Source organism: Sus scrofa, chromosome X (assembly GCF_000003025.6).
Source record: "Sus scrofa isolate TJ Tabasco breed Duroc chromosome X, Sscrofa11.1, whole genome shotgun sequence".
NCBI lineage: Eukaryota > Metazoa > Chordata > Mammalia > Artiodactyla > Suidae > Sus > Sus scrofa.
Window position 1 is genome coordinate 36,637,694 of NC_010461.5, and position 60,948 is coordinate 36,698,641.

Sequence of the window (60,948 nt, forward strand, 5' to 3'; positions counted from 1 at the left end):
ATCCAGCCATGCTGAACACTGTGTTTATTTTCTACCGAAAGAGGATGTAAACTACTAATCACAGGCATGCCACAGTTTAATTTCTACACAACAGGATCGCTTCCTGGCTTTCTATAAAGCAAAAAATGATGACAGTTTTGCTCACGAAATTTCCTTGTGCAGAATTGTTAAGTGCTATTAATTTTTTTTAATTTTAACATAGCTTATCCAAAAAAAAAAAAAGCTTAAGTAAAAAACCTTAGTTTCTTCTTTCTTCTAAGCCTGGACTCATTTTTCTGCTGAAAAGATCCCAGCTGGCAGCTGTGATATAAATGCATGGAGAAGGAAATAAACACTGGTTCTTTGACCATGACCTGGAAGTTATGTCAGAAGAGTCTGGCATTTTATCAACTGGCCATAAAGCAAATATGGGGGGGGGGGGCAGTGGAGAGGATGGAACAGCCACACATTTCTGGCTCTTTCTGAAGTTCTGAGCACATCAGAGCATACAGCTAGAGGCTCAGGACCATTGTGGTGACACCAAGTGGGTGAAAGCATTTCCTTAGAAATGAACGGTCCAGGAGTTCCCGTCGTGGCGCAGTGGTTAACGAATCCGACTAGGAACCATGAGGTTGCGGGTTCGGTCCCTGCCCTTGCTCAGTGGGTTAACGATCCGGTGTTGCCGTGAGCTGTGGTGTAGGTTGCAGACGCGGCTCAGATCCCGTGCTGCTGTGGCTCTGGCGTAGGCCGGTGGCTACAGCTCCGATTAGACCCCTAGCCTGGGAACCTCCATATGCCGCAGGAGCGGCCCAAGAAATAGCAAAAAGACAAAAAAAAAAAAAAAAAAATGAACGGTCCTTGGCTAAGCTAAGACCCTTGCTGACCTATTTGAGCAGGCTTCTGTCTTGTCTGAGACCCTTTCTGACTTATTTAAGCCCTTCCTGACTGGGTTCAGACTCTGCCGGATGAAATTAGATACCCTTCCTGATCTGTATGGGGCACTTCCTAACGTGTTCGAGATCCTTCCTGACGTGTTTGAGACCATCCCTAACTTCTTTCAGACCTATCTTTTCAGGTGAGGGACACTTCCCTGACATAGTCAAGATAGTTCCTGACTTGATTGAGATACCACCCCATGGACTCGAGACCCATCCTGATGGGTTTGAGACGACACCTGAGGACTTTGACACGCTTCCTGACACATTGGAGACAGTGCTCAACAGATTTGAGACTCTTCCTGTCTGCCTGAGATCCTTCCAGACATATCTAAAATTCTGACAACCTGGAGACCCATTCTGACTTGTTTGAGACTCTTCCAGACTTGTTCAAGAACCTTCCTGGTGTGTTTAAGAGCATTCCTAACATACTGAGACTATTCCCGTCTGTTTGAGACTCATTACATGTTGAAAACTCTCTGGACTATTTTAGATGCTTCCTAACTTGTTTGAGTTGATACCTGCTGTGTTTGGACCCCATCTGACATATTTCAGACCCTCCTGACATGTTTGAGACACTTCGTGACTAGTTTGACTGCCTTTGTCACTCTGTGAGAAACTTCTTGACGTGGTTGAGGCTCTTCCTAAGTTGAGACCCTGTCTGATCTATTTGAGAAACTTCCTGATACAGTTAAGCCTCTTCCTGACATGTTTCAGACCCTTTGCTACTTGTTGCAGACTTCCTGACATTTTAGAGAACTGGGTTGGTTGTTTGAAACTCTGTGACCCTTCCAAAAATATTTGAGACCCTTCTTGACTTGTTGAGACTCTTCCTGACTGAGACCCTTCCTGAAGTAATGAAAATGCTTCCTGAGATCTTCCTGCCATGTTTGAGACAGTTCCTGGCTTGTTTGAGGACATCCATGACACATTTGAGACCCTTACACATATCTGACCCCTTCCCGGCTTGCTTGAAATTATTTGTTTGCATCTCTTCTTGACATTTTTGAGACACTTCTTGAGGTGTTAGAGATATTGACTGCTGTAATTAATCCTTTCCTGTGTGTGTGAGACTCTTTCTGACCCATCTGAGACCCTTCCTGATATATGTGATTGAGACTTGTGCTGACAAATTTGAGATTTTTCTGACTTGTTTGAGATTGTACCGGGAGCATTTGAGACTCTTTCTGAATTGAGTCTTTATGACTATGTGACACCATTCCCAGGTTGCTTTACTTTCTATCTGCTATAGATTAGATTTTTCTGGTCTGTTTGAGATGCTTTCTGACTTATTGCCAATGCCTATTGAGTAAGAGGTCCTTTCTGACATAATTGAGACCCTTCTTGACTTATTTCAGACCATTTCTGACATGTCTGAGACCCTATCCGACTTGTTGAAACCCTTCCTAACAGGTCTGAGAACTTTCCTACTTGAGACTCTTCCTTTCAATTTGAGATCCTCCCAGACTTCCTTGGGACTGTGCCTGGCACGTTTCCAAGTTCTCCTGATTGGTTTGAGACCCTTTCTGAATACTTTAAGACTGTTTCTGACTTGTTTTGAGACACTTCCTGACATAGTTGAGCCTCTTCCCAACATGTTTGAAACTCTTCTTGACTGTTTGAGCCACTTCCTGTCATGCTTGAGACTTTGCTGATGTGTTTGAACAGTTCCTGCATGGTTGAGACCTTTTATGACATACTTGAGACAGTTCCAGCTTCCAGGTTTGAGAGCTTCCTAACCTACTTGAGACTTTTCCTGACATCTTAAAAGACTCCTTGGTTTATTTGAACCCCTTCCTGATATGTTTGAGACTCATCCTGCCCTGTTTGAAATTCTTTTTGACATTTTTGAGACTCTGTCTATTGAGACACTTCGGGATGTATTTTAAACTCTGCCTAAGGAATCTGAGACCCTTCCTGATGAGTTTGAAACCCATTTTGGCATGCCGGAGACTTCCTCTCTGTTTACATTTCCTCACGTGTCTGAGACCATTTCTGAAGAATTTGAGACCCTTCCTAGTGTATGTAAAACTCTTCCTGACTACTTTCAGATAGACACTACTTGTCTCTATAAGACACTCCCTCACAAGTTGAAAGACTCTGCCTTAGCACTGTGTGGCCCTTCTTGACCAAATGAGACCTTTCTTGATTTGTTCGACAGCATTTCTGACAGATTGAGAACCCTTCTGACCTATTTGAGATGCTCCTTGAGAAAATGCCTTACATATTAACATTAAAGACTTTTCCAGACAGTGGGCTCCTTGGCGACTTAAGATGTTACCTTCCATGTTTGAGACCCCTCCTCACTGGTCTGAGACGCTTCCAGAGGTGTTAGAGAGTCTCCTTATATTTGAGATTCCTCTTGTCAGGGTGAGATGCTTCCTAATATATTCTAGGCCCCCCACTGAGTTGTGTCAAAGCTTCCAGATGTATCTGAGACTCTTCCTCTCTGTTTGGGACCCTACCTGACACATTTAAGAACTCTCCTGATCTACTTAAAACTTTTGCTGAAATGTTTCAGATACTTCATGACTTGCTTGAGAAATGTACAGACATGTTTGAGACCCTAATGGTTTTTGGGGGGCCCTTTATCTCTGTTAAAACCCTCACTGCTGTCTTTAAACCTCTTCCTTACAACTTTGAGATGCTTCCAGAATTGATAAGCTTCTTGATGTGTTTATGACTCTTTTTCTGTTTGGGACATTTCCTGACATGTGCAAGTCTCTTCTTACTATGTTTCCTGCTTCTCCTGATGTAGTTGGGATTCTTCCTGATGTATTTGAGACCCTTCTTGACTTTTGAGACTGTTCTTAACATGGTGACACTCTCTTGTATCGGAGACACTTCTTTTCCATTTGAGACCTTTACTGACTTATTAATACCTCTTAACCACTTTGAGAAATTTCTTGACTTGAGATATTTTGTCATGTATTTGAGATGCTTCCTCTTTATTCCAACTACTTCCTGACAAGTTTAAGACTCCTCCATATGTGTTTGAGATACTTCATGCTATGTTTAAGAACTCTCCTTGTGTTTTTAAGGCTCCTCCTGAAAATTACACAACTTGTTTAAGACTCTCACGAAATAGTTGAGACCTCCTCTGACATGCTTGAGACACTTCTTGATTTAAGACCCTTACTGAAATCTTTGAGACCCTTCTGGATGTGCTTGAGACCTTTCCTTTTTGTCTGAGACTCTTCCTGACAAAATAAAGCTCTTCTTGACTACTTCGAATCTTTGTGGTCCAATTTGAGAGAACTGATGTGTTTCAAATTTTTCCTCTTTTTTTTACACTTCCTGTCTTGTTTGAAACACATCCTAACATCCTTGAGACTCTTCCTGATATATTTGATATCTCTACTATAGTTTCCTAGGGCTGCTATTTTTAAAAAAGTACCACAAACTGGGTGTCTTAAAACAACAAAGTAATTCTTTTTTTTTTTTTTTTGTCTTTTTGCTATTTCTTGGGCCGCTCCTGCGGCATATGGAGGTTCCCAGGCTAGGGGTCTGATCGGAGCTGTGGCCGCCAGCCTACGCCAGAGCCACAACAACGCAGGATCCGAGCCGCGTCTGCAAGCTACACCACAGCTCACGGCAACACTGGATCTTGAACCCACTGAGCGAGGCCAGGGACCGAACCCACAACCTCATGCTTCCTAGTCGGATTCGTTAACCACTGCGTCACGACGGGAACTCCCCAACAAAGTAATTCTTTAACAGTTCAGGAGACCGGAAGTCTGATATCAAAGTATCAGCAGGATTGATTCTTTCTGGAGGTCCTGAGGGAGAATCTGTTCCATGCCTCTCTCCTAGCTTCTGGTAGTTGCTGGAACTTCTTGGCATTGCTTAGTTTGCGGACATATCAGTCCAATCTCTACCTCCACCTTCACCTAACATTGATTTCCCTATGTGTCTTCACATGGCTTTCTTATAAGGACACCTATCATTGGATTTAGGGACCACACTAATCCAGTCTGGCCTTGTTTTAACTAATTACATCTGCAAAGACTCTATTTCCAGATAAGGTCACATCCTGTAGTTCCAGGTGTACATGAATTTGGGGGCAGGGGGATATCATTCAACGTAGGTCCATCTACTAACATATTTGAGATTCTTCCCAACTGTTTGTTTGAGACCCTTCAAGGCACACTGCAGACTGTCTGATGAATTTGAGACACTTCCTGACTTATATGAGATGCTTCCTGATTCTTTTTGAGACTTCTCCTATTTGAAGCCCTTTCTAACTTGCTTGCAACTTTTCCGAACTGTTCGAGGCTCTTCCTGACATGTCTGAGATTGTTCTTGCCATATCTACTACTCTTGTTGACCTATTTGTGAATCTTCCCAATTTGAGATATTTGCTGACTGTTTGAGACTGTTCCTGGCACATTTGAGACTTCCTGTCTCTCTGAGAGCATTCCTGATGGATGGGAGAAGCTTCCTACCTATTTAACATTCTTTCTGACATGTTGGAGAAGACTTTATGAATTTGTTGAAACTCTTCCAGATGTATGACATGTTCTTTTCTGATGTTCTTGAGACCCTTCTCAACTTGGTTGAGATCTTTCTGGACATGTTTGAAATATCAGAGATGTATTTGAGACACTTCCTGCTCTTTGAAACACCTTACTGACTTATCTATAGTTGTCCTTCTATCTTGAGAACCTTCCTGACTTGAGATGCTTCCTGATGTATTTGAGACGCTTCTTCTCTGTTCTGGATACTTCCTGACAAGTTTGAGCCTCTTCCTGGAGCATTTGAGACAATGCTTGCTATATTCAGGAATCAACTTCATGTATTTAAGATTCCCTGACATACTGGAGAGCCTTCAGGACTTGTTTAAGATTCTCCATGACACATTAAGACACCTTGTCAAACTTGCTTGAGACTCTACTCAACCAATTTGAAACTTTACCTGACATGTTTGAGAACCTTCTGGAAGTGTTCAGGTCTCTTTCTCTTTCACTCAGTTTGAAATACTTACTGACTTATTTAATGAGGTCTTCTTGACTACTCTGGGAACTTTCCAGACTTGAGGAGATTCCTGATGTATTTGAAACTCTTTCTGTTTGCAACACTTCTGGATATGTTTGCTACTCTACCTGATATATTAGATTCCTCCTGATTTACTTGAGACTCTTCACTCTCAGTTGTATCTGAGACATTTTCTTTGTTTGTGGTCCTTACTGACTTAACTATAACTCTTAACTGCTTTGAGAACGTTTCTAACTTGTTTGAGATGTTTCCTCATGTATTTGAGAATCTTCCTCTCTGTTCAAGAAATCTTCCTGACAAGTTTAAGACCCTTCCTGACACATTTGAGACTCCTCCTCATGTGTTCCAGACATTCCTTGCCATATATGAGGACCTTCTTCATGTATATAAAACACTTCTAGACATGTTTGGGAGCCTTAATAGCTTGAGACTTTGGTGTATTTGAAACCCTTTCTGACATGCTTGAGATGCTTCTCAACTTGCCTGAGTCCTTTTGTGATTTTGATGCCCTACCTGATATATTTGAAACCCTTTCTGACCTGTAAATAATTCTGTGTAATTGTTTGAGACTCTCTCTCTGACATGTATGAAGCTATTCCTAGAGTATTTGAGACTTTTCCTGTCCCTTTTAGGCTCATTTTGACTTGGAGACACTTCCTGACATGTGTGAGACTACTCTGAAACTCTTTCTGACTTAAGATGGTTCTTGGTGTGTTTTAGACATTTCCTCTCTGTCTGTGACCCTTCCTGACTTGATTGAGACACTTCCTGACATGTTTGCCACCCCTCCTAATGTATCTGAGACTCTTGCTGACTGTTCCTCTGTTTGAGACCCTTAGAAACACAGTTGAAGCTTCCTAATGAATTTAACACCCTTCCTGACAAGGTTGAGACTCTTCCCAACTTGTATGAGACCCTTCATGATTTTTGTCACATCCTGAAAGATTTAAGGCCTTTTCTGCTGTGCTTGCAACTCTTCCTGACTCTTTGAGACTTTTCCTGACATGTTCGAGCCTATCCCTATTCTTCCTGATGTATTTGAGACAGTCCTTGAATTTGAGACTATTTGTGACATCTTTGAGATTCTTCTTGTCTCTTTGAGACCATCCGTAATGGATTTCAGGACCTTCTATATTTACTTAAGATCCATCCATCCTCCCATGTTTAAGACTCTTCATAATGTGAGACTCTTGCTTACATGAATGAGACCTTTTCTGACTTGGATGACGTGCTTCCCAACTCAGAGTCTCTTACTGAAATGTTTAAGACCCTTCCGGAAGTAGTCAAGACTCTTATGACCCTTACTGACAAATGTAATGCTCTTCATGACTACTTTGAGATCTTCCAGTCTGGTTTGAGAGGATTCACAATGCATCTCAGCATCTTCCTCTCTTGAGAACACTTCCTGTCATGTTCGAGACATATCTTGTCATGTTGGAGACTCTTCCTAGTGATGGTGAGGCCCCCCTGATGTATTTGAAGCCCTTTCTGACATACATGACTCTTCCTGAAATACTTGGGACACTCCCTTCCTGGCAGGTATGTGACCATTCCTGAAGCATTTGAGCCTCTTCCTCTCTGAGACATATCCTGGCTTATTGGGGATGTTTCCTAATGTCTGGGACTACCTCTTTGAGACTCTTCCTGACACACTTGCTCTGACATATATGCAAAAACCTTCTTGATGTCTTTGAGACATTTCCTGACTGTTTGAGACCATTCGTGACATATTTGAGACTCTTCCCATCTCTTTGTAATCATTCCTGACAGATTTGAGAATGTTCCTTTCCTCAGTGAGATTCTTTCTGATGTATTTGAGATTCTCCCTAACCTTTTTGAAACTCGTCCTGACATTGATGAAATAGTTTCTAACTTGCTTGAGACTCTTTCTAACTTGTTTGAGAATCTTCCTGACATGCTTAAGACTCTCACGAATGACTTTGAGACACTTCCTTCTGTTCGGTAAAACTTATTGACTTATTTATGGTTCATCCTTACTACCTTGAGACTCTTCCTCACTTATTTGAGATGCTTCCTTATGTAACTGAGACTCTTCCTCTCTGCTCTGGACCATACCTGAAAAGTTTAGGACCCTTCCTCTCCTGATTGAGACTCTTCCTCACATACATGGTAAGCTTCCTGACATATTTAAATCTCTTCCTGACAAGTTTTAGAGCATCCATGACTTCTTCTAGACTCTTCCTGATACGTTAAGGACTTTTTTGACTTGTTTGAAATCTTTCTCTCTCCACCTACTTGAAACCTTTCCTGACAAGTTTAAGACTCTTCTGAAGGTATTTAGATCTCTTTCTCTCTGTCAGAGATCTTTATCTACTTGTTTGACTTGTTTGAGAAGATTCCTGATGCATACGAGACCTTTCCTCTCTGTTTGTGACACTTCTAACATGTATGAGAAACTTCCTGATGTATTTGAGACTCTTCCTAATTTATTTGAGAACCTTCCTGATATGTTGATACTCTGAGTTATATCGGAGACATTCCATTTTGGTTTAAGGTTTTTTTGTTTGTTTGTTTGTTTTGTCTTTTTGTCTTTTCTAGAGCCGCACCTGCAGCATATGGAGGTCCCCAGACTAGGGGTCTAGTCAGAGCTACAGCTGCCAACCTGCGCCACAGCCACAGCAACGTGGGATCCGAGCCATGTCTGTGACCTACACCACAACTCACAGCAACGCTGGATCCTTAACCCACTGAGCAAGGCCAGGGATCAAACCCGCAACCTCATGGTTCCTAGTCAGATTCATTAACCATTGTGCCACAATGGGAACTCGTGGTTTGAGATTCTTTACTGATTTATTCATAACCCTTCTTTACTACTTTGAGAACCTTCCAATCTGGTTTGAGAGGACTTGTGATATATTTCAGATCCTTCTTCTCTCTTTGTGACACTTCTTATCATGTTTGAAACACATCCTTACATGGTGAGACTCTTCCTGACCATTTGAGATTTGCCTGCCATGTTTGAAACCCTTACAAAGTCAAGGCTTTTCCCAGATGCTTTCTGACTTGCCTAAGACCCTTTGTGATTTGCAGGAGGTCTCCTTCCTGACCTGTTTGAGACCTGAATTTATTGATTTGAGATGCTTCCTGACAAGTTTAAGACTTCTTGACATATCGTGACCTTTCCCAGCTATTGGCGACTGTTGCTCTCAGTGTGAGACACTTACTGACCTATTTGAAATTCTTCCTAATGACTCTGAAACTGTTCCTGACATGTTTGAGATGATTTGTGATGGTTGAGACACTGTTTCTCTAACTCCGACCCCTTTCTGACCTGTTTGAGATGTCTCCGGACAGATTTGAGACCCTTCCTAATGTATGATGCTCTCCCTAATTTGCTGGCCGGCTTAGGACAATTAGAGGCATATTTTAAACCCTGCCTGACAAATCTGAGACCCTTCCTGACTTGTTTTGAGTCTCCTATGGTGTTAGATATTCCTCTTGACTATTTGAGTCTCTTCCTGCCTGGGTAAGATGACTCTTGATATGTTTGAGACCCTTCCTAACTTAATGCTACCTTTCCTAACTATTTGAGACCCTTTCTCATAAAATGTTAAGACTAACTTATTGAGACCTTTCTTAACAGAATTTACACCTTTCTTATTATATGACACTTTTCCTTTGGGTTTGAAACCCTTTACCATTTGTGATGTATTTAAGATGTTCATTTCAGTTTGGAACTCTTACAGACATATTTTGAAATCTTCCTATGATGAGACCATTCCTGACTTTTTTTTAATTAATTTTTTTTCCACTGTACAGCATGGGGACCAAGTTACACTTACATGTATACATTTTTTCCCACCCTTTGTTCTGTTGCAATATAATTATCTAGACATAGTTCTCAATGCTACTCAGCAGGATCTCATTGTGAATCCATTCCAAGTTGCATCCGATAACCCCACCATTCCTGACTTCTTTGAGATGATTTCTCATGTCTTTGAGATGCTTCCTCTCCCTTTGAGAGCATTTATGATACATTTGCAACACTTCCTGATGTATTTAAACCCTTTCTATATGATCGAGACCCTTCTTGTTTTATCTATGACCCTTCCTGAGGTAATTAAAACTCTTCCTTATCATAGGACCCAGCAATCCCACTCCTAGGTATACACTCCATGAGAAATAAAAACTGATGCCCACACAAAACTTGTACTCAAATGTTGATAGTGGTATTACCCATAATAGCCCAAAGTAGAAACAACCCAAATGTCCATCAACTGATGAATGCATAAATAAAATGTGATATATCCATACAATGGACTACTATTCGGCCATAAAAAGGAATGAATTACTGATATATTCTATAGCATGTATGGATCTTGAAAACATCATAAGAGAAAGAAACCAGGAAAAAAGGCCACATGTTATGAATCATATCTCCATTTATATGCAGTGTCAAAATAGGCAAAATATAGAGACAGAAAGTAGATTAGTCATTGCCACTGGCTGGGGGTAGGGAAGAATGGTTGAGTGACTGCTAATGGGTCTTGGGCTATTCTTAGAGTGATGAAAATATTTTGGAAATGGATAGTGGTGGTTGTTGCATGACCTTGTATACATACTAAAAACCACTAAATTATATAAAGTGGTGAATTTTACTGGATGTGAGTTATATATCAACTTTGTTATAAAAAAACAACAGCAACAACACCACCCAAAAAACTCTTTCTGATGACTTTCAATTTTGAGATACTTTCTGATATCTTTAAAACTGTTTCTAACTTAAAACCTTTAAGAACATGTTTGAGACATGGAGACTCTTCCTGATGTGTGGGTTTTTTTTTTTAAGATTATAAATGGCTTTATTTTTCTCCAGTTTTATTGAGCTATACTTGACACATAGCATTGTGTTACTTTAAGCTGTGCAACGTGATCATTTGATACACATGTATATTAGGTTTTTTAATAATGATTTTTATTTTTTCCATTGTATATTGTGAAATGATTACCACTATAAGGTTAGTTAACACCTCTGTCACCTGACATAACTACCTTTTCTCTGTGTATGGTGAGAACATTTAAGATTTAGTCTCTTAGCAGCTTCCAAGTACATAATAAACTATTGCTTACTACTCACCATGCCATATCTTAGATTCCCAGAACTTATTCATCTTATAACTGTAAGTTTGGACCCTGTGACCAGCGTATCTCATTTCTTTCACCACCACCACCACCATCACTCACACCAGCCCATGGCAACAACCATGCTCCTCTTTGTTTCTGAGTTCAGCCTTGTTAGATTCCACATATCAGTAAGATCATACAGTGTTTGGCTTTCTCTGTCTGACTTATTTCACTTAGCATAATGCCCTCAAGGTCCACTCATGTTATCGCAAATGGGAGGATTTCCTTCCTTTTTATGGCTGAATAATATTCCTGTATCTCTATGTATATATCACATTTTACTCATCCATTCATCAACCAATGGGCATTTAGATTGTTTTCATGTATTGGCTGTTGGTAATAATGCTGCATTGAACATGGGAGTGCAGATATTTGAGATATGTTAATTCTATTTTTAATTTTTTGAGGCGCTTCCAGTTTTCCAAATAGCTCTACAAGTTTACATTCCCACCAATGTCCATAAATATTCTTTTTTCTGCATTCTTGCCAGTACTTGTTATTTCTTATCTTTTTGATGACAGCCACTCTAATGTGTGAGGTAATGGCTCAGTGTGGTTTTGATCTACATTTCCTTGATGATTAGCGATGCTGAGCATCTCTTCATGGCCTCTTGGCCATTTGTATGTCTTCTTTAGGAAATTATCTTTTCAAGCCCTTCGACCATTTTTTTTTTTTTCCTTTTGGGCATGCCCACAGCATGCAGAAGTTCCCCGGGCCATGGATTGAACCAGCGTCACAGCAGTGACCCAAGCCGCATCACTGACAATGACAGATCCTTAACTGTTGAGCCACCAGGGAACTCCCCCTTTGACCATTTTTAATTGGATTATTTGGGAGGTTTTTTGCTATTGAGTTGTGTGAGTGCTATATATACTTTGGATATTAACCTGTTATCAGATATACAGTCTGCAAATATTTTCTACTATTCCTTAAGTTGCCTTTTCATTTTGTTTATTGTTTCTTTTGATGTGTAGATGATTAACTTGCTGTGGTCCCACTTATTTATTTTTCCTTTTCTTGTTTATGCTTTTGGTGTCATAAAAAACCATTGCTGGAGTTCCCACTGTGGTGCATGGGCTAATAATCTGGCTTGTCTCTGTGGTGGTACCAGTTTGATCCCTGCCCGGGCACAGTGGGTTAAGGATCCAGCATTGCTGCAGCTGTGCTGTAGGTTGCAGCTCTGGCTCATATTTTATCCCTGGCCTGTAAACTTCCATATGTCATGGGTACAGCCAAAAAAGAAAAAAAAATTTTAAATTAATTGCCAACACCAATGTTAAGGAGATTTTCTCCTATGTTTTCTTCTTGAAGTTTTATGGGTTCAAAGCTATTTTTTTTTTTTTTTTGTCTGCACCATGTCACATGGACATTCCAAGACCAGGGGTCAAACCCCCACCATAGCAGTGACAATGCTAGATCCTTAACCCACTGAGCCACCAGGGAATTCCTGAAGTCTTACATTCAAGAATTTTAACAATTTTGAGTAAATTTTTGTGAGTGTTTTCTTATAGCATCTTTATCTGGTTTTGGTATGAGGGTAACTCCGGCTTCAGAAAATGAGTCTAGAAGTGTTTCATCCTCTTCAATTTTTTAGAAGGGTTTAAGAAAGATTGGTATCAATTCTTCTTTATATATTTAATAGAATTCACCAGTGAAATCATCTGGTCCTGGGCTTTTCTTTGTTGGGAGGGTTTTGATTACTTATTCAGTCTCCTTACTCATTATTGGTCTGTTCACATTTTGTATTTCTTAACATAGATTTTATATTTCTAGGAATTTTTCCATTTCTTCTAGGTTAACCAGCTTTTTAGTGAATAATTGTTCATAGCAGTCTTTATTGGCCTTTTTACTTTTGCAGTATCAGTTGTAATGTCTTCTTTTTCATTTCTGATTTTACTTATTTGAGCCTTCTTTTGGCTTGGTTAGTCTAGCTAAAAATTTGTCAATTTCACTTATCTTTCAAAAAAAAAAACCCAATGCTTGATTTTGTTGATCTTTTCTTTCTTTCTTTCTTTTCTTTTTTTTTTTTTTTTTTTTTTTCTGGTCTCTATTTCACTTGTTCCTGTTCTGTTCTTTATTATTTCCTTCCTTCTTATAACTTTGGGCTAGCTTGCTCTTTTTTTTTTTCCTGGTTCCTTAAGGTGTAAAATTATGTCATTTATGTGAAACCTTTCTTTTTTTCTTAGTGCAGGTCTTTGTTGCTATTAATTTCCCTCTTAGAACTTCTTTTGTTGCAACCCAAGAGTTTTGGCATGTTGTGCTTCCATTTTTGTTTGTTTCAAGATTTTTCTAATTTTGCTTTTGAGGTCCTCTTTGCCCCACTGGTTGTTCAAAAGTGTTTTGTTTAATTTCCACATATTTGTAAATTTTCCCAGGAGGGGCGGATCTTCAGTATTTATCACTCCACCCTCTGGATAACGGTTGCAGAGGCTATGTTCCACGTGAGCATGGTTGAGAGGTTAGAGGCTCCTGTCTTCCACATAGCCCTACTCCTTGAGTGGAGGAACACTGTGCAGACCTTCAAGTGCAGAACACTGAGAATACTGGGGCATTGATCACTCTTGTCTCAGCTTTTTTATAGGGCAGAGGTTTCATCCAGGAATAGGTAAACTGAGAAGACCAGAGGCCACCACCCCCTGCTTGGTGCCCAGCTCCTAAATCACTTAGAAAAAAGCATGGCACTGTTCCTCTCCCCAGCTATGGAGCCACAGCTTAGAAGTTTTGCCCAAAGTGACCAGCAAACCATAAAACAGAGAGCTATGGAGCTCTTTCCAAAGGAATTAACTTTATTTGAAACAGTGTGCCAAGGGGGAGGAGGGAGGGAGTGGGACAGACTGGGAGTTTGGAGATGCATTTAAAATGAACAAACAATAAGGCCCTACTGTATAGCACAGGGAATCAAGAGATTGATTGTATCCAATCTCTTGGGATAGACCATGATGGAAGACAATATATTAAAAAAAAAAAAGAATGCATAGATATGTATGACTGGGTCACTTTGCTATATAGCTGAAATTGGCATAACATTGTAAATCAACTATACATTAATTTTAAAAATATATTTTAATTTTAAAAAAAGAAACATAGTGTGGGTAAACTTAAGCTTAAGGAAACTCAAAAATTATGGAGGATTTGGTGGAAAGCAATTAGGAGAAGACTGATAGTTTCATTAGTGATATAAACTAAATCACAGGCCAGCTAGTTTACAGGGAGAACCAGGGAAAGTTACAGCTAGAACAGTCCTCCTAGAGCAAGAAAAAACCTCCAACATTGACTTCAAACACTATCCCTTCAAAGTAGTCTGAATTTTAAGGGTTCCTTCTGTGGGGCAACTTATGCCCTAGAGCATTGTTGAAAGCAATAGAGCAATCAGCCAGCAATTAGTGCAGTTTAACAGCTGGGTGTGATGGGGGACCAAGAGAGAGTCAAAGAGAGCTCTGCTAAAGGCACTTTCAAGCCCAAGACTTTGCCCTCTGAGGAGCAATATCAGAGGTTTCACATTGAAGGGGAAATCAACTTCACTAAAAGAATCTAGCCAGTCACTAAGCAAGTATATAAGCAAACAAACAACAATAACTAGCCCCAAGGGCAAGAGAATTAGTGCCCACAGTTGCTATATTATATAAAATGTCCAGTTTTTAACAAAAAATTACAAGACATGAAAAGAAACAGGAAAAAAGTATGAAAAGTATGATTCATATATAGGAAAAAATACATGAAAAGTATGATTCAGACACAGGAAAAAAATCAGGCAACAGAAACTGCCTGTGAGAGCAATCAGATGTCATTTAATAGACCATGATGTCAAAGTAGCCATTATAAATATATTCAAAGAACTGAAGGAAATTATGCTTAAAGAAAGAAAGGAAGGAAGGTATGGTGACTGTGGTAGACTGAATGTTTGTGTTCCCCTCAAAATTTATATGTTGAAATCTAATCCACAATGTTACAGCATTTGGAAGCAGAGCCTTTGGGAAATAATCAGATCATGAGAGTGGAGCCCTTAAAAATGGGATTACTAGGAGCTTCCTTTGTGGTTGTGGCTCAGCAGGTTAGAAACCTGACATAGTGGCCATGAGGATACAGGTTCTATTCCTGGTCTTGCTCAGTGGGTTAAGGATCTGGCATTGCTGTGGCTGTCATGTAAGCCTGCAGCTGCAGCTCTGATTCAACCTCTAGTTCAGGAACTTTCTTAGCCACAAATGCAGCTATAAGAAGAAAAAAAAAAAGAATGAGATTGCTATTCTAATAAGAGAGACCTCAGGGTGCTCCTTCTGCCTTGTGAAGATACAATGAAAACATAGCTATCTGTGAACCAGGAAGCAGGCCCTTACCAAATATGCCATCACTTTGATCTTGGACTTCCCAGCCTCCAGAACTATGTGAAATAAATGTTCTTTAAACCACTCAGCCTATGGTATTTTTGTTATAGCAGTGCTAATCAACTAAGAGAATGACCATGTCTTCTCAAGTATGGAATAGCAATAAAGAGACAGAAGTTTGGTTTTTTTTGTTGTTGTTGTTGTTTTAAGAACAAAATGCAAATTCTGGAGTTGGAAATACAATAACTGAGACTTTCAGTTTCGGGTTCTGCATGTGAGGAGCTTGGAAGTTGCCACTCTGTCCTAACAGCAAGTGAAAAGCTAAACAGACTGAAAAAGCAACAGCTCTTCATTGACCTGTAAGAGGGGAGAACATAGGGCAAAACATTGCCCTTAAGATTAACAAGACAGACAAGCGAACACAGGGAGTCACAGTTTCCTTGAGCAGAGACTCACGAGTGGAAACCACCATAGGAACCAGTGCAAGAGTCAGAAAATCTGAAATGTAATTGATGAATTGCTGGAAGCACAGTGTGCAACTCTGACAGCTAAAAACTCCAGGGGGACCCAATCATAAGGGAGCCTCCACAATATTGTGAGATTTACCTCCAGGAACTCAGCCAATTTTCCACAGTAAATATCAAAGAAAGAAAACCCTCAGGCTTCTGGAGAGGGGGAGAGAAAAAGGAAGCATTTGAGGGGTCTTTTTCAGGCCACACCTGAAGCATATGGAAGTTCCTGGGCTAGGGGTCAAATCAGAGCTGCAGGTCTACACCACAGCCACATGGGATCTGAGTCACTTCTGTGACCTATGCCACAGCTTGCATTAATGCTGGATCCTTAACCCACTGAGCAAGGCCAGGGATCAAACCTGCATCCTCATGGACACTATGTCAAGTTCTTAACCCACTGAGCCACAACAGGAACTTCCAAGAGTGTGAAATACACTACCATACTTTGTTCTCCTTAAGGTCTGCCCTCACTGGAAACTAGTTAACCAGAGCCTCACCTACTGGTTATTATCAGAGCCTAACCCACCTGGGGAAGGGAAACACTCAACTCCAGCCCATTCTAGCCATCTTGCCCCAACTATGGGAGAAGAACAAAACCAGAAACTCTCGTGAAGTTCACAGTCCAGAGGCATAGTTTCACTAAAAGACTGAGATCTAATCATAGGACTATGCAATGCTTCCCCTCCTCCCAGACCTCACCACCATATTACTAAGGCTTGTTTACAGCAGTTTCTTTTACCAAGTACACCATGTCTGGCTATTAAGAAAAAATTACAAGGCGTACCGAAAAGCAAAAAACACACTTTGAAGTGAGAGTAAGCCTCAGAACCAGACGTGGAAGGAATGTTAGAATTATCAGACCAGGAATTTAAAACAACCATGATTAAAATGCTAAGGGCTCTAATAGATAAAGTAGACATCATGTAAAAACAGATGGGTAGTGTAAGCAGAGAGATAAGATTCCTAAGAAAGCCATAAAGAAATGTTAGTGATTAAAAACACTGTAACAGAAAGGAAGAATGCCTTTGATGGGCTTATTAGTATACTGGACAGAGCTGAGAAAAGAATCTCTGAGCTAGAGGATACGTCAATAGAATCCTCCAAAACTAAAAGCAAAGAGAACAAAGTCTGGAAAAAAAATCCAAGGACTGTGGGACTTTTAAAAAGTGTAATATAGGCATAAGGAGAATACGATAAGAAGAAAGAGAGAAAAGACGAAATGTTTGAAACATTAACAACTGAGAATTTCCACCAAATTAATGTCAAACACCAAACCACAGATACAGATATCTCAGAGACTGCAAAGTGAGATAAATGAAAACAAAACTACACCTAGGCATATCATTTTTAAACTACAGAAAATCAGAGGTAAAGAAAAAACTTGAAAGAAGTCTGAGGTTTAAAAAACAAACAAAACAACAAAAATAACAACAAAAACCCACAACACCTTTCCTATTGAGGAACAAAGAGAAGAATTACATTTAACTAGTCCTCAGAAACCATGCGAGGAAGAAGAGAATGGAGTGAAACATTTAAAGTGTTGAGAGGTGAAAAAAAAAAAAAACCCACAAACCTAGAGTTCTGTACCCTGCAAAATTAACCTTTCAAAGGTGAAGGGAAACTACTTTCTCAGAAAAACAAAAATTGAAAAAATTTGTTGCCAGTAGACCTGCTTTGCAAGAACTGTTAGAAGTTCTTTTGAGAGAAGGAAAATAATACAGATCAGAAACTCAATGCATACAAATTAAGGAAAAATATCAAAGAAGGAATAAGTGGAAGCAAAATTGAAACCTTTTCTTTTGCGTAACTGATGTAACAGATGACAGTTTGTTTAAAATAATAATACCAATATAGTTGATTATATATGTGTATACATACATCATAGATATAGATATATGCTTATGTATGCTTAGATATAAGTGAAATGAATGACAGCAATTATACAAGGGATGGGAGAGGTAATTAGGGTTATCTTGTTACTCTAAGGTACTCACACTACTCATAAAATGGTACAGTGCTATTTGAAAGTGGATATCATTTAGCTATAAATGTATATTGCAAACTCTAGGATGACCACTAACAAAGTTAAAAAGAGAATTATGACTGTTATGCTACAAAAAGAGAGAAAATGAAATTACAAAAAAATGCTCAATTAAAACCAAAAAAAGTAAGAAAAAAGTAGAAGACAAAAAGAGGAACAAAGAACAAGAGCCACAAATAGAAAAACAGTAATGGGAGTTCCCGTGGTGGTGCAGTGGTTAACGGATCCGACTGGGAACAATGAGGTTGTGGGTTCGGTCCCTGCCCTTGCTCAGTGGGTTAACGATTCGGCTTTGCCGTGAGCTGTGGTGTAGGTTGCAGACGCAGCTTGGATCCCGCGTTGCTGTGGCTCTGACGTAGGCCGGTGGCTACGGCTCCAATTAGACCCCTGGCCTGGGAATCTCCATATGCCAAGGGAGCAGCATATGAAATAGCAAAAAGACAAAAAAATTTAAAAAATTAAAAATTTTTAAAAAATTAAAAAAAAACAGTAATGAATATGGTAGATATTAATCCAACTTATCAATAATCACTTTGAATGCCAATGGTCTAAGAGCACCAATTAAAAGACAATGTAAGAATGGATCAAAAACCAAGACCCAACTATATGCTGTCTACAAGAAACCCACTTTAAAAACACATATAGATTGAAATTAAATGGATGGAAGAAAATATACCATGCTAACGCTAATCAAAGAAAGCAGGAATCATAATATTAATTTCAGAGCAAACTTCAAAGCAAGTAAAGTTGTCAAGGATAAAGAAGAGCATTATACAATGATAAAGAAGTCAATTCTCTAAAAAGACATAACAATCCTTAATGTATATATGCCTAACAACAGGGTGTCAAACTATGTGCGGCCAAAACTAACACAATTGCAAAGAGAAGCAGATGAGTCTACTATCATAGTTGGAGACTTCACCTCTATCAGAAATGGACATATCTAGGAGTTCCCTGGTGGTCTAGCAGTTAAGGATCTAGCTTTGTCACTGCTGTGGCTCAGGTTCAATCCCTGACCTGAGAATTTCCACATGCTGTAGATGGAGCCCCCCAAAAAAAAAATTAAAAAAAAAGAAATGGATAGATCCAGGTGTCAGAAAATCAGCAAAATGTATCATTAAATTCAACAACTCTATCCATCAACTAGGTATAATTGACATCTATAGTCTATTTCATCTAACAACAGCAGAATACATAGTCTTCTCAAGCTCCCATGGGATATTCTGCAAGGTAGAACAAATTCTTGGCCATAAAACAAACACACCTTAACAGATTTAAAAGAATAGGAATTATACATTATCTGCTCTCAGACAACAATGGAGTTAAACTAGAAATTACTAACAGAAAGATAACTGGAAAATTGCAAAGTATGTGGAAATTAAACATCCTTTTAAATAACTCATGGGTCAAAGAAGAGATCTGAAGAGAAAATTTTTAAAATTTTGAATTAAATGAAACCAAAAACACAACTTATCAAAATTTGTGGGAGGCAGTAAAAGCAGTACTTATAAGGAAATGTGTAGGAGTTCCCATCGTGGCGCAGTGGTTAACGAATCCAACTAGGAACCATGAGGGTGCGGGTTCAGTCCCTGCCCTTGCTCAGTGGGTTAAGGATCTGGCATTGCCGTGAGCTGTGGTGTAGGTTGCAGACACGGCTCAGATCCTGCGTTGCTGTGGCTCTGGCGTAGGCCGGGGGCTACAGCTCTGATTCGACCCCTAGCCTGAGAACTTCCATATGCCGCGGGAGCAGCCCAAGAAATAGCAAAAAGACAAAAAAAAAAAAAAAAAAAAAAGAGAGAGAAGGAAATGTGTAGGATTGAATGCATATATTAGAAAAGAAAATAACTGAGATGAAAAATTCACCAGAGAGGCTCAAAAGTAGCTTTAAACTGGGAAAAGAAAGAGTAAATTTAAAGATAGATCAATGGAGATTATGCAGTCTGAAGAACAGGAAAAATAGAATGAAGAAACATGAACCGAACTTCAGAAATATGGTTCATTATTAAGCACACCAACATCAATGTAATGGGAATACCAAGGAGAGGAGAGAAAAGAGCAGAAAAAATATTCCAAAAAAGTCAGAAAATTTCCTAAATTTGAGGAAAACCCTATGCTCCAGGAAGCTCAACAAATTCCATGTAGGATAAGTTCAAAAAGAACCATCAACAGACATATCACAGTAAAAAATGTGGAACGCCAAAGACAAGAATAAAATCTTGAAAGTGGCAAGAAAAAACACCTAGTCACAAGGGAACACCAATGAGATTAACGGTTGACTTCTCAGCAAAACAACACAAGTCCAAAGGCAGTGGGATAACACATTCAAAGTGCTCAAAGAAAAAGTCTACAGAGAATCTAGCCAAGTTGTCTTTCAAAAATGATGGTGAAATAAAGACATTACCAGATGAACAAAAACTGAGAAAACTTATTGCTAGTACACCCAGCTTACAAGAAATACTAAAGAAAGTTCTTCAGGTTAAAAGCAAGTGACCCCAGCCATTTGAATCACAGGAAAAAAATAGTACAAGTTGATGTAATTATAGAGGACAGTATAAATGCATATTTCTTCTTCTTTTAACTGATTTTAAAAGCAATTATATAAAACAGTATGTTTATAATTGTATTAGTGGGCCTATAACATATAGAAATGTAATATATTTGCCAATAATAGCACAAAGGAAATGGGTGGTGGCTAAGCTGTATTGGACAAAGGGAATGAAACCAGATGGTAACAAAAATCCATAGGGGAGTTCCCGTTGTGGCTCAGTGGAAACAAATCTGACTAGCATCCATGAGGACACAGGTTTGATTCCTGGCCTTACTCAGTGGGTTAAGGATCCGGTGTTGCCATGAGCTGTGGTATAGGTCGCAGACGCAGCTCGGATCTGGTGTTGCTGTGGCTGTGGTATAGGCCAGCAGCTACAGCTCTGATTCCACCCCTAGCCAGGGAACCTCCATATGCCATGGGTGTGGCCCTAAAAAGACACACACAAAAAAAATCCATAGGAACAAATGAAGAGAATTAGAAATGATATATAAGGCTAATATAATCATATATTATGGTTCTAGTAATATAATGGCATAATATAATCCCATATTGCTCTCCTTTCTTCTAGTTCTTCAAAAGACATAAAATTAAAGTAATAATTACACAATGCATTGTTGAGTTTATAATATATATAAGATATAAAATATACAACAATAATAGCACAAAAAGAGGGAAATGGAATAGAGCTATACTGGAGTAACATCTATATATCTCACCAGAATTAAGTTAGTATAAATCTGAAGTAAATTTTGATACGTTAAGATGTATAGGGTGAGCCCTAGAGTAACTGAGGAAATAATTTCTAAAATATAGTGAAAAAAATCATTAAATTAACTAGGATGTTACATTAGAAAATATTCACTTAGTGCAAAATAGAGTAAACCAGGAATAGAGGAACAAGGGACATGGCACATATAGAAATCAAAAGGTAAAATAGTAGCCATAATTCTAACTATATCAATAATAACATTAAATGCGAATGGATTAAACAATCAAGTAAAAAAGCAAATCATTAGACTGGATTAAAATATAGGATCTAACTATACACTGTTACGATTTATGTTCAAAGATGCAGGAGTTCCCTTCGTGGCACAGCAGAAACAAATCCAACTAGGAACCATGAGGTTGCGTGTTCGATCCCTGGCTTCACTCGGTGGGTTAAGGATCTGGCATTGCTATGAGCTGTGGCATCGGTTGCAGACCTGGCTGGGATCCCACAATTGCTGTGGCTGTGGTGTAGGCCGGCAGCTGCAGCTCTGATTCGACCCCTAGCCTGGGAACCTCCATATGCCGCAGGTGTAGCCCTCAAAAGACAAAAGACGAAAAAAAAATTATATTCAAAGATACAAATAGACTGAAAGTAAAAGAATGGAAAGATATATATGGTATAAACAGCAACCACAAGAAAGCTGGAGTGGCTATATTAACATCTAGTAAAATAGACTTTAAAACAAAAAATGTTACTAGAGATTTTTAAAAGTATATTTTATAATGATAAAATGGTTAATGTATCTGGGAGTTATAACAATTATAAACATATATGTACCTAACAACCCAAAATACATGAAGTAAAAATTGACAAATATTAAGGGAGAAATGTTCAAGTCAACAATAATAGTTGGAGACGTCAATAGCCCCTGTTTAATAATGGATAGAACAACTGGGCAGAAGGTCTAAATGGTAAATGATCAACAAGGAAATAGAAGACTCGAACAGCACTATAAACCAACTAGGCTAGGAGTTCCCATCATGGCACAGCAGAAACGAATCCAACTAGGAACCATGAGGTTGCGGGTTCGATTCCTGGCCTCACTCAGTGGGTTAAGGATCTGGAGTTGCCGTGAGCTGTGGTGTAGTTCGCAGGTGCAGCTCAGATCTGGCGTTGCTGTGGCTGTGGTGTAGGCCGGCAGCAACAGCTCTGAATGGACCCCTAGCCAGGGAACCTCCATATGCCACGGGTGCAGCCCTAAAAAGACAATAAATAAATAAATAAATAAATAAACCAACTAGACTAAACAGACACCCACAGAACACTTCACTCAACAATAGCAGAAAATAAATTCTTCTCAAGTGCACATGAAACATTCTCCAAACAAGACCGTATGTTAAGCCATAAGAAAATCTTCAATTTACAAAGACTGAACTAATAGAAAGTATGTCTCTAATCACAGTAGAGTGATCTTAGAAATCAATAAGTGAAATAAATTTGGAAAACTCACAAATAAGAGGACATTAAACAACACACTCCACTTTTTGAGACTTCTCCTGAGGTGTTTGAGATTCCTCCTTACTATGTAAGAGTCTTCCTGTTAGACCGAGGCACTTTTTGACATGTTTGAGAGCCTTCCTTCTTTTTGGTCAGAAATAACTTTTTTATTTGTCACCACTAAATTCTAAATTTTAAACAGATTCTGGGGCTGGTGGCTCATATCCATCTGCTTGTTCATCTTTAGTACTTGTCTCATCCTCAGTAGCTTCTCCAGAACTGCTACCATCACCATCAAGTCCCATGAGTCTTCCCAAGTCAAACTTGGGCCTCTTCAAAATCCCTCCTTCTCTAACAAAGACATCGTGGAGCGGATAAGCACATCGGCAAACCTCTTCTATGCCCTTTCCAATGCTGTCTGGAATCAATTTATGGACCGCTTTTTTCAAGTCATTTGTCTACATCTCTAAGGTCATGATTTCCATCATCTTCTTCTGGATTTGGCAGACCTGTTGGTGTTGAGTCTAAGGGCTCTTCCAAACCTAGTGGTTTCACACTTGTTAGTAAAATGGATAAAGCAAGTTAAATTCAGTACTATTGACACTGACATGAGCTAAAATCGTGGGCTGCCATTTTTGACCATGGACACATTTTGCCACAGGTAAACTCCGTGACCCGGAAGTCAGTCAGGCATTTTTTGCCCTGGATATCCTCAGTAATTAGCTTGAATATTCTGAATGCAACTTCATTCTGCAGATCAGCAAGGCTCAGGAGTTCCCCTTGTGACTCAGAGGTTAGTAAGCCCAACTAGCATCCATGAGGACGCGGGTGCGATCCCTGGCCTTGCTCAGTGGGTTGAGGATCCGGCAATGCCATGAACTGTGGTGTAGGTTGCAGATGCGGCTTGGATCCCACGTTGCTGTGGCTGTGGGGTAGGCCGGCGGCTACAGCTCCGATTCAACCCCTAGCCTGGGAACATCCACATGCCATGGGTGCGGCCCTAAAAAGACCAAAAAATAAAAACATAAAAAATAAATAAAAACATGATGCAGGAGCTCCCATCGTGGCTCAGTGGTAACAAACCTAATATCCATGAGGACGCAGGTTCAATCCCTGGCCTCACTCAGTGTCTTAAGGATCTGTCATTGCGGTGAGCTGTGGTGTAGGTCACAGACACGGCTCAGATCTGGCGTTGCTGTGGCTGTGGTGTAGGCTGGTGGCTACAGCTCTGATTCAACCCCTAGACCGGGAACATAAAATATGCTTTGGGTGTGGCCCTAAAAAGATAAATTAATTAAAAAAACATGATGCAATTTAATTCCTTGAGTTCTCATGACTAGTGTTTTTCCAATATTTCTTACATTGAACATCATACCAATCTTTCCCAGAAATTGAATCAACCACTTTCTTCATGGCTCCCTTTTTGCTGCCTTTCATTAGGTGCTTGCTCCTGCCAGACATCAATGTGCTGCTCAGAGCCCTTTCTTCTTTTTGAGACTTTGACTCTTCCATCCTGACATGTTTTTGGTCCTTCCCTACCTATTTGAGATTCTCCCTGATTAATCTGACCCTCTTCCTGACATATGAGTGTCTTCCTGACCCATTTGAGGCCCATATACAAGGACACTGAGGCTTTTCCTGACATCTTTGAGACGCTTTCAGTCTTATTTGAGACTTTCTGGTGACGTTGAGACACTTTCTCATTTACTTCTGAGTGCTGAATCAATCCCTGATGCAGTCTTAAGAGGAGGCAAAGAGACCATTAGCCTCAGACCTGAAAGGACTTTTCTTCAAGCATCTTGTCAAGAAATGTCTATGACCACTATCAAGAAAAATGCATCAAGACTTTTTCCAACCCTCAACTACTAAGGGGAAATAGGAAAATATTGTGGGTCATTTTCCTAGTCTTTTCATCAAAAATTTCTACAATTTCATTTGTGTCCATGTTTTTCATTCAAATATAGTATTAGCTGTGGTCTTGGGGAGCCAAAGTAACAATGTCTTACACAATAGAAAGCAATTCATTACAAACAGTTTTAAAAAAAAAAGAAAGAAAGAAAGAAAGCAATTCATTTCTCCTTCATGGTAACATCTGGGCATGCGTAGCCCAGGGCTACTCTTTCAGCACCATGGTGGCTCCCAGGCTCCTCTGTCTTATGGAACTGCCATCCCTGGGTCCATCTGTCTCATGGAGCTGCCATGCCTGGGTAAAGTTTTTCCACAAGGTCCAAGATAGCTCATTAGCACATCCCTCTTTCAGCCAGCAAGAAGTGGGGAGAGAGGATAGCAATCTCTGCCCTTTTAAGGACAGGACCCCCAAGTTGTATCATGTCAGTTCTCTTCACATATGGTTGGCCAGAATGCAGTCACATGACCACACCTAGCTATAAAGGAGGCTGGGTAATGTAGTTTCTATTCTGGGAAGCCATTTTACCTTATTAAATTCAGGTTTCTATTACTACAAAAAAAAAAAATAGACAAAAAGCGTATTGGGAAACAATTAGCAGTCTATTCACAACCTCCCATTTTGAAACTTAGAAATTTTTCATTTGGCTAAAAAACAAATTCCCCTCTCTGGCAAAAAATGGAATTTCCCTCCCTTTTTCTTAACTTGGTAGCTCCCACAGAATAGTTTTTAACTCTAAACAATAAAAACCAAGGGAAAATAGGTTGCTGAAAACTAGAGTATTTATTTGTAACCAAAAATACCTTGGACAATCACACTAGTACCTAAGCCCAACCTGAATTTTGTAATTGAACACCTGTGCATGCAGCAAAAGCACAGAACATTTTGAGATGCAGAGTAGTATCAGATCACCATCTGGACCATAAATAATTTATATATTTTAAATGCCTGGGAATCACGTGGGTCAGGAAAAAAAAAATACACCAAGTTTCAGCGAGAAAAAATATTCTCCAAACATTGTATCTGTGAATCCAATTTAAAGCCTAATGACAGTTCTCAGAATTGGATTAAAATGCAGGAAAGGCCCCTAGTGCTTATGTAAAACTAAATGAACATTTATTCTTGAGTTTTAAAAATATGCCAAGAACTGCTGATCAAATTAAACTTAAATCTCCACAATCCAGTCATGGGAGCCAACTGGAACTGAACTCCATATCCAATGCCCTGTCTTTGGGTAAGACTTTGACTTGAGACTCTCTTATCAGACCCTGACCAAAGAGTGACTTTACTTGCTGGGCCCTGAATTTGTGAGATATGGTCAATGCTTTAGCTGGTTTTGAGAGAGTTTGCTAAGATATCTGATTTCAGTACACTTGAAGACAGGCAGAACATGGCAGAAAAAGAGTCAGGGCAGCTGGTCTTAGTCAGTGGTGAGAGGATGAGACAGAGCACGGGGCTGCCCTAGATCCAGGGCTTGGGGCACGGGTAGGGGGTAAGATTGAGCTGGACATTGCCATGAAGTCACAATAGAAGCATGTCCAGGATGGAGCCAGGAGCCTGAAGCCTAGAAATAAACCAGGTTAGGAGCTGGCAAGGTAACTTGACCACTGACCTTCACCAAACACTTGTCAGTGACCTTGGTCAGCCTTTACAGGCCCAGCCAACCACCTGCCAGCCCTACTCCAGACAGTGCCTAAGGCCCCACAGATGAAGCCTCAGCATTGTCCTCTCTGGGATGGATTCTAAGGAGTTGGTTGAGTACTTTCTGTCTTAATGAGAAATGAGGGATCATGTGAAGTCCCTCTGAATTTGAATATGTATGGACACAAATACATGGTTTTGAGTACTTAACGGTGTTTATTTCATAAAGATATTGAAAGAGTACTTTTGGGCTTGTTTAGACATTTGTTTTTATTATCTGTCACTTTGGATATACATACAAAGGAAAATTATGTTGCAAAATATATTGGTTGAAGATATTCCTGAGGCTTCTTCACATTAAGAACTCCACTTTCCTGAACTTTTTAAAACTGATGTATAGCAGACATACACTAAACCAAGGTACACTGTCCTAAAGGTGATTTTCACTTATATGTGGAATCTTAAAAAAAAAAAAAAAAAACTTGTAAAAGCAGAGGGCAGAATGGTGGTTACTGGGGGACTGGGGATGGGGGAATGGGAGCAATGTTTAAGGGTACAAACTTGCAACTAGTAGATAAATAAGTCATGGAGACCTCAAACACAGTAAGTACAGTGACTACAGACAGCAACATTTTATTATAAACATTATACTTGCTAAGAGACTAGATCTTATTTTTTTTCTTTTTAGGGCCACACGTGCAGCACATGGAAGTTCCCAGGCTAGGGGTCAAATCAGAGCTGCAGCTGCTGGCCAACGCCAGAGCCTATGTCGCACCTTGCGGCAACACCAGAGCCTGAACCTACTGAGCGAGGCCAGGAATCAAATCCACATCCTCATGGATACTAGTCAGGTTCTTAACCCACTGAGCCACAATGGGAACTCCTCCATGCTGTACACCTTGAACGTAACAATGTTATATGTCAAATATATCTCAAAAAATAAAATAAATTATGTGTACATATATACATACAGCCATATAGTTGGTGGGAATATAAACTGATACAGCCACTTTGGAAAACAGTTTTATAGTGTCTACTAAAGGTAAACATACACCTGCCTTAAGACCAGCAATTCCACTCCTGAGGATATACCTGAGAGAAATAAGTGCATATGTCCCTCGAAATACGTGTATAGGAGTAGTCACAGCAGCATTACTCACACTAATCAACACTGGCAACAACCAAATGTCCATCAACAGGAGAATGGATAAATACATAACATGGTCTATTCATAGAATAATACACAGCCACAAAAAAAGAACAGATGACCAAGGTAATACGATAATATGGATGAACATCACAGATACCGTGACGAATGAGAGAAGCCAGACACAAAAGAGTTCACACAGTATGAGTCCATCTACATCAAGTTCAAGAACAGACAAAACTAATAGTTGTAATAGAAGTCAAATAATGATTATCTCTTGGAGGGGGTGTTAATAACAAAATCAATAGATGCTCATTGTAAAACACAGACAATGCTGCCTGGGCCTCTCTTCTGCCATGTATCCTCAAAACTAACTCTTGTACCTTTAAGTCTTGGTTCAAATGTCACCTAATCAGTGATGCCTACCCTGGCCACCTTATTATAAATTCTGCAATTCACACCCCTCAAATTCTGATACTTTTTAATCATCCTTTTTTACTTTTTCTATTAAACTTTTCACCTTCTAAAATACTCTAGCATCGGAGTTCCTGTTGTGGCTCAGTGGTTAACGAATCCAACTAGGAACCAAGAGGTTGCGGGTTTGATCCCTGGCCTCACTCAATGGGTTAAGGATCTGGTGTTGCTGTGAACTGTGGTGTAGGTCGCAGACTCGGCTCAGATCCTGCATTGCTGTGGCTGTGGTGTAGGCCAGCAGCTACAGCTCCAATTAGACCCCTACTCTGGGAACCTCCATATGCCTTGGGTACGGCCCTAGAAAAGATAAAAAAATAAATAAAATAAAATACTCTAGAATTTACTTGTTGTATTTTTTGCTTACTACCTTGTCCCCTTGCTAGAACATAAGCTCCACATCCAATGACTGGTCCTGGCGGGCAGAGGTGGGGTATAAAGACCTAGCTCACTTGCCCCAATTCAGGGCATCATAATAGGTTCACCCACCCCCACCACCCCACCACGACCAACACCCTACCCCAGCCACCCTCTACCCGGGCTCCAGAGCTTCCCAGGGATCCACTGAGGCTTTTGTTACAACCACATTCAAAACCAACTTTTCCCCCTGCCTAATTAGGCTTCATCTCAACTCCCTGAAGGCACTGATTTCTAGAGAACGTCCCAGTGAGTTTCCCACGTGTGCATCACAGTCGCACAAGTCTGTTTCCTGGACCACATGAACGGTGACGCTGCTTAGTCCCTGAAACAGAGAAAAGGGCAGGACTAGGTACTGGGGAAGAGTCATGAGTTCAGATTTCGACACATTCCCTTTGAAGCCACTTTGCCGTATCTAAGAAATGCCAAGCAGGCAGTTGCATATATGAGGAAAAGAGTAGCTGTTTTCCCTCGAGCTGCTCATGATATAATCAAGAAGACATGTGCTCCAAAAATATCCATAATACGAGGTATTATATTACATAAGATTACAGACAAAATGCCTCCAAAGGGGTTCAGAAACGGTCAAGGAAGATCTGCTGGGGAAAGTGAATTTTTTTTTTTTTTTAATGTGAGCAAGGAAGGTGAGAACAGAGGCAGAGTGATAATGAGCTAGGGCTGAAAATCAAACACGGGGAGCAGTGGGCAGTTCACTTTGAAAGGAGCGTCCAGTGCACAAAGGGGCTTAGCGGGACGCAAGGTTAGGAGGGGTGTTAGCCAGGGTTCTCCGGAGAAACAGAACCAATAGGATATATTTATGCTCTACTGCCAGATATTTCTTATAAGAAGTTGGCAACATGATTAAGGGTGGGCTGGCAGGAAATCCGAGAGAGAAGTGATACTGCTGTTCATGTCCAGAGGCTGCTGGGCTGGAGACCCAGGAGAGCTGGTAGTGAGTACAGTTCTGGTCTGAAGACCCTCTACTGTAAAGCCAGCAAGACCAATGTTGCGAGTGAAGTCTGAAGGCAGTCTGCTAGAGAATTCTCTCTTGCCTGGGGGACTCTGGTCTTTTTGGCCTATTCAGGCTTTTGAGAGATTGGATGAGGCTAACCCACTTAGGGAGGGCAATCTGCTTTATTCAAAGTCCACCAATTTAGGCGTTCCCTGGTGGCTCAGGGGGGTTACCACTGCTGCCACATGCCAAGGGCTTGGCCAAAAAGCCTCAAAAAACAAACATCCCCCCCCAAGTCCACCAATTTAAATGTTAACCTTATCCAAAAACACCCTCAAAGAAACACTCAGAAGATTTTGACCAAACACCTTGGCACCCCATGGACCAGCCAAGTTGACAGGTACAATGAACCATCATAGGAAGATACAGGCCAGTGGAGGAATGATCTTGAATGCTAGTACTTAGGTGGTGAGAACTTCTAAAGGCTTAGCAGCCAGGGGATTGGAACGAGAGGGCCTAGAGGCAGAGAGAGAACTTAGGAGGCGACTGTGATCTTCTAGGCAAGAGCGAAAACAGGGCAATGACGTGAGCCTGGAGGTCAGTAAGACCTTGAATGCTAGTCTCTAGGCTGTGAGACCTGTAAGGCTTTAGAAGCCAAGGGATTGGAATGAGAGAGGCAGAGGGAACTCAGGATACAACTGTGCTCATCTAGGCGAGAGCAAAAGCAGGATAATGACAGGGGGCCTGAAGGGAGGAAACCGAGGCAAGCCCTATGCAAGTGGGCAAGTGACTGGTCCTGGGGGATGAGGGAAAGCATGCAGAGAAGGACTCTGTAGGTTCAAACCGAGGCAACCAAGAGGAGGGTGAAGCCACCGCGAGAAATGAAGGGACTGGGAGAGAGAAGAGGTCTGCTTCCCTGGGGGCTCTTCGGGTTGAGGAGCTTGTGGCATAGCCAGGTTACCAATTGATGCGCAACAAACCAGGCAGAAATGGTGACCTAAAACCAAGGCAGCACTTTGTTTTGCTCACACATCTGAGGGCGACGGGACTCACAGAGCAGTTCTCACACGGCATAATGATGCGCTGTATGAACTGTGTGTTGGCAACAGGAAATTCATTCTTCACATAGGAATTACTAAATGGCTAAAGGCAATCATTTCTGCATGTCACCCACTCAACTTTTTAAAACCGAGCACCATTCTTAGCTACTGACAGTGATTCGTTCTAGATCCTACTTCATTTTGCCCTCAAAGAAAATTATCAACTGTGTCCTACTCTCCTGGGCCCAGAAAGTGTTAAGAGTATGAAACGTCTAACATGCTTTAAAGGTAGAGCTTGTTTGAATTCCTTATCTACGAAATTAATTTTGGATTGTCCTTTGATTGTAGTTTTATCGGATTTTATTAAATATTCTAGACCCAGCTGAAACTTTAAAACAACTTTGAGACATAACTTACTGCCATAAAAAATTCACCCAATTTTTTGTGTCTTTTTAGGGCCGCACCCATGGCATATGGAGGTTCCCAGGCTAGGGGTTGAATCAGAGATATAACTGCCGGCCTACACCACAGCCACAGCCACGCCAGATCCGAGCCACATCTGTGACCTACACCACAGCTCACAGCAATGGCAGATCCCCAACCCACTGAGCGAGGCCAGGGATAGAACCCACATCCTCATGAATACTAGTCAGATTTGTTTCTGCTGCACCACAACAGGAACTCCCTAAAATTCACCTCTTTTTAAATGGGCAATGCAGTGGTTTGTGGTACATTTATTGAGTTGTACAGCCATCGCCACAATGCAGTTGGAGAACATTTCTATCATCCCAGCCCCAAGTAACCACTGTCTCCACAGATTTCCCTTCTCTGAACTTTTCATATAAATGGAATTACACAATATATGTTCTTTTGAGTCTCTTTTCACTTAGCATGATGTCTTCAAGGTTCATGCACATTGTAGCATCAATCAATACTTCATTCTTTTTTATAGCAAAATAATATTCCACTGTATGGATACATCCCATTTTATTTATCCATTCATCAGTGGGCAAATAGTCGGGTTCTTTCCAACTTTGGACTATTATGAATAATAATTCTGTAAATATCTGCATGCGAGTCTTTGTGTGGACATAAGCCTTCACTTCTCTTGTGTAGATTCCGAATGGCTGGGTCATATGGTAAATTTATGTTAACTTTTTGAGAAACTACCAAGCCATTTTCCAAAGTTATTGTACCATTTTTTCTTACCTACTAGGCAGTAGGGTTCCCATTTCGCCACATTCTTGACAGCATTTGTTACTGTCTGTCATTTTTATTCTAGCCGTCCTAGTGGGCGTGAAATGGTATCGCATAGTGGTTTTGATTCATTTCCCACATAACAATGACATCAAGCATTTTTTCATGTGCTTATTAGCCATTTGGACATTGCCTTTGGTGAAATGTCTATTCCAATTCTTTGCTCATTTTTAATTGGGTTGTTGTGTGTTTTTAAAATTGAGCTGTAAGCGTTCTTTATTCCAGGTTGAAATGTAATACAATCGCTACCACATTTCTCAGTATAACACAGTACTACGTTTCAAATGGCCTAGAACAAGTTATTTTATTTTGTTTATCCCTTCAATGGGCATCATAGTGGATACTGTGAGGCACCACCCAGATCTTCCTTCTTCTTTTTTTTTTTTTTTAAAGAGCTGCACTTGCGGCTTATGGAAGTTCCCAGGCTAGGGGTCGAATCGGAACTGTTGCTGCTGGCCTACACCACCAGCCACAGCAACGGCAGATCCGAGCCATGTCTTCGACCTACACCACAGCTCACAGCAACGCAGGATCCTTAACCCACTGAGCGAGGCCAGGAATCGAACCTGCAAGCTCACGGTTCCTAGTCAGATTCATTAACCACTGTGCCACAACGGGAACTCCCAGAGCTTCCTTCCTGTTGTCCAGCTTTAATAGTACAGTCAGCAGACAGCCCTTATATGTCAGTCCTCCACGGTCTGCCCCAGCTGCAAAGAACCACCAGGGCAGCCCATATCCAATGACTGATCAGTGCAAGGGTATAAAGGTCTGGCTGTCGCCACCCAGCTCTGAACAACTTTGCAGGGCTATTCTAACTCCAGCGCTCCCTAGAGGGTCAGCCAAGTCTCTCATCAGGCTTGCACTGAAGCTCACCTTCTCCCTCTTCCCCATCCTGCTCTCATCCTCTCCCTTTCCAGATGTTGATTTCAAGAGCACTTTTTTCCCACAGCTTTACTGAGATGTAACTGATATATAACATTGTATAATGTAACATGTTGATCTGATACATATATATATATATATATATATATATATGGGCTGCACCTGCCAGGCCAGGGATGGAACCCACACCACAGCTGTAACTAGAACCACAGTGGTGACAATGCTGGATTCTTAACCCACTGAGCCACCAGGGAAATCCCACTTAGGTACTGCAAAATGATAACTATCATAGCATTAGCTAACACCTCCAACCTGTCACATAATTACCATTTCTTTTTCATGGTGAAAATATTTAAGATTTACTCTCTTAGCAATGGTCAAATATATAATACAATATTATTAGCTACGATCACCATGCTGTACATTAGCTCTCCAAAACTCGTTAATCTTTTTTTTTTTTTTTTTAGCTTTTTAGGGCCATACCTGTAGCATATGGAGGTTCCCAGGCTAGGGGTCGAATCGGAGCTGTAGCCGCCGGCCTACACCACAGCCACAGCAATGCAGGATCTGAGCCACATCTGCGAGTGACACCACAGATCATGGCAACACCGGATCCTCAACTCACTGAATGAAGCCAGGGATCAAACCCACAACCTCATGGTTCCTAGTTGGATTGGTTTTCACTGCGCCACAACGAGAACTCCCAGGACTTGTTAATCTTATAACTGGAAGTTTATACTCTTTGACTAACATCTCCCGGTTTCCCCCATCGCCTGGTAACCACACTTCTACTGTTTCTCTGAGTTCAGCTTTTTTAGATTCCACGTATCAGTGATACACAATATTTATCTTTCTCTGCATGACTTATTTCACTTAGCATCATGCCCTCAAGGTTAATCCAAGTGTCACAAACGACAGGATTGCCTTCTTTCTCAGGGCCAAATAATGTGTATGTGGGTGTGTAGTATTCCACTGTGTATATGCACCACATCTTCTTTATCCACTCATTGTTGATGAACATTTAGGTTGTTTCCATGTCTCGGCTATTGTGGATAATACTGCAATGATCATGGGATTGCAGATATTTTTGTGAGATATGGATTTCACCTCCTTAGGATATACCAGAACTGGGATTGCTGGGTTATATGGTAGTTTTTATTTTCTTGAAGAACCTCCATACTTTTTTCAAAAGGGCTACACCAATTTACATTCCCACCAACAGTACAGGCGGGTTCCCTTTGCTCCACATCCTCACCAACTCTTGTCTTTTTGATAATAGCCATTCTAATGGTGTGAGGTGATACCTCATTGTGATTTTCATTTACATTTTCCTGATAATTAATGATGTCGAGCAACTTTTTATGTCTGTCGGCTATTTTTATGGGGTTTTTTTGTTTTTTGCTTTTTTTTTTTTTGGCCATGCCCATGGCATGCTGAAGTTCCCAGGCCAGGGATAGAACCTATGCCACAACAGTGACCTGAGCTGCTGCAGACAGATCCTTAACCCACTGCACCACAAGAGAATTCCTATGTCTTCCTTCAAAAAAACAAAAAACAAACAAACAAACAAAAAAACAAAACCACTTATGCAGGTCCTTTGCCCATTCTTTTTTTTTTTTTTTTTTTTAACGCACGTGGAAGTTCCCAAGCTAGGGGTCAAATCAGAGCTACAGTTGAGGCCTACACCACACCACAGCAAGACCAGATCCAAGCCACATCTGTGACCTATGCTGCAGCTTGTGGCAATGCCAGATCCTTAACCCACTGGGCGAGACCAGGATTGAAACCTCATCCTCATGGAGACTATGTCAGGTTCTTAACCCACTGAGCCACAATGGAGACTCCCCTTTGCCCATTCTTCAACATGACTTTTTTTTTGCTATTGAGTTGTATGAGTTCTTTATATATTTTGAGTATTAACTCCAATCAGATCTATTATTTGCAAATATTTTCTTCCATTCCATTGGTTGCCTTTTCATTTCGTTGATTGTTTCTTTGGTTGCATAGAAGATTTTTAGGTTGCTGTAGTCCCCCCTGTTTACATTTTATTTTGTTGCTTGTGCTTTTGCCATCATATCCAGGAAATCACTGCGAAGACCAATGTCAAAGAGCTTTTTCCCTATACTTTCATAAAGGAGTATTACAGTTTTGGCTCCTATGTTTAAGGTTTTAATCTGCTTCAAGTTCATATTTGTTAGTGGTATAAGATAAGGATCCAATTTCATTCTTCTACATGTGGTTATCCAGTTTCCCCAATACTATTTATTGAAAAAACTACTCTTTCCCCATTGAGTATTCTTAGCTTCCTTGTCAAATATTAGTTGACCATGCATAAGTGAGTTTATTTGGGGGCTCTCAATTCTGTTCTATTGGGTCTATTTTTATGTCAGTTGTTTTGATTACCATAGCTTTATAGTATTGTTTGAAATCAGGAAGTATGATGCCTCCAGCTTTGTTCTTCTCTCTCAGAATTGCTTTGGCTAGTGGGGGGGTTTTGTGGCTCTGTACACATTTTAGGATTGTTTTTTCTATTCCTGTGAAAAAATGTCATTGAAATTTTGATAGATATTGCACTGAATCTATAGATTGCTTTGTTAGTATGGACATTTTACCAATATTAATTCTTCTAATTCATGAACATAGAATCTTTCCCTTTATTTGTGTCTTCTTCCATTTCTTTTATCATGGTCTTATAGATTTCAGTGTACAGATCTTTGAACTCCCTGGTTAAATTTAATTCCTAAGTATTTTATTGTTTTTGATGCTGTCATGAATGGGGCTGTTTTCTTTCTTTTTCAGATGTTTTGTTGTTAGCATATAAAAATGCAACAGTTCTCTATGTGCTGATTTTGTATGCTGCAACTCTTCTGAATCCATTGATTAGTTCCAGCAGTTTTTTTTAATGGAGTTGTTAGGATTTTCTATATATAAGATCACATTATCTGCACACAAAGACAATTTTACTTCTTTTTCATTTTGGATGCCTTTTTATTTCTTTGGCTTGCCTAATTGCCAAAAGTATTTCTTAATTAACATCCTACACACTAAACTCCATCTCAGAATTAGCTTCCTGGAGAACCCAACCTCCAATGGGCAGCTTTCATTTTAACTCCTCAGAGATTGATACATGCACGCACACATACACACACACCCATGCACACATACTATCACTTGATTGGCCCAGAGTGAGCACCTGACCCAAGGTGGATGGATCAAAGTCTTTAGGGGGGCAGGGGGTACTAAACTTGGGAATCTGAGAGACTAAGTTGCTGCCCCTCTCTGGTGCAAACCTGGAAAATAGGAAGGTAGGAAAGAGGAACACAGTATTTCTTGTTGCTCACTCCTTGACTGTCTCCAAGGGAACCTAGAACTATGATCAAGCGTGTTGCCCAGCACCTGGGAACGTAGCCCTGGGAAGGTTTTTTATGTTAATGATTGACTTCATTGTGTACACCTGGAGCAATGAACCATGCTGTACCAGCTTGTCAGGATTGCTTTGCTCAAACATCAAGATTGATGATGTGCACCTAAAGGGAACCAGCTGTCCAGATGGGCTCTGTGAGGAGATGAAGGGAGGTGGAATGTCCACCTCTGAAGCATACCATCTACCATCAGAACGACCGTGCATTTGCCCTCTCCACGTTCCATAGTGAAACCAGCAAGTCCCCCTGCAGTCTTTTGATCTTTAGCTCCAGATGCAAGCATAGCATCACTTCTCAGCCTTTTGGCTAAGATCAAGTGCAGGCCAAAGAATAACAAATGGCAACCTGGAGACTGATACACTCTGCCTTGGCAACCATTTTTTTCTCCTAGAACATATCTACTGCAAGAGCTTAGAACACATCCAACGGTCCAAGAATTATCTCAGTAACACGTGTCTACATTACCCACAGGTGAATTTTGAACCTAGAAGCTCTCTGAATCTCTTTGCAGGTAGCTAATGTATACTCAAGAAAGGTAGCGACAGTGCTCATGAATAGCTAAGTCACAAATCAGTGAATTCTTCTTTAAACATTTATTCTTTCTCTAATCATAAAAGTAAGAAATATTCACCATAAAAACAAACCAAAAAACTTAGAAAAGTATAAAGGAGGAGTTTCCATTGTGGCTCAGTGGGTTAAGGGTCTGACATTGTCTCTGTGAGGATTTGGGTTTGATCCCTGGCCTCACTCATTGGGTTAATGATCCAGCATTGCCACAAGCTGTGGTGTAGGTCACAGATGTGGCTCGGATCTAATGTAGCCATGGCTGTGGCATAGGCTGGCAGCTGCAGCTCTGGTTCAACCCCTGGCCTGGGAACTTCCATATGCCACAGGTGTGGCCATGGAAAGAAAAAAAAAAGGAGGAAAAAAAAAGTCACCCATAAGGATTTCCCTGGTGGCCTAGCAGTTAAGGATTCATTTTTGTCACTGCTGTGGCTCAGATTCAATCCCTAGCCCAGGAATCTCCACATGCTACAGACATGGCAAAAAAAAAAAAAATTACCTAAAAAGTCACCAGTAATTCCACCACTCAGGGACCATAGTTTCAAATACATTGATTAATACGATTTTAATGTTTCTCCTTGCACACATACAGATATATGCATATTATCTCTACAAAACTGGGATGCCACTAAGCATACTATTTTGAAACCAGCTTCTCTCATTTAACAAGTATGTGCCCTTGTCGTCATTTCTAATGGCTGCATTAAAAAGAAGCATTATTAACCTACTTAATCACTCCCTCACTGTGAGACATCCAAGCTGCCTCCCAATTCTTGCTAGTATAAAAAATGCTGCTAAGGACATGCCCGCACATCTATCCTTGCACACTTTTCAGTTTATTTTTGTTACCCAGGTGACCCCAGGTCCGCCAGCCTACACAGTTCATCTTTTCCTTTAACATCTAAATGAAATGCTAATGACTCCATCTCACAAATCAAGAGAAACCCAGCACCTCCCCCAAGGTCTCCAAGGGGTTTCAGGGTGGGGGGTTCCGTTTCTCCTGGTCACCTCTCACTCTGTCTTCCTGTTTATCCCCCCAAGCATTTCACCTTCTTGGGCAGCTCTACCCTTTCAACATGACTGTCCCTCTTCCTTCATCTGCCAAAGAGCTGACTTGTACTGAGCTTTGGAGAAACTGAAGGCCAATCACAACACAGCAGGAGAGAACTTCAAGTTTGCACCAGATGTTTCTGGCCATTCTCTGCCACATGGGGACTTCTCACTGATGATGTTCCTTCCTGGGCCCTGATGTCCCGCCATGTTCCTGGGACCTTCAGCTCTCTCCACTGACTTCACATCTTCTCTCTTTCTCTCTGTACCTAAACTCCTCATCTCTTGACTCCAAAGGACCTGAAAATTCCAAATGCTTCTTATTTTATTACGTAATTGTTCCCACATGCCAGGCAACCCCTTCTTCCTCAAGATACTTCCTTCACTTGGCTTCCAGGACATTACAATCTCTCAGTCGTCGTCTTCTCTGGTTCCGTCCCCTCTTCTTGACTTGTAAACATTACGGTCCCAGAACCCAGACTTCACACCTCTTTTCTATCTTCATCCACTCCTGGGTGATCTCCTCCAGTCTCATGGCTTTAAGTACCCTCTCTATACTAACAACTCTCAAATTTATGCCTGCTGCTCTGACCTCCAGACTCATCTGCCCAACTGCCTACTGCACGTCCTCATTCAGATGCTTAAGATGCATCTCAAAAGTAATCTTTCCAAAACTAAATTTTGCATTACTCCCAAACTAGTTCCTCACCTGGTAGTCCCCATCTCTGGAAATGGCAGCTCCATTTATCCACTTGCACGGACCCAAACTGGACTCATCCTTGACCCTTATCTATCAACACCTCTCATTGGACCTGGTGGCAAATCAGCTACCTTCTTTAAAGTGCATGCTGGTTCGTGACTACTTCCTCTACCACTAACCTGCTGTGGGCCCAGGCTCCTGATAGGCTCCTTCCTTTATGGACCACTGCAACTGATCCCGAATGGTCTGTTTCCATTCTTGCCCATCTAGAATCTAGTCTCCATGAATATCCCCTCAATATTTAAGCCAGCAAAAGTCATGCTCCAGTTCAAAGCTTTCTAAATGGCTTCCCATCTGACTTGACCCAAATCCAAAGCCAGTGTGGTGCATCACCCGGCTCCCTCTCCAGCCTCACCGACCACCACTCTCCGCTCGCGCTCACTGTGGTGCAGCCACACTGGTTTCCCTTTTGTCCCTTGACTAAAGGAACACTTTCTCATCTTGGGCCCTGTGTACTTGTTTTACCCCCTCTCGAAATGTCTTGTTCCCAGATATCAGCAGGTTCCTGCCTCCATCCATTCATGTGGCTGAGCCAATGGCACCACCGCAAAGAGACCTTCCTTGACCACACCTAAAAATGGCACCCATATCACTCCCTAATCCCCGACACCACTTTATTTTCCCTGATGGTACTTAACCTGTCATTCGATTACATTTTTTTTTTTTCATCTTTTAGGGCCGCACCCACGGCATATGGAAGTTCCCAGGATAGGGGTTGAATCGGAGCTGCAGCTGCTGGTCTACGCCACAGCCATAGCTGGATCCCAAGCCACGTCTGTGACCTACACCACAGCTCAAGGCAACACCAGATCCTTAACCCACTGAATGAGGCCAGGGCTCAAACCCACATCCTCAAGGGATACTAGTTGGGCTCATTACCACTGAGCCACAACAGGAACTCCCTAATTTTTTTTTTTTTTTTTTTTGTCTTTTTGTCATTTCTTGGGCCACTCCCGCGGCATATGGAGATTCCCAGGCCAGAGGTCGAATCGGAGCTGCAGCCAAGGCCTATGCCAGAGCCACAGCAACGCAGGATCCGAGCCGCGTCTGCAACCTACACCACAGCTCACGGCCACGCCAGATCGTTAACCCACTGAGCAAGGGCAGGGACTGAACCCGCAACCTCATGGTTCTTAGATTCGTTAACCACTGCACCACGACGGGAACTCCTCCTGCGCTATTCATTTCTAAAAAGAAATTTTTATTACAGTAGAGTTGATATACAATGGTGCGTCAATTTCTGCAGTACAGCAAAGTGACCCAGTCATACATATATACACACATTCTTTTTCTCATATTACCTTCACATTTTTGTATTGCCTCTCCTCCATGAGGGCAGGAACCTGGTCTATTTAGTTTACTGCTCTCTTCCTTCATTTGGACAAGGGCCTGACGCAGAGGAGGAAGGCCACATGTTCCTGTTTATTCTCTTAGTTTACCTTATGCCCATCCAAGTTCTTCCCAGTTAGAACATACTATCAAGTTTCCTACAGGTGCCTTTTTTTCTTTTTAGGGCCACACCTGCAGCATATGGAAGTTCCCAGGCTAAGGGTCAGACTGGAGCTGGAGCTGCCAGCCTACACCACAGCCACAGTAAGGCTGGATCCGAGCCATGTCTGTGACGTACATCACAGCTCATGGCAATGCCAGATCCTTAACCCACTGAGTGAGGCCAGAAATCAAACCCGAGTCCTCATGGATACTAGTTGGGTTCATTTCCGCTGAGCAGGAACTCCCTTCAGGTGACTTCGACACAAGCCACAGCCACCTCTGAGATGAAGTTTGCTCACCTTTAGAATGCAAGAGCCCAGCAGGTACACATTTATACATATTAGGGCACTTCTTTCAGATAAACTCACAGAAGTGGAATTACTAGGTCATGAGCCAGACTTCCAAATTATCCTCCAGAGAGGTCAGCTCTACTCTCTCTCTCCCATCCGCAGTGCTGTGTTTCTGTATATTCTAGGCCTTCAGGCAAATGATGATGATGACAATGATGAAGGTAGCTCAATGACAACAACAACAATGTTAATTAGAAAATAAACAGATATCTGTAGGGGCAGGGAAACTTCTGGGTTTTCATGTCACTGATGAGGTGTGCCAACTTTGGGGAGTAAAGATGCTCCCTGGCAGCTTCCGTATCTGAAATTATGTCCTCATCAACACCTTAAAATTTTTTCCCATGGTGCCAAGTCACATTCATTCATTAATTCATTCATTTTAAAATATTTCTGAGCGTCTACTTTGTGCATAAGCTCTAAACATTTGCTAAGCTGAAGAATATTCTGTACAACAATGGGACACAACCATCATCGTGTTTAGCAGTTTACAAGGTGCTTTTACTTCCCTTATCTCATTTGGATACTGGTACAAAGCCAACTGGGTACAATTCTGCCCACTTTATAGGTGAGGAAACAAGAGGCACAGAGGGGAAGGACCTGCCCAGGGTTACATATTACATACTCGTCAGAGCCACAAGTAGGAGTCCCATGAGCATCTCAGAACATGCCACCTCCTCCATGCTAAAATATCCTGCCAGGTCCAACACTACCAAAGGCAGACTTACTGAGCCATCATAAAAGGGATGACTTTTGCACAGCAAAGGAAACCCAAAAGAAAACAAAAAGACAACTTACAGAATGGGAGAAAATATTTTCAAATGATGCAACTGACAAGGGCTTAATCTCTAGAATATATAAACAACTTATACAACCCAACAGCAAAAAAACCAATCAATCAATGGAAAAATGGGCAAAAGACCTGAATAGACATTTCTCCAAAGAAGATATACAGATGGCCAACAAACACATGAAAAAATGCTCAACATCGTTGATTATAAGAGAAATGCAAATCAAAACTACCATGAGATACCACCTCACACCAGTCAGAATGGCCATCATTAATAAATCCACAAATAACAAGTGCTAGAGGGGCTGTGGAGAAAAGGGAACCCTCCTCCACTGTTGGTGGGAATGTAAACTGGTACAGCCACTATGGAGAACAGTTTGGAGATACCTTAGAAATCTATACATAGAACTTCCATATGACCCCGCAATCCCACTCTTGGGCATATATCCAGACAAAGCTCTACTTAAAAGAGACACGTGCACCCGCATGTTCATTGCAGCACTATTCACAATAGCCAGGACATGGAAACAACCCAAATGTCCATCGACAGAGGATTGGATTAGGAAGAGGTGGTATATATACACAATGGAATACTACTCAGCCATAAAAAAGAATGACATCATGCCATTTGCAGCAACATGGATGGAACTAGAGAATCTCATCCTGAGTGAAATGAGCCAGAAAGACAAAGACAAATACCATATGATATCACTTATAACTGGAATCTAATATCCAGCACAAATGAACATCTCCTCAGAAAAGAAAATCATGGACTTGGAGAATAGACTTGTGGCTGCCTGGTGGGAGGGGGAGGGAGTGGGAGGGATCGGGAGCTTGGGCTTATCAGACACAACCTAGAATAGATTTACAAGGAGATCCTGCTGAATAGCATTGAGAACTTTGTTTAGATACTCATGTTGCAACAGAACAAAGGGTGGGGGAAAAAATGTAATTGTAATGTATACATGTAAGGATAACTTGATCCCCTTGCTGTACAGTGGGAAAATAAAAAAATTATAAAAAAAAATAAAAATAAAAGGGATGACATGCTTATGCATTCTGGATTTTTTTTTTTTTTTTGGCTTTTGGCTTTTGTCCTTTTAGGGCCACACCCACAGCATATGGAGGTTCCCAGGCTAGGGGTCTAATCGGAGCTATAGCCATTGGCCTACGCCCCAGCCACGGCAACTCAGGATCCGAGCCATGTCTGCGACCTACACCACAGCTCATGGCAATGCCGGATCCTTAACCCACTGAGCGAGGCCAGGGACCAAACCCGCAACCTCATGGTTCCTAGTTGGATTTGCTTCCATTGAGCCATGATGGGAACTTCTGCATTCTGAATTCTGATCTGATAGGGAGAATAGAAGAGTAATTTTAAAATGGCTTTTGAAGACATACCAATTGCCAAAAAGCACATGAAAAGGTGTTTGACATAGCGAATTATTGGAGAAAGGCAAATCAAAACTACACTGAGGTACCACATCACACCACTCGGAATGGTCATTATCAAAAAGTCTACGAACAATAAATACTGGAGAAGGTGTAGAAAAAGAGAACCCTCCTACACTGTTGGTGGGAGTGTAAATTGGTATGACCACTACAAAGAACAGTAGGGAAGTTCCTCGGAAAACTAAAAATAGAACTACCATATGATCCGGCAATTCCACTCTTGGGCATATGTTCTGACAAAACTATAATCCAGAATGACACAAGCCCCCGTATGCTCATAGCAGCACTATTCACAACAGCCAAAACATGGAAGCAACCCACTGTCTGTCGATGGATGAATGGATGAAGACGACTTGGTACATATATACAAGGGAATACCGCTCAGCTATGCAAAAGTGAAATAATGCCATTTGCGGCAACATGGATGGACCTAGAGATGATCAGACGAAGTGAAGTAAATCAAAGACAAATATATGATATCACTTATATGTGGAATCCAACAAAGTGACTCAAATAAACTTATTTACAAAACAGAAACAGACTCACAGACTTCGAAGACAAATTTATGGTCACCAAAGGGGAAAGTTTGGGGGGAGGGATGGATTGGGGGTTTGGGATTGGCATGTGCACACTATTGTACATGGAATGGATGGTCAACGGGGACCTGCTGTGTAGCACAGAGAACTCCAGTCAATATTCTCTGATAACCTACATGGGAAAAGAATCTGAGAAAGAATGGATATGTGTACACGTGTAACTGAATCACTCTACTGTACAGTAGAAATGAACACAACATTGTCAATTAAGTATACTTCAATAAAATCAAAAAAAATAAAAACAGGAGTTCCCGTCATGGCACAGCGGAAACATATCTGACTAGGATCCATGAGGACGCAGGTTCAATCCCTGGCCTCACTCAATAGGGCTAAGGATCCAGCATTGCCGTGAGCTGTGGTATAGGCTGCAGACGCAGCTCGGATCCCACATGGCTGTGGCTGTGGTGTAGGCTGGCAGCTGCAGCTCCAATTTGATCCCTAGCCTAGGAACCTCCATATGCCACAGGTTCAGCCCTAAAAAGAAAAAAAAATTTAAAATTTAAAAAATAAAGATAAAAAATGGCTTTTGTTTGATGTCGTATCAGTTATGGGGGCTGTGGTAGTTGTGCTAAGGCAAGCTGATGAAGGCAGGGAACTACATACGTTTCCTAGGAGCCCGTCCCTTGTATCATTCGGGTTAGAGTTGACCAAAAGCGGAACTTGTGTGAGAATTGCAGGGCAAAAGGCAAGCCGTAGTCAATACCCTTGGCAGTCACTACCCAGTCAGATGTAGTGATGGACAGAAACAGAGGTGACCCTGCAACCTAGTGTATCTGGCTCTCTCCTGCTCCACGTCCAGCTCGCATTTCCTTTGTTGGCTCCACTAGCCAACAGCTGCCTCAGGCCCACCACCCGGGACTTGGCTGTGGTCCCACACAGGCAGGAGTTATACAGAGGCCACAGCTTCCCATAAACCTCCCCACCCACTCCCCCTTCACTGGACCACTTGGACAGCTGGATGCGCTTGGCTTCTTGAACTTGCCCCAAAGCTCTGATTTGTCCCACTGCACCAAAGCTTCCGGTGCTGGCCAGGGATTCGCTGACGCACTGACTCCCCCTTCTAGACATTCATTGCTTCCCACATCAGCAAGAGGTTTCACCCCTAGAATACCCACAGTGACTCTGCTCCCCTCTCTCAATCCCAACCAATGGAATACTTACGGATTTTGCTTCACTTTAAACAGAAAATAACCTAAGAAGTATTCCAGATTGCAAGGCAGAATTCCATCAACTTTTTAAAATTAGGAGGGAGTTCTCACCGTGGCACAGTGGGTTAAGGACCCAACTACAGTGACTCCGGTCACTGCAGAGGCTCAAGTTGGATCCCCGGTCTGGCACAGTGGGTTAAAGGATCCAGCATTGCTACAGCTGTGGCTCAGATTCAATCCCCGGCCTGGGAACTTCCATATGCCACAGGAACTGCCATAACTTTCTTTAAAAAATGAAATTAGGCATTTGGGACTAGCATATACACACTACTGTATATAAAATAGGTAACCAACAAAGACCTACTGTATAGCCCAGGGAACACTACTCGACAATTTGTAAAAACCTATAAAGGAAAGAATCTGAAAAAGAATATAGGAGTTCCCATTATGGTTCATTGGTAACAAACCTAACTAGTATCCATGAGGACGTGGGTTCGATCTCTGGCCTTGCTCAGTGGGTTAAGGATCTGGTGTTGCCATGAGTTGGGGTATAGGTCGCAGACGCGGCTCAGATCTGGTGTTGCTGTGACTGTGGTGTAGGCCGGCAGCTACAGCTCCAATTCGACCCCTATCCTGGGAACTTCCATATGCTGCAGGCGTGGCCCTAGAAAGACCAAAAAAAAAGAAAAAAAAAGAAAAAAGAAAAAGAATATATATATATATATATATATATATATAATTCAGTTATATTTGCTGTATACCGAAAACTAACGTAACACTGTAAATCAACTATATCTCAATTTTAAAAAATCTTTATAGTCCAGATGCTTGATTTGTAGACCATGGGTAGGTAGGGGAAAGGGAGATTATTAAATAACTAGTGGAGGCTGAATAATGTGTACCTTATATAAAGACTGAATGAGAAAGGAGATAAGAAAAGAACAACTGAGAAACTATAACTTTCTCTACCTTGTTTTTATGAGATATATAGAAGAGCAGAAGAAATTGGCCGTGAAGTCATTTTTGCAGTCCAGAAATTTTCAATCAAATTTTACCATAATTCCTTAGGACACAGTCAAAGAAAATAATCAGTCCAGTCTGTATGCTCTAAGTAACTGTCCTCTGTGAATTGAAAGAGAAGGGAGTGATTCCTACTTAGGAAATCCAGTTCTTTAAACCTAAAGTATGCAATTATGCGTGAATAAGAAGCAAAAACAGTGTCTAAGGATTCTAAATATTCTAAAACCCAACAAGATACTGCTTACTTGTTGGTAACCCAACAAGGAGCCCCTGGTACCGCTAAGGCATATAGTCAAGACTTTAACATTAAATAAGTAACTCTGTCAAAGATCCTCTCTCTTTTCTTTTTTTTTTTTTTTTTTTTTTTTTTGTCTTTTTAGGGCATACGCAGGTTCCCAAACCACGAGTCCAATCAGAGCTACAGCTGCCGGCCTACACCACAGCCGCAGCAACACGGGATCCAAGCCATGTCTGTGGCCTACACCACAGGTCAGGGCAATACCAATCCTTAACCCACTGAGCAAGGCCAGGGATCGAACCCGCAACCTCCTGGTTCCTAGTCAGATTCGTTTCCACTGCACCAGGACGGAAACTCCATAGATCCTCTCTTTCTCCTCCCAACCCTAACTCCCTCTCTTTGCAATCATCCAAGAAAGGGAGGTTTTTGTTGTTGTTGTTTCTTTTGTTTTTTAGGGCCACACCCAAAGCATATGGAGGTTTCCAGGCTAGGGCTCAAATCGGAGCTGTAGGCACCGGCCTACACCACAGCCACAGCCACGCCAGATTCAAGAGCGTCTTCGACCTACACCACAGCTCACGGCAATGCCAGATCCTTAACCCACTGAGCAAGGCCAGGGATCAAACCCGCATCCTCATGGATACCAGTCGGGTTTTTCACCTGCTGAGTCTCAACAGGAACTCCAAGAAAGGAAGTTTTCAAATAGTTTTTAATAAGAATTTTGAAATTCAACATTCTTTTCCTGGGAGCACCGCGTGTATGTGGAATAACCGTTCTACAACACTGTTCTTTCAAAATCGAACTTTCGCCTCCCCTCCTCCCACAGTGGACATTTGCACCTGATGCCTTTAAAACATGCCCGCTTCAGGTGGCCAGTCGCTCGATCAAGTAAAAGGGGGCAGACTTTGCCACTTTCCTTTCTCCACTCTGAATTAGCACATGCAGCTCACAGAGCAGTAACATTTGACTTCTATCTACCAAATATAGGTTGCCTTCTCCTTGGCTGCCGTTTAAAAGGCTTCACACTTTCACTCAGGTCCAGAGCACCTGCCTGCTCCTGCAGCACTCATGCTGACAGTGGACAAAAAATATGAAACGCCATCAGCCCATCAGCCCGTGGCTGTCTCCTTTGCTGTGGGCCGCATGTGTGCACACAGGCCCACTGTACAAGCCAACCATCGGCTCATCCTCACAGACGCCAAAGAGATCTTCTCCGCTCCTTGGATCCCCAGGGACCCAAACTCTTGGCTCTGCTTGTGGTTTCACCTCCCACCTGGTGGGTTTACTGCTGGAGGCCTGCATTAGTTTCCTGGCGCTGCCCTAACATTACTGCAAACTTGATAGCTTCAAACAAGAAAAATTTATGCTCTCATGGTCTGGAGGCCAGAGGACCAAACTCAAAGTGGCCACGCGCCTTCCAGCTTCTGAGGCTTGTCAGCATCCCTTGGCTTGTGGCCACATCACTCTAATCTCTCCATCACTACACCTTCAGCTCTATGTATCTGTTTTCTCTTCCATTTCAAATCTCTTTGCCTTTTCTAAAAACCCATGTCCTCCAGCCCTAAGCAACCACTCAATCTACTTTCTGTCTCCATAGATTTACTTATTTTGGACATTATATACAGGTGGAATCACACAGAATGCTGTCCTTCATGTCTGGCTTCTTTCACTCGGCATAATAATGTTTCCAAGGTTCATCCACATTGTAAATGCATCAGCACTTCATTCCTTTTGAATGGCTGAATAATATTCCATTGTATGAATACACTACATTTTCTTTATCCACTCATCTTTTGAACAGTAGTTTTCTTCTTTAGCATTTCTTTTTTTTTTTTTTTTTTGTCTTTTTACAGCTGCACCTGCGGCATATGTCAGTTCCCAGGCTAGGGGTTGTTGAATCGGAGCTGTAGCTGCCGGCCTAAGCCATAGCCACACAGGATCCGAGCTGCATCTGTGACCTACACCACAGCTCACAGCAATGCCGGATCCTTAACCCACTGAGCAAGGCCAGGGATCGAACCCGCATCCTCATGGATACTAGTCAAGTTCATTAACCACTGAGCCATTATGAGAACTCTTTTTAGCATTTCTTATTGCAGAGTTTCATCCATTCATTTCACAAATATTGACCGAGTGAAAACTATGTGCTAGGCGCATGTCAAGGAGCTGAATAAAGCACCTGACAAAACAGAGCAAAAAAATCTCTGCCCCCCTGAAGCCTACATTCCAGTGGGGGAGACAGATTATAAATAAGATAAACAACTAAAATATACAGTACACTAAAGAGAAGTGCCAAGCAGGGGGAAAGGGTTGGCTAGTGACTGGGAGGGGCCACGAGAGGAACTTTCGGGGTGGTCACTGGTCATTTTCTGTTTTTTGATCTAGGTGCCGGCTAGGTGGGCGGGCTCTGTGCAAATTCAGTGAGCTCACACTCAAGATTTGTGCACTTTTCTGTACATATGTGACACTTCAACAAAAAAGGGTTTTTTTTTCTTTTTTTAAATTACTCAATGAATTTTATTACATTTGTAGTTGTACAACTATCACCAACAAAGAGGTTTTTTTAAACCATTGTGCTTCCACTTCCTTTAAAAGGGGGCTTATTGCCTGTGTCTCTGGTCCCGAGGCTAACAAAACAAATGTCAAACCAGATAGCTTGGCTACCTGGAGGGTCCAGCTGAATCCTTGACCCTGTTCTTGAGTAGGTTTCAGATGCGAGGTGCTGGTTTCAGCACTCTGCCATTCGTGTATGCCCATCAGGCTTCTAGATCATTCCAGCTCTAACCATGACTGTCAGCAGACAGCCAAGGTTTACCATGACCATGTTGGCAATTTCAGCTTATTTTTTAAGCACATTTCTGCTACTATCTTGAGCCCAGTTTGGCTCTTTTTTTTTCAATTCTGACCTTCACAAGAACACAAATTTCATGTTCTCAGGAGAGAATGGCTACGGAAACACAGGAGTGGAGCAGGACAGCAACGAGCTATAATGAAAGGCAATTATGTTCAGAGGGGAAAGGTTCACCCTTGGAGATCTATTAAGGAAAACGGTTGAGAGTTTTCTCCTGACAATCTGTCCAGCACAACTCAACCTAAAGCAAGAAGCCATTCCTGGTAGACAGTTAAATTGAACGGATGTGGGGGGAAAGATGAGTGAATTAAAAAAACTGGCTTAAGTACGGTCCTTACCTCCTACACAGGTGGAACACTGTGGAGTTTATTCAACCAAAATTCTGTGGCTACAGACACAAGGTAATTTCATTTCCTCACAGTGCGATGAAGGGCTCTTCCTTCACCCCGTAAACTGGTCCTATGCCTCCGTCTTCATCACAACAAAGATGCGTTTGAGGCATAAAGGTGACAATGACATAGACTGACTGAGAGGCTGCTGGACAACGGGATAGGAGCGTGTCCTCGACAATGGATTTTTTTTTTTTTTTTTTTTTTTTTGTCTTTTTAGGGCCGCACCCGTGGAGGTTCCCAGGCTAGGGATCCAATCGGAGCTACAGCTGCTGGCCTACGCCAGAGGTACAGCAACACCAGATGCTTAACCGACTGAGCGAGGCCAGGGATCGAACCCGCAACCTCACGTTTCCTAGTCGGATTCGTTTCCACTGCGCCGTGACGGGAACTCTGACAATGACATTTGAGAGAAGAAAAGGGGAGGATAGAAAGTCTTAGAAAAGTGGGATCATCAGAGGGGATATTGATTAATTCAACCAGGAAGGAAGTTGGCCAAGACGGTCAAGAAGAAGTGAGTGGAATTCAGTCAAGAGAGGAGACTGCAGAAAGCCTGGTCTCACCTGCGAGGTGGAGAGACACGTTTGTTGAGAGGTATCAGAGTATGCAATTCAGAGAAGCTGCTAGCTCCAGGGCCAAGGTTGCCAAAAAGTTGACTTCTGGCCTGGAGCCAATGCCAATGGCGGTGAGATATCTAAGCTGTCTCTCAGAGCTAGTCAGGCAGCCTGAGGGGAAAAGGAGGCAGGAATGGAAAGGTCTGATGGGCATGTTCAGTTGTGTCCAACCGTCTTCGGGGGCTGGGCAAAGGCCCTGTAATTCACAGACCCAGAAGATCTGGCTTATAGTCAGACTTCCTCAGCTTGCGGTAAGACAGCTGCATCAACCACCGAAACAGAGCAGGGAGAGCCCTGAGGGACATTGTGGGGCTGCAGCCTTTCGGTTTTAGAAGAGATAGGCCTTTAATTCCTCGGTCATGTGGCAGAAAAGATAAGAGGCCTCCACAGGGGCCCACTGCCTAGAACAGATGCCTCAAAATATTCCTTTCTCAGGTTCTCAGTGGGGAGAGGGGCGCCATTTTGATCTGTTGTGTTTTGCAATTTGAATCCCAACACCTAAAAAGGAGAGGTCTACGGGTAAACATCACAGGTCCCCAGCTGATTTTCCTAAAAGACTCTTGTAGTCATTCGGTTCACCTTTGAGGGCTTAGTCAACTCCTTTTTTTTTTTTTTTTTTTTTTTTTGTCTTTTTGCCTTTTCTAGGGCCGCACCCATGGCATATGGAGGTTCCCAGGCTAGGGGTCCAATCAGAGCTGTAGCCGCTGGCCTACACCACAGCCACAGCCACAGCAACGCGAGATCCAAGCCACGTCTGTGACCTACCCTGCAGCTCACGGCAATGCCGGATCTTTAACCCACTGAGCAAGGCCAGGGGTCAAACCTGCAACCTCATGGTTCCTAGTCAGATTCGTTAAGCACTGCACCACGACGGGAACTCCTTAGTCAACTCCTGATAGTCATAAAACTCCACAGTCATCAGAGTGCTTTATTGGGAACTATGCACTCTAGACATTATTGCATTGGATCATCCCTTGTGAGGAGAGATGCCCTCAAGGCCCACGCCCCTGAGGGGTGAGGAGCCCACCAAGAAGGAGGTCACTCTGGAAGCTCCTGGCTACTCCAGTGAGGGTCAGGGCAGTACCCGGAGGCTGTGGTCACTCCGAGGTCCTACGATGGAGGAGAGAGAGTCCAGAGCGGAGCCCAGCAGGGAGCAGTCCCCCAGAGAGGGCTGCCTTCAGAAGAGCTATGACCCTATGACCTTCTGCCAAGGAACACAGGCATTCTGAGGTGACCCCACAGGGAGAAAGCCAGGGAAGCGAGGTCCCTAACTTCATTCTACTCCTTCCTTTGATCTCTTGCTGGGGCTTGCTATTGGCAAAACCCAAGCAGCAATCAGGACTGAGAAGAGGGTGCAAAGAGTAACTCTGAAGCGGTAACAATAGCTATCTGGGGAGTTCCATTGTGGCACAGTGGGTTAAGGATCCGGTGTAGGCACTGCAGTGGCCCAGGTCGCTGCCATGGTGCAGATTTGACCCCTGGCTGGAAACTTCCACATTAATTAATGAAACAAAATACTTACCTTCTACTTAAAAAAGACAAGAATTTTCTTCATGAATTCAACTCCCTCCCCCCCTTTCACTTTGGCTGCACCCATGGCTTATGAAAGCTCCCAGGTCAGGGATCGAACCTACACCATGGCATTGACAACACTGTATCCTTAACTGCTAGGCCACCAGGGAACTCCCCAAACCCTTCTCATATGCCATGTCATCTTAGTAGTTTATCCTCAGGAGCCTTAGAGGTAAGTGGTATTTTCCCTATTTTAGAGGTGAAACATGGTGGCAGAGAGGTGAAGTAACTGAGCCAAGGTCAAGTGAATAGGTAGGAAGGCCATGGTGTGACCCAAGGTTGCTGACACCAGGGCTTGCTCTCTCAGCCACCACCTTGTGTCGCCTCCACAACACCGCCAAGCCTTTGTATGATACTAGCAGCTGGGAGAGTAAAATGAGGCAGGAGAGGGGATGTTCCTGCATTAAGGGAGGTATGCTTGGAGTTCCCATCGTGGTACAGCAGAAATGAATCTGACTAGTATCCTTGAGGACTCAGGTTCAATCCCTGGCCTCACTCAGTGGGTTAAGGATCTGGCGTTACCGTGAGCTGGAGTGTAGGTCGCAGACACGGCTCAGATCTGGCATTGCTATGGCTGTAGCTCCGATTCTACCCCTAGCCTGGGAACTTCCATATGCCGTGGGTGCGACCCTAAAGAAAAAAAAAAGAAAAAAAATGGGGGGGGGGTTGTTCTTGTCATCCTTTGAAACCCTTGAAACCAAAACAGACATTGTCTTCAAGGCCCTAAAGAAAGGTGGCGTTGGGGAAAGTGGCCAGTTGCTTTGGTGGGGAGAAGCTGCAGGAGACGAAAGGGAAGCCAAGCTGAGAACAAGAGACGAACTGGGTACCAGAAGCTGACCTGCTCGGAGCAGCAGCAGAGCAGCAGGGACATTCCTCAGGAGCCACCCGTGACATCACAGGGGGGAAGAGGGCTGAGGTCAGGAGGCCAGCCAAGGTGAGGACTCTGCAAATTGCCCAGGAGAACACCTCTGACTTCATCAAAAGCAGAACCAAACAGAGAGAGAGGACTATACCTCAAAGACATGCTCAGGTATTTCAGCAGAGCCTCGGGGAACCAGGGGGCAGCCCAGCTAGAAAGAGCTGCTCGACCTTCGGGGTGCTTAGAGCCAGTGCAGATGGAGACATATTCAGGGTAACAAATGGCTTCCCGAAGGCCTCTCCGGACACTCCGTTAAAATCCAGCTCGAGCCATAAAAAAGGAAATGATGCCATTTGCGGCAACATGGATGGCCCTAGAGATGATCAGACGAAGTGAAATAACCCAAATATATACCACTGATATGTGGACTCTTCGAAAATGATACAAATGAACTTATTTACAAAACAGAAATGGACTCACAGACTTCGAACCCAAATTTATGGTTACCAAAGGGGAAAGGGGGTGGCGGAGGAGGAAACGAGGCATTTATAAACACTACTGTACAGAAAATACATCAACGACAAGGACCTACTGTACAGCGCAGGGAACTATACTCAATACCTTGTAATAACCTAGAATGGAAAAGAATCTGAAAATGAATACATATGACCACGCTCGCCAATTTTGCATGATCTTCTCACAACTTGAAAAGTGGACCAGTGCCGGGCTTGTGTTTATTTATGTAGGGCTGAGAAATGTGTTTTACACACAGCTCCTTATTTAAACACCAAGCACCCTATGAGCAAAGACAAGTCTTCTTTTACAGAGGAATTCGAGGCTCAGAGTTGAAGTGGTTTCTCCAGGTCACACTAGTCACCGAGGAAGCCAAGTTTCCAAGTCAGGGCCCCCGGAACCCCAGCACCGATGCTCTTTATCAGGTGACCTTAATATACCCTGTACTTGTGGAATTCAGAAAAATGAAATTCAACAGAGGACAGTCCACTTGGAGAAGAACACAGTGGCCACCAATGCGACATACAGGAGGGCAGGGGCTGTGCCAATCTGACACAAACACCTCGAGATCTTAAGTGAGAACAGACCCGCCATGAGCCATAAAAGGTAGCAACGTGGCCTTCCAAAGGTTGGCCACAACAATCACTCTGTTTTTATGGCCCACTTGGCACGTCAATATTTTGAACTGTTTATTATGAAAATGTCCAAACAAACACCGAAATAAGGAGCACGACAAACCCCCGGGTGCCTCTCACCCAGCTTCCATCGCCTTTAACATTTGTTGGAGTTTCCATGTCTTTGAGAACGTGGTGAAAACCATAACCCAGCCACCCCCGACTCCGCCAAGACAATGCTCAGACACACGCGCACATTTTCGGGGGGGGGGGCGGGGGGCGGTGGACTCCCTGAGGTGCATTCACGGATCTCCGGGGACATGTGGATCCCGGGTTAGGAGCCCTGAGCTGCAAGGATGCAGTAGCATTGCGGTTTCTGAAGACCCCGCTCCCCTGGCAATCCATCAGCAAGTTCTGTGGACCCTCCAACTAAATCCCCCATATGTGGAAAGTAACATTCTAGCAAAGGAAATCTTGGTGACAACATTTTGCTCCGGTTTTGGTTTCGCCTTCCTGTGACACCCCCCCCCCCCCCCCGCTTCCTCTTTCCCTCTCCTCCCAGTAACAATGTGTTTCAAATTAGCCAACCGGGAAGAATGTGCGCCCTGACCTGACCCATGGGAAGGGGACAGGTCCATCACCTGCGTTAGGGAGAAATAGGGGAGGGTCCTTTGTTCAGCGCGGGCTTTCTGGAGTACCTGCGCCCTTCTGCAGAGGTAAAGAGCCTTGTCGAGATCTCCCCGTGTTCCTGTGTCTCATTTTTCGACAGGGACGATCCGAGCCATGTCCCCAACACATAGGTCGACGTCTCCTTCTCTGCCGCCACCATCATCTCCTGCCCAGACTCCTGAAAGAGCCGCCCCGTGGGACTGTGGGTAATCATTAGTCAAATCCATTTCACCTGTCCTCACTAATCAAGGTCATTTTAAGACTCCCCGATCCTCCAAGGGGCAGGTAGGCTAAACAATAAGATGTTTGCCCGGGTTGTTTTCCGGGAATTTGGCGTCAGCTGTGTCTAGTTCCAGCTGGAGCTGGTTAAGAGTGGATAGGCCCTGGAGTTAGATTTCCTATATATATAAAATTAAACTTTTGTTGGATTTTTTTTTCCTGTTTAAAAAAAAAAAAAAAAAAAAAAAAAGACAGGAAAGGACAACCAACCCTCCAGCTGAGCACGCGGGAATATCTGGCTTGGTGACCCTTGGACATCAGAGGGCTGGAAACTCCACCTTCCCATCATGCTAAGAGCCTCCATCTTTGAACGTGCAGAGGCCTGTGGCTTAGTTACACCTGCTCAGAATTAAGACCACAGCACCTGTTCCCAATCACTGTTCCCCACGCCTCAGCCATGCCCTAACTCTTCATTCTTTTTTTGTTTCATTTGGTCTTTTTAGGGCCGTACCTGTGGCATATGGAGGTTCCCAGGCTAGGGGTTGAATCGGAGCTGTGGACACCAGGCTACGCCACAGCCACAGCAACACAGGATCTGAGCCACGTGTGCGACCTACACCACAGCTCACGGCAACACCAGATCCTTAACCCACTGAGCAGGGCCAGGGATCGAATTGGGTTCGTTACCACCGAGCCACAACAGGAACTCCCTGATCCTTTATTCTTTATCCCATGAAGACCCTGAGCCCCTTGCTCTTTGTTCTCCTGTCTCCTCCCTTGGCTGCCTTGAGAATAAACCCTCTTTCCTGCAAGCCTGGGCCAAATGATCCTGGATCAGTAACACTGGTCTAGGGAGACCAGACCGCCCCTCTGGCCCACACTACAGTCCATTCTCCTCATGGCAGCACTTACCATAGCTGGAATTATTTATTTTGGCCACATCCATGGCATGAGGAAGTTCTCAGGCCAGGGATCGAACATGCTACAGCAGTGACCAAGCCACAGCATGGCTGGAATTATTTTTATGGATTCACTTGATCACTGGCCATCTCCCAAGTAGGATATAAGCTCAAGACAATAGGCCCCTGATTTCTTAACCCTACATCCAGAGCAGGGCCTACCGGAGAGTAGGCACTCAATAACTATTTACACTTACTGTTAAACTTGCCTTCTGTCATGATTAGTCCTGATCAGACCCTTCAGACATTCCTGAATAAAGGAAAATGGTAAAGAACTTGAAGATGTAGGAGGAGCAAAGGTATTTGTCTTCGTCAACTTGGGCTGTCGTGACAAAATACCATAGACTGAGCAGTGTAATGTCTGTAAGCAGCAGACATTATTTTCTCACACTTCTGGAAATTAGAAGTCTGAGATCAGCCAGCATGGCCAGATTGCGGTGAGAATCCAACTCACTATATGACGGCCTCTCACTGTGTCCTCATGTGGCAGAGAGGGAGAGAGCAAGAGTGACCGAGAGAGAGAAAGATTTCGCTCTGGTGTCGCCTATTTTTTTTTTTTTTTTTTGTCTTTTTAGGGCCACACCCACAGCACATGGAAGTTCCCAGGCTAGGGGTTGAATCAGAGCTATAGCCACCGGCCTACACCACAGCCACAGAAATGCAGGATCTGAGCTGCATCTGTGACCTCCACCACAGCACACGGCCACGCCGGATCCCTCACCCACTGAGTGAGGCCAGGGATCGAACCTGAAACCTCGTGGTTCCTAGTCGGATTCGTTAACCACTGCACCATGATGGGAACTCCTCAGGTGTCTCCTCTTATAAGAGCACCAATCCTATCATGAGGGCCCCATCTGATCCTAATCGCCTTCCAAAGGCTCCATCTGCAAATACCATCACCTTGGGGGTTGGAGCTTCAACATATGAATTTGTGGGGATACAATTCAGTCCGTGGCATAGTGGAATCATTAGAAAAGGAATGAAAGGTAGATTCATGGACTTCGAGCATGGGTGCAACCACCATCCCATTCATTCACTTAACAAACATCTGTTGAGTCCTTACTATGAACCAAAATTACAGTGTTGAGCCTAGGGGCCTATATGAGCCCAGCGAAGATGGTGCTGGCACGAAGGAGAGACTAAACTTGTCAGCAGACACTGTAATAAAGCATGGTTAGCATTAGACTGGAGATTGGTACAAAATGCTGTTGGGGTGCTAAAGAGGAAGTAAGGAGTTCTGTTTGGGGAAGGCAGAAAAGGCTTCACTGAGGAAGTACTTCTGACCTGAAAACTGAGTACAACTCATATTGTAACTTGACTTCTCATGTTGATCATTTTGAAATTATAGAAATACCAAATCACTAGGCTGTATAACAGGAACTAAGATAGTGTTGAAGGGCAATTATGCTTCAAAAATAAACTCAGAGAAAAAGAGATCATGGGAGGGATAAATTAGGAGGTTGGGATTAAATATGCGCACTATTATGTGTAAAATAGATGAGTAACAAGGACCTGCTGTATAGCACAGGGAACTCTGCTCAATACTCTGTGATAACCTATATGGGAAAAGAATCTGAAAAAGAGTGGATGTACGTATATGCACAGATGATTCACTTTGCTGTGAATCACCTGAAACTAACACAACAGTGTAAGTCACCTATACCCCAATAAAAATTTTTTTTAAAAGAAAAAGGAGATTATGCGGATCATTATTAATCAATGAATGCATAATCCTAAACTTACTGTTTCTGATGATGATATTTCATCAAAAGGGATATATGATGATCTTGCACTCATAGAAACTAATGCTCCCCAGGTTTCACTTTGTTCCTAGACAAATACCCATTTCATTGTGCATATTAAACCATAGCTAAGGGATATGGACAAAAGAAAAAAGAAAAAAAAGAGAGGTCAGATTTGTGGTTACCAGAAGCAGGGGGTGGAAGGGGAATTGGATGAAGGCAGTCAAGAAATACCAACTTCCAGGAGTTCCCGTCGTGGCGCAGTGGTTAACAAATCAGACTAGGAACCATGAGGTTGCGGGTTCGGTCCCTGCCCTTGCTCAGTGGGTTAACGATCCGGCGTTGCCGTGAGCTGTGGTGTAGGTTGCAGACGCGGCTCGGATCCCGAGTTGCTGTGGCTCTGGCGTAGGCCGGTGGCTACAGCTCCGATTCGACCCCTAGCCTGGGAACCTCCACATGCCGCGGGAGCGGCCCAAGAAATAGCAACAACAACAACAACAAAAGACAAAAAAAGACAAAAAAAAAAAAAAAAGAAATACCAACTTCCAGTTATAAGGGAAATAAATATTAAGGACATAATGTACAACCTGATAAATATAATTAACCCTATCGTATATATGAAAGTTGTTAAGACAGTAAATCCTAAGAGCTCACAAGAAAAAGTTTTCTATTCCGTCAATTTTGTATCGATTTGAAATGATGAATGTTCACTAAACTCGTGGTCTTAATCATTCCATGATGTACGTAAGTTAAATCATTATGCTGCATACCTGAAACTTATACTGTGTAATATGTCAATTGTATCCCCATAAAACTGAAAGAAAAAAAAATTTAAAGAAAAATAAATGAGTTCACTAAATAGAAAGCATTCCAAACAATAGGAACAGGAATCCATGTGTTGTTCCCCCCTCTTTTTTTCCTTGCAATTTATTCACTGAAGAAATGGAGTCAGGAGTTCCCACTGTGGCTCAATAGTAATGAACTCAACTAGTATCCACGAGGCTGTGGGTTCCATCCCTGGGTTAAGGATCAGTAGGTTAAGGATCTGGTCTTGCCATGAGCTGCCGTGTAAGTCGCAGACACAGCTTGGATCCTGCGTTGCTGTGGCTGTGGTGTAGGCTGGCAGCTGTAGCTCCGATTTGACCCCTAGCCTGGGAGCGTCCATGTGCTGCAGGTGCAGCCCTGAAAAGCAAAAAAAAGAAAAAGAATAAGAAATGGAGTCATTTCACTATGGAATGACCTGTTGTGATGGGTTTTGCTTATTATATCCAGAGTTCCTCTTGCCCGTATATTTTATATACACCAGCAGTGGAGTCTAGACGCTTTATCAGAAATAGGCTTGATTTTTTTTGGAAAGAGTATTTCATAGGCGATGTTGTAAATCTACATCAGTAAGTACAAAATACCACCCCTTTGGTGATAAAGTGGCCATTGATGATCAATGCCCAGATCCATTACTTCGTTAACTATTTGGAAAACAATGATATTCTAATTCCAAAGTTCTCAAATTTTAGATTCCGAATTCTTAATAGTTATTGAGAACCCCAAAGAGCTTTTATCTATGTAAGTTATAGCTATTGATGTTTGCTATATGCATTATTTTTTTTTGTCTTTTTGTCTTTTTAGGGCCACACCCACGGCATATGGAGGTTCCCAGGCTAGGGGTCTAATCAGAGCTATAGCTGCCGGCCTACGTACGCCACAGCCACAGCAATGCCAGATCCGAGCCATGTTTGCAACCTACACCACAGCTCAGGGCAATACCAGATCCTCAACCCACTGAGTGAGGCCAGGGATCAAACCTGCAACCTCATGGTCCCCAGTCGAATTTGTTTCTGCTGAGCCACGACGGGAGCTCCTACATGCAATATTAAAACTGAGAAATTTTAGAATGTATGTATTAGTTCATTTAAAAATAACAGTCAGAGTTCGCATTGTGGCTCAACAGGTTAAGGACCCGATGTTGTTTCTGTGAGGATGTGGGTTTGACCCCTGGCCTCACCCGCTGGGTTAAGGATTGAATGTCGGCACAAGCTGTGGCATAGGTTGCAGATGCAGCTCAGATCTGATATTGCCCTGGCTGTGGTGTAGCCTGCAGCTGCAGCTCCAATTCAACCCCTGGTCTGGGAATTCCATATGCTGCAGGTGTGGCTGTAAAGATAAATAAATAAATAAATAAAAATAAAATCGACAGTAATAAGCATAGTGTATAATTAACATATCTTATGAAAAATAACCATATTTTCCAAAACAAAAACAATTAGTGAAAAAAGTGACACACTACCCATTTGCATAAATCACTTTAATGTCTGGCTTACCAGCAGACAGCTCGATTCTATATTCAATCTGTTATAATATGTTGTTTTGGTTGGAGTACATAAAGAATATCCAGCCTCATATAGATCTGTAGTTGGAAAAGAGAGAAGCTTTTTAATAACCTCTACATATAATTGTGGACATTCTTTTTAGAAAGAACTGATATTTTCTTCAAGGTTAATGGTGAGTTGGAATCTGAATCCACGTCAATGTACTTTTTACAATCTGTTTCATCAAAATCTATCTTGTACTTTGAATGGATCTTTTACCCATCCATGATTTTGTAACATCATGCATTAGTCATTTCAAAAATATTGGTTCACTGAGTTATGCAAATATTACAAATGTTGACACATTTCATTACACAATATTCCAAAAAATCACATTTGTTAATATCACCAGCAGTCTCATCAGAAAAATCTTTAAATATCGAGAAGATATTAAGCTCACAGTGGTGGATACAAGTTTCCAACATTCCAATTTTCACTTGAAAGCTTGAATTTTATCTCTGGCAATAAATACGGTCAAGCTGTTTTCCTTGAAGTGGCAAGGTTCGTGTCTTAATTTTCAAGACAATGTCTGCCAAATACCGCTGTCTGAATAACCATAGCTTGCATGTCAGTAAAAATAGCATTCCACAAAACAAAGTGGCTAGTTCAGCTCTCCACTCACATAATTGCACAATCGCTTTTCCTGGAGACTTAAGCGTGCAGCAGAAGTGCCTGATACATGCACTTCATCATACAGAATATTATGAAGACATATGTTCAAGGGTTGATTTAATAAAATTAATCATTTTTACTACTTCAACAAGGACATTCTTCAGTGAAAGTGGCTCTTATTTTTTACCATGAACGTGGTAGCAAAGAATAAAGTGACCACTAGTCCAATCAGTATTCACTGCCTTAACTCAGTTTAAGGCACCGGCAGTTTTAGCCTTTCGCACCAGCAACACAATGTCAACCTAATGAAAAAGCTAAATAGCACCTTAGTAATATCATGAAAATAGTTTTGACTTCATGGATCCCTGAGAGACTCCAGGGGCCCTCACTTTAAGGATCATTGTTCTAATTCTCTCATTCTGTCTTCATTTTTCAGTTAGGGAGAAACTTGCCCTCGATCACTATTCAGTTGTCCTGAGATCAGTTTGTACAGGAAAAGACAAGTTAAAATCTTGGGGGGGGGGGGTTCTCCCTTTATTTGCCAGTTTAAAAAAAACAAAACAAAACAAAAAACAGTTCTCTAGCATCCTTCAAAGATGATCAACAAGAACTCTTTGTTAGTTTCACTATGAATTTATGCATTTAACCTATTTGATGCCTTTGTATCCTTTGTAGTCATTATTTGATACTTGTCTCATCATTTGCTAATGGGAATCTCTTCACCCTGGCTACTGAGTCCTTTTGACATGATCCCAGTAATCTTTTTTTTTTTTTGGCTTTTTGGGGCCACACCCAAGGCATACGGAGGTTCCCAGGCTAGGGGTCGAATCAGAGCCACAGTGGCCGGCCTACACCACAGCCACAGCAACATGGGATCCAAGCTGTGTCTGCGACCTACACCACAGCCCACGGCCACGCTGGATCCCCGACCCCTGGAGCGAGGCCAGGGATCCAACCGGCACCCTCATGGATACTGGTCAGATTCATCTCCACTGAGCCACAACGGGAACTCCAACGTGATCCCACTAATCTGCGACAGCTTCCTTGCTTTCTCATGTGACAAGATAGTCCACAGTCATACTCTACGTTTCCTGACTCAGACCCAGAATCAATCATTTCTCTAAGCAGCCCTGGCTTCTTTCAGTAGGAAATTGTATTCAAAGACCACAATCTGGGTGCTAGGAATGCCCAGCCAGTTACCTACTTGCGGCCTCTCAGATCCATAAGCATCCTTTCATCCTCTGTGAAAATGAATCTGGGCCCTTGAAATCCTCCTTTGTGCACTGAAGCTTTGTCAGAAGTGTGTGCTGGAAAAACATTGCAGGAGGAAAGGGTTGTGCTTCCTGGTTCTGCTGCGCTGCTTTCCCGCAGCACGAGTGGCCTTGGCTGGAGCACCAGGCTCCCACCACAAAGACAGTTTCTCCAGTGCCCAGCTCCTGCAGTGCACATTTGCCAGCAGGACTTTCCCAAGCATCCCAGAGAGGAGAGTTCTGTCATATTCCCGAGGGCTGATCTCCAGAAAATTCCAGAGGGTAGATTTATAGCACCAGTGGGGCATCACAACTCTCTGCCATTCCATGAGCCATGGCCATGACCTCTCCAACATGGCGTGGTTCGCAGGCCTGGGCATTCCATCTCAGCCCTATGGGTAGTGATTTCACCTTATGTCTGCTATTTCTATATTTAAAGTTATCT

At 42.4% G+C, this 60,948-nt stretch overlaps 1 long non-coding RNA gene and 1 pseudogene across 1 annotated transcript; both read right to left on the reverse strand.

The window, feature by feature from the left end:
- LOC100156370 lies at positions 22,490-24,195 on the reverse strand (annotated as a pseudogene).
- Positions 26,427-53,774, reverse strand: LOC110257795. The gene is made up of 2 exons (XR_002340773.1): positions 53,385-53,774; positions 26,427-26,690 (listed from the first exon to the last, which is right to left on the reverse strand). It is a non-coding gene; the product is annotated as an uncharacterized LOC110257795 (long non-coding RNA).